The sequence below is a fragment of the Humulus lupulus genome, chromosome 7 (assembly GCF_963169125.1).
Source record: "Humulus lupulus chromosome 7, drHumLupu1.1, whole genome shotgun sequence".
NCBI lineage: Eukaryota > Viridiplantae > Streptophyta > Magnoliopsida > Rosales > Cannabaceae > Humulus > Humulus lupulus.
Window position 1 is genome coordinate 88594887 of NC_084799.1, and position 72089 is coordinate 88666975.

The window sequence follows — 72089 nt, forward strand, 5'->3', positions numbered from 1 at the left end:
GACCTTGATCAGTTCTTGAGCTAATCCTCCAGATTACTTCCTTCAATTCCCAAAGACACAGCTCAATCCCAGCAGTTCCCTCTCAAACTCAATAGTTTTTCCTTTGTTTTTCTGTGTGTTTCCTTCCTTTGGTTCCCTTTGAGCGTGTAAGTGAGCTGAGAGAAATATACTTAGTCGGTTTGTGTTTTCTTCTAAAGACTTCCTTAAGTCTAACTTATCCATTAAGTTAATCCCAAGGCTCGGGGTACCAGAACCGTCTCCGAGGCCAAAATGGTAAAATCCCCCAATATTCCCGCCTAGACATCCTAACCTCAAACATATCTCCAATTATTTATTTTCATCACTCGATAGTCTAAATCACTATCTGACACCCAAAATACCCCTGACTTGCCCAAAATCAATTATAATACCCCGTTGTGAATTTTCCCACTATCTAGCCCTAGGATCGCCTCGAGTCGCCGGCTGCAGATTTATCCACATCATAATGTGGTTCTCGCATATATCTCAAACATTTATATCACACCATCATATAATATAATCAATTATCATATAAGCATCATTAAACATATAATTACTCATTAAATCACAATTATTCCAGTAATGCCCTCCTGGCACACTAATCAAAGCCCTTAAGCCTTATTAGTGAATTTGGGTCGTTACATGATCGGTACTCCTCGTACTAATTGTGATGATAGAACTACTTCGTCCAAAGGAAGATCTGTAACAAACATAGTTCTAAATCTTTCACAAGGTTTGTCTATGTTCTCTATCATTCCTAATGAGATATACGACTGTGTTGCTCTCGAATAAAACAACACTGAACATAAATTATCGAGGATAGGAAAATGACATGTGACCACCTTGTTACTAGCTTCGGCTTCTCCCTAGGCTAAGGCGAAGACTCTGGCTGGAACCATCTTACTGTCCTTCTTTTCTTCTTATTTGAACTATGGACAATCCTTTTTCTGATGACCTTCCTGGAAACAATTAAAACAACCCTTGGTGTTTGCACGACACTCCCCAGGATGTCTTTTCTGGCACTTAGAGAACTGAGGGTATTCTACATAACCCGACCTATTATTTTCATTGTTAGTCTGTGCGCTTTTGTCACCATTGACTTGCTTATTATCAGGATGCTTTCTTTTCTGCCCATTATTGCTATGCTGATTGTTGTTGTGGTTTCGACCATTCTGAGTCTGATTCTACTGCTTGGGTTCAGACTTGCTGGCCTCCTCCTTATTTACATTTTCTTGGAGCCTTTCCACCTCTATAGTCGTTTCCAGAACATCGGCGTAAGAAGTGGTTCCAGGATTTGCCAGCTTGACACCTAACTCAATCTTGGGTCTGATTCCCCTGGTGAACTTGGTAACCCTCAAGAAATTGGTTGGGACCAACTCTGGTGCGAACTTGGCTAGACGATCAAATTATCGAGCGTACTCGACTAGTGTCAAATTTCCCAACTTCAGACTGGAAAAATCTTCCACCCTCATAGCGATAACCACCGAGTTGTAGTACTTTTTGTGAAACAGCTCCACAAATCTACCCCAAATCATGGTGGTGATATCATGAGTCTGTTGTACCAAATCCCACCAGATTCTAGCATCATTTTTCAGTAGAGAGGAAATGCAGGATATGCAATCCACGTTGGCGAGGTTCATGTGTGCTATAATAGGCTCTACATTTCTGAGCCATTCTTTAGCCTCAAAGGGGTCATTTTTCCCTTCAAACTTTGGAGCGTGCTGCTTACAAAAACGCTCGTAGATTGGCTCTATGTATTGAGCTAGATAAGGCGCATAGTTTTCCACAGGCAATCCCCCATACAGATATCCTTTGTTATGCCCATGCTGGGGTGCTTGAGCCACTGGCTGAGGCTGCGGCTGAGTCTGCGACTGTGGCTGAGGTTGTAGCTGAGGCTATTGTCGTTGTAGCTCTAGCAGTTCTTCCACTTGTTGTCATACCGGATAATATCAGCAGTGTTGTCAACTGGAGATGGTGCATTCCTATTAGCAGCAGTAGGAGTAGCATGCGTTCCCCTTCTTCGGACTGGAGGGGCTTCGTGAGTCTCGTTGGCGGTGTTGGGGACATTGCCATTTGTGAGTGCAGATCTTTAGAGTGGAATCTTCAGCAAAGTTCTAACATTTGAGAAAACACGTTAGAACTTACCCTAATAGGTTCTAAGGCAAAAATTAGTCTAAGAAAACATAACTCGAACCTATCCGTTATGATTTCTTATGAAAAATTATGTAAGCCTTCTTTATAAATTAGGGTGTGTTTCTATACTTAGAATATTATGCCATCTTTATTATTTGCTAAGTCTGTTTCTAACCACCCTACATGACTTAATTCTCAGGCTCGAAATTTGTCGTTGCTCCAAAGTTAACCATATTGAAGAAGGGCTGGGATCAGTAAAATTGTTCCCACTACTATGGCCCCCTAAACTCTCAATACTGAACCCGGTTCATTGATTTGTATCCACCCTCACTGAACTCAGTCATTATGTACTGAATTTATTCTAAATTTATTATGATTGTAAAAAAAATCAAACTCATACATTCCATTAAAAAAAATAACAACTTTATTCATTTGGAAAAATATTTTCACTTATTACAATCATAAATTCAAAATAAATAAAGAAACTATACTACTAATAACTATGGTAAATCTCTAAAAATCAAGATCTTCTACATTTGACCCTTCATCTAACACATCATCATTTATTTCTTCATAATCATCATTATCATGAGCCTCGAAACTACCTCGGGGAATATTCATTAAGATATTATGCATTTGTTCATTAGTGAATTGAAACTCAAACCTATAGGTAAACCTAAGTATGAGAAAATAATATCTCATGGCTACTGGTAAATCATCTTCATCATCCATAATCTCCCATAATTCTTCCAATTTTGAAACTATAGAAGGAAAATCCTTAAAAAGCCTAATTACTAGGACATATTGTTCCATAGCTCCCATCATGATTTGCCTAGCGATTTGAAGGTGAACTATCTCCTTGTGAAATTTTACCAATCTCTGAGTGATTCTTTTTAGCACTCATATTGTATCCCTTGGCTCTCTAATCCTTTTCAATGCCTTAATGGCTTGGATATCATGATAGGTCAAAGCTCCATTCATTTTGACTGAAAACATAATGACTAAAACATTAGCTATTAACATAAACACTTACATTGGCGGTTAGATTCAGTGCTTTTGCGTGTGTATCAAGGAGAACTTCATGCATATGAACTGTGGGCTCTGATAGCAACTGTAATGCTCTGACTAACTCTAAGGCCCCGGACCATTAAAACTACTAAGCTTAACTACTATTTTGGAATACATGCATAAAATAATAGAGCTTTATTATAAAAATCTAAAATATGGGATCCCATTGTTATTACATAAAATCATAAGGCAAACAAAACTTTTAATTACTTGTTCAAATACTAAATGCGGAAAATAAAAAATACATAATTAAAAAGACTTCAAAACATAAACGTCATCCTCGATCATTCCCATCAGTCCAATCATTCAGTTCTTGCCCAATACACATGCCAAAGCTGCCATGAATCCATCCTGCCTTCCAAGATTATTTTCCTGCACCATTTAAAATAAAAAGGAATGAGCCTAATGCCCAACTAGGAAAATCTACTAAAACATATCATAAATCATAAGACTAAAAACATAAATCGTAAAACATATGACGTAAAAAAGTAAATCATAAAACATAGGACTACAATATTAATGGCCATTAACTCATTACCGTAGTATGTGATAGAAACCATCTAGGTCCTCTTGCTACTATTCAACGTAGGTGTAAACACAATATAGTATATGATAAACTGTAGCATCCCAAATTTGCTAATAAGGCTTAGGGCCTTGATTAGCGTGTTGGGAGGGCAATCATTGATTTAATTATGATAATTTATGAATTTGGTGATTATGTGATTATGCATGCATGATTGTGTGTATTAATATGCATGTGGGCCCAATTCTGTGAATAGGGGCGTGTTTGTAACTTTGGCCCGTTGAGGGCATAAATGAAAATATGCATGTGTTGTGAGTGAGACCCCAGTGTTATGGGGATATATTTGAGATGTGTGATCTGAGATGATACTAGGGAGCAGATTAGCAAAATAGTCACAACGAGGTCAAATACCCAGCTCGGGAGGAGCCCAGGGGTATTTTGGGTATGTTATATGTGTTCGGGAATTATCGAGTAACGGGTAGTAGTTTAGTAATGGTTTGGACATGTCAGGATTAAATGGAGATTTATGGGAGCACTCGAAGAATTAGCGGGATTTTGCCATTGATAAAATTGCCCTTGGTGGCATTAAGGGGTTTAGAATGGATTTAAGGGTATTTTAGGTATTTTGGGTCTTAGGCAGCTGGAGATAGACTTGGTTTTGGCCTAAGACTCTAGAACATATCAAAAACACCCTGTCAACCTTCTTGCTTTTCTCTCTCTTGTTACTCTCTCCCTCTCTCTCTCAAGGCTAAGGAAGATTTTCTTGCTAAAAATCAAGGGAGGAGGCTTGAGGATTGAAAGAAGAAAAGTCTGGAAGTAGTTAACAACAGTTAAGGAATTGAATTCATCATTAAGGTAAGGATTAATTGTGTTTGTGCGATGAATTCCTGCTATGATTTGAGGTTTAACTAAGTCTTGGACTTAGGGTGAATTTGATATGAATTGGGAGATTTGGCTAGCATTCTAGGGTGTTTATACTGCAGATATTGTTTGGATATGAATTCTAGGATTAATTCTCATTTTTGGTATTGATTTGGGTGTGATTTAATGGTTTGAGATCGGGGGAAAATGCAAGGAAGTGGTGGAGTTTCTGGGTTTCAGGGTTGAGTCGCGGCCCTGTACTTCAGGCACCGCGACCCATGTGTTCGAAGAGGCTGGAAAGCCTCAGCCTACCAGACGCGCTGTGACGTAAGGTGTAGCGCACTGCGGCCCGTGTCCCTCAGCAGAGAGGCATTTTGCCTCTGACTTGGGCGCGCCGTTGCTCAAATATGAGATGCTGGCAATTTGAGGGTTTTAAGTTCAGGAACTCAAACGTTAAGGTTTGGGAAGGATTTTACTACCCAGTTTGGTAGAATCCAAGGTCCTGGAGGCTAGTATGTAATTCCAAAGGCTTTTAATTGATTTAAATCATGATGGATATGTTGGGGTTTTATGCCCTAATTAAAACCCAAATTCTTTGTAATCTTATTTTATTATCAATAAAATAATAGAAATCATTTTTTGATTTGGTCAATCACTTTGCTCGCATGTTTTATTTTCATGATTATTTGCTTAATATAAACTTCTATTAAATCCCTAGCATATAGCTAATTGTTTTTATAGTGACGTAATCACAGTGGAATATAAATATGATTATATGTTCAAAATAAGTTAGTCCTAAGATTAGTCAGTACACAGGATTTACACTGACTTGCTAATCTACGATATGATCTACTTACACATTACAGTGTTATGTTCTTTCCAGAACATTAGCAAAGTATATAAGATCAGCTGTATTTGGTACATCGGACAGGACCGATATTGACAGTTGATAAGATAAGTAAACATACCGTTATTATCTATTCTAGTCATATCATATAGTTGACCATAGGTCAATTCAATCTCAATTCTGAGTGGTTAGTATTCTAGCTGACTGTATTATTTGAGTTCTTTGACTTGTTTGTTACCAGCTTAACCTACGGACTAGCCCATACTTACATCTTGGGAACTCGGTAGTATAATTGAGTGGGAGTGTTAATCATAGATATGAACATCTATAGCTTTTGATGAAGAAGTGAAATGATGGTTTCCTTTTAGTTTGGTTCAAGATGTTAAATGATAGAGATCTCATTTCAATAATTAAATTAGTTTACTGAAATATCATTTACAAGGAGCTAAGTGTTTTAAGGATAAAATACAATGAGGGGTAAAACAGTATTTTAGTCCTATCTCATTGTAGACCGTCTATAGAGGATTGAGTGACAATTATGGTTGTAACAATGGATATTAATAGCATATCTATATTTGTTATAGAGTGTTTTATGAATCAAGAGTGCAATTCTGAGTCTATAGTGGAGTCACGAGGAATTATTAAGTTAGTAAATTTATTTGTTAGATTTATGATAACTTATTGTAGTTTGATTTCATAGGCCCATGGTCCCCATTGTACTTTGGATAAAATCATCTAGATAGTCTCAATTAATTGATTTAATTATCAATTAGAATTATCAAAGTTGACCAGGTCAATTTTGGATAGTTTCACAGAGTTATGTAATTTTGAGAAGAAGAGAGAAATTATGACAGATTTATTAATTAAGATAAATTGATATCTAAATTAATAAATAAGTTTAAATAAGGGTTCAAATTATAAATAATTCATTTGATAAAGGATTTAAATGATTATTTAATTAATTATATCAATAGAAAATAGTACAGGCCTTGATTTAAGTCCAATGGGCTTATAATCAAATGGGAAATTTCACGGGCCTAAAGCCCATGATAATTTCGACCTAGGGCTTCAAATTGGCTTTTATTTTATTGATTTTTTAATTAAATTAAATGGCCTAATTGAGTCTATAAAATGAGTGGTTAGAGAGAAGTCACAAGTTCAGATTTCTGAGACGACAGATAAGTTTAATCACTGGTTTTCTGATAGTTTTAGATTCTCTCTAAACACAAATCATTTTCTAAGCCTCTTATTATTCTTTTCTCTTCTTCTCTCTGTATCTATCTCATGTGTTGAGAATTTCCCACACTAGTCTGGGTGATTCTAAGGATACATTGGAAGACTGTGAAGAAATTAGAAGAATGGTTCAATTTCTTGATAATACTCTGCGACAGAAAGGATACAAGAGTTAGAGAAACTGAAGGAAGGACCATTTCATTCTGCTGCGTATACTGTAACTATTCTTCCCTTTGTTTCTCTTTAAATTCAATTTTTAGAAACATGTTCTAGGTTATCTCATATTAAATTGTTTAATATTTGATCTACATGAAAATAAATAAAGATCCTGTATAAAGTTTCCTAATAGGATATTTATTAATATGCTGTGACTAGGTCTTACCGCTCAGGCTCGGGATTAGGATCGTGCTCGAGATCGCTTTGGATTGTCAGCTTGGGACACCAGGTAAGAGAACTGTTTCTACCCGTAGAGCTATGTGGTGTGCTGTACTATATGTATTGTTTATGTTTGTTATGTCATATATGTGATTATGACTGATCGGCAAGAGCCGGGAGCGGCAAAAGCCGGGAGAGGCAAGTGCCGAGAGTGGCAAGGGGCCAGGATCGGCGTTAAGTATGTTGAATGCTGGCTGCCAGGGCAAGACCCTCAAGGGTGCTGTACACACCCGTTCAGTTGGGACCGCAGACTGGTGCTTAGTAATGCACCCTGATCAGTGAAGGCCACTGTTGTAGTATTGTGCTGCTATGTTAATATAGTGTTGTATTATAATGTTAACATGTTATCTTATTGTATTTGGTTATTGTACTGCCGTGTTATGGTACTGATGTGTTATTGTACTACTGTACTATTAGGTTGTTATGCCATTGTGCTTTTGAGCTGTTCTATTACTGTGTCGTTGTGCATTCTAATAGGATCTGGTATTTGTTTGTTGCTCTGATTAAGTATGTTTCGTGAAGATATATTGTTATTGTATGTTGTTGCTTGAAGTTCTCTTGCTGGGCCTCGGCTCACAAATGCTCTGTGGTGCAGGTAAGAGCAAGGAAATTGGGTCGAACAACCATGAGATGGAGGGCGTGGAGCGATGTATACATGTTTGGCCTACCTGGCCACCACGACTGGGGTTGTTTTAAGGAACAAGTGGTAAACGTTTGGTTTTGTCGCTTAGTTCAACTTTGCTGTACCTTTGGATTGTGAATGTATTTCAAAACAGTGTTTTGGGATCCCAATGTAATATTTTTACGAATTTCAATAATATACCAAAACTCTTAGTACTTAATGTTTATTAAATGAATCTTTTTTTTTTATCCAAGCACACATTTTAACCTAATACCTCGATTAGCGAGATAATGGCACATTTATAAATCACTTGATAACGGCTCTAAGGAAGTAGGGCGTTAAAACTTGGTATCAGAGCATGCCAAGGTTTATGGTTCCTGGAGATTGACTGAACATGTACACTCGCTGCCAGAGACAAGCTTGACTCAGGGTTGGTATTAAATGCAATATTTGTTTAAATCATGAATATGTATGTGCTCTGTGGAAATGAGGTTTGATGATTTATGCTTGAGCATTACGGTTTTGTATTGTAGTATATGTATTACATAGCTATTGTGTTGATTGGTCTTGCTATGATTTATCGTTGTATGAGAGTATCAGGGCTGGTAGGCTTGGTTTTTGGCTGCAGATAGATTTGGAAGTTTTGTATCCGAGGAAATCAATTGGATCAGGTAGTGTGGATGATGGCAGTTGAGTCCAGAATCATTCATAGACCCTGGGATTGGCAGCAGATGTTTGCTGACATACATACAGGATTGTAAAGGCAAGAGGAAGAGATTAGGTGATTCAGACAATGGGTTCCGTCAGGGAACGCTGCCTTGTGAGGGTTGGAAACAATGGCACCAGTTACGATTTAACCTAATGGTGGAAATAGATGGGAATTATTATATGAAAGACTTCAGAAGTGTTAACCTCTGGTGTGTAAGGGAGGTTTGGACCCGTTTAGAATTGAATAGTGGACGAGCATGGTCAGCCTCATCTTCGTCTATATAGGAGTGAAAGGCAATGATGGAGTGGCTTGTGCCACGTATGTGTTGCGGGAGGATGCCCGAATGTTATGGGAAGTTATATCCTAGACTCAGAATATTGTCATGATGAGTTGGAAGGAAACTCAGATAGTGGTTCAATGAGAGCACTACGGTGACTCAGTTTGAGTTGCTAGGATTGATGATTTTATGAACTCGGTTTAGAGTATGACACTGACAGAGTATGTTAGTGAGCTTTGTAGATCGGCCAAATCTACATTTGGCTAGGTACCAATGGATGTGACCCGAAAGGAGTGATCCACTTGAAGATTGAACCCTGGGATAACCAGTGTGTTAGGATCGCTCTAGTGTAGGAGATTGTTACCTACGCTTAGGCAGTAGGGAGGGCCCTTATTATAGAGGACGCAGGAGTCGAGACATGAAGTAAGAGTGTCGATGGGATCGACCAAAGGTATCCTCATTTGCGGGAGCAGGTAGGGGCAGAGGCCCAGTAACCAGGAAAGAAAGACCTCCTATGGTTCTATTACTCCTGGTCTTGAAAGGAGAGTTCAAAGTGTTTAGGGCGGTCATTAGGACGATGGTGAGGTCTGGAGGGGTTACATGGTATACGCTGGGCACAGAAGACATCATGTGGGTGAGTGTTGAGCAAAGGCATGTTATTAATGAGGAATCGTTGGGATCATCAAGGAGAGTTGCCCAAAGATAAAGACGGAAGAACTAAAGAGTACAGATATCCCTACCCTAGCTCGAGTGACCATTTCGATATGGTTAAGCCCGAGGTTAGTCCTCAGAGGCAATTGGTTGGATTTCTAGTTCTTGTTCCTGTTTATAAATTGAATTGATTGAGTTGGTTTTATGAGATATATGACGTGATCTTGAATGTGGATTTGCCGGTTAAATAAGGGACAACCATGGATTGAAAAATAAGATGGTGACTTCTGAGGTTAAAAGGAAAGGACTCGATTACAGTTGTTGGGTGCCTAGTTTTTGAGGAAGATACCACTGAGGTTATACCAGATAGACTAGACGAATACCAGATCGACAGATAAGGTTTTAGATGGGTTGATGAGGATTCGATGAGATAATTGTCGCATTTAGGGAAAAGAGTGTGCAACAGGATTAAGGCAGCGATAGAAGCGGTATCCGAGATATTATGAAGTATAGCACTAGCTTAGTCGGAATAGTTAAGGTTCATTTGTAGTGTTTGACTTGAGGGTTGATCAGAAGGAGCATCTTATCATGGGACACGTCAAAACAGTTTGACCAGAAAAGGGCCAAGTTTACGAGGATGTGTATCGCATGTGGGCAGTCAAGGGAGTGATTGTTAGGGATAGGTATCCATTGCCTAGAATAAAGGCTTCATTACCCGATTGCGATGGTAGGACAATGTTTTCAAGAACTACCCAGTTAAGGATCAAGGAAAGAGGCGTTTCAAGGATTTCCTCTTGCACTAAGTAGGATATGATGGATTATTGGTAAAGGCTTTTAAACCGACCAATGCTTTAGTGGCCCAGGTAAGTTTGATAACCAGAGAGTACAAGGATGATGTTGATGAGTCATATTCAGATTGATCAAGGATGTTTCAGACTACTCCCAACTAGAGGCAGAACATGAATAACACCTTTATTGATAGTACCAAGGTTAAGGAAACAAGGTTACATGTAAGGTTCCAAGAGGGACAAGTTCTGATTTCTCCAAAAGATGTTCAGGGTCATGTTATGGGAGGTAATGGGATCATGTATAAGGTAATTAAGATGGGAACCTTAAGGGAATTACTAAAGGAATGCCTTAGGGGCGAAAAGCATAGTGAGACTAGAGGGACACATCTACTACTATATGAGACATCTTCGAGGACATCCATACATTGACTAAGGTAACATGAGAACATAAAGTTGATCTGAATGGATGGTTGCATACCAGATTTTTAGAAGTTGGTATAAAGATTAATTCACATATCACGGTATTAAAGTTTGTATGTATGGACCGGTACAGGAGAACGATGCGAGAGACATCATCTTTGCTTAGAATGTGGAGTTCCGGTGCAGTAAGTTATGAGTTAAGATGCGTCGTGTGTAACTGAAAGAGTGATCGTTTGCACCTCACAGTGGATGGCAAGCTAATAGTCATGCTGGTTAACCATGGTTAGAATGAAGGACTGAGTTTGATTTGGAACTTGCGGTTGATAGTTGGCAAATATATTCCTATGAATGAACAGTGAAACGCAGGAAGAGGATCTTGTAGGAAAGGTTAAGAATCCTACTACTTTGGAAAGGTTAAGGATCTTGTAGGAAAGGTTAAGGATCATATATTCCTATGAATGAACAGTGAAGTGCAGGAAGAGGATCTTGTAGGAAAGGTTAAGAATCCTACTACTTTGGAATAGATGGGTTAAACTATGCAGATCAGATGAGTGATCTGAAGGATACTGGCATTGAGGGGAAGATACAGGATGAACCCTAAGTCACCCCTTACGGTTATTACATCCAGGAAGTTGAATGGATGTTGGAACTACACTTTGTGTTATATTATTTCATATAATATAATATTAGATTAAATAATGTGACAAAATGTGATTTGTCACACCTTGTAACATATTATTGAGAGTCACAAAATTGGACTAATGTGTGTGCCCAAATGTGACATAATTTGGAGTTACAAAATCAGTTACAAATTTGTAACTCCCAAATATTACCCAATAATGTGTATATTATATGTTACACATTTGAGATTGGATTTCATAAAGTCATGATGATATATGACTGTTGGAGACATGTTTTTAACTCCCAATAGGTGTTTGGAGGTTACAAAATCATGTGGGAAAGGATTTGAGACGTTTTGGAACGTTTTGGAAAAATGACTTTTTTGTGCTGAAAATGGCCTGTGGTCGCGGCCACTGAAAAGTCGTGGCCGCGACCTGTGAGGCGGACAGCCTATGTGAATTTTTAGTTTTTTCCAAATTGAACGGTTCCAACATCCCAAATAACTCCCAAATCTCCATTTTAATTCCATAAACATCCAATTAAACATTGGTAACAACCATGGGGGTTGGTGGAATTTGAAATTCAAAGGGGTATCTCAAACTCTATAAATAGGAGCCTAATGCTCACTTGTATGACACACCATTTTTCATCCACAAAGCACTTGGCTGAAAAATACACCAAAAGGCTTGATAATTCCAGACAGCTATTTCCTTGAGAGATCCCTTAGTGCTTAGAGAATAGGGGGAAATAAGCTTTTGGACAAAGGTCTTGAACCTTGTTCAAGTTGGTGATCCCCACTACTCTACACTTTGGTTGAGTGTGAGAGTTTGTTTGTGTTTTCATTCTTTTGTTCTTCTTATTTACTTGTATTATTATAGTATTGAGTTTGTAATCTTCTTCTTCTACATCTTTCTATTTACTTGTATTTTGAGCAATTGAGTTGTAATATTTATTTAATCAATATTATCTTGTCCATTGTATTTTTGCATTGAGTTGTATTTGGTTTTTCCATATTTCCATTGAAGTATTAATATATATTCTCTAACAATCAAAAGCTTAATTCTCTTTGTTTCAATGGAAGCGGAGACCATCAAGATCATGAACCAAGACCTAGTGAGGTTGGATAGGTTTGATGGATCCAATTTCACTAGGTGGCAAGACAAGGTGAAATTCCTTTTGACAACACTCAAGATAGCCTACATCCTTGAGTCATCCTTGGCTCCTCTAGCCGAGCCATCCGACAAAGACACTCCCGAGGAGGTGGAGAAAAGAAGGAAGAGAGAAGAGGACAACCTTCTTTGTAGGGGTCATATCCTTAATGCCCTATCCGATAGGCTATATGATCTCTATACCAATACCAAATCCGCGAAGGAGATTTGGGATGCCTTGGAGAGTAAGTACAAGGCTGAGGAAGAAGGTACAAGAAAATTCTTAATTTCTCAATATTTTGAATTTTCTTTCATTGATGGGAAAACTCTTTTACCTCAAATTCATGAGTTACAAGTGATTGTGAACAAGTTAAAAGTTCTCAAGATTGAGCTTCCCGAGGCCTTCCAAGTTGGTGCAATAGTGGCAAAATTACCACCAACTTGGAGGAGCTATAGGAAAAGAATCCTCCATAAGAATGAGGATTACACTTTGGAAAAGATCCAAAAACACATTAGAAGTGAAGAGGAATCGAGAATAAGAGACAAGGGTGTGAATGAGTCTAAAGATGAGACTTCCAAGGCCAATGCGGTTTCACACAAGCATCCAAAGGGCAACAACAACAACAAAAGGGGTAGTGGGAACCCTTTAGGTCCAAAGAAAGATCATGGACAATTCAAAGATGTGAGAGGTCATTGTTTTGTTTGTGGAAAACCCAGGCACTATGCTAGAGTGTGTAGGTACCGAAAGGACCCACATGAGAATGAGGTAAATGCTATAGAAAAGGAAGAAGAGATCTTAGCATGATTACCATGTTTATGTGCCTTATTGGGAAAATTGTTATTTTGTAATAAAGCTTGTACTCTTGAAAGCTATCAATAAAATTAAAGCATTATTCTATGATGATTCTTTATTTTGCTATGAGACATTAACAAAGTTTCAAAATGAACTTGTTAAAATAATAGGTAAGTGTGTAGACCTATTATTTCATAATGTGATTATTTGTTTGAGAAATTCTCACATTACACTTGTGTTCACATTTTATTTTGTGAAATATATAAAAGAAAGCAACCAAGTGAAAGTTACTTTCAAATAAGTGTGCCTTACTTTGGCTAGTAAATGAATCAAGATAAATATTGAGGCTTTTTATCTTGATCTATTGAGTGTTTATCATGAAGCTTAAGGACTCATGATGAACTTTGAGAATCATAGGTCTAGATTTATCTTGGAGAATAAATGACTTATTAGAAATGAAGAGATTTCTATTTTAAAGTGATACTTTATTGTCACTATGTGAGAAATGTGGGGGTGATGCTCTAAAGTTAATCAATTTATTGTTAATTAATTGATTAATTTGGTCATTCTATCAAATAGGTGATTTGGAATTCCACATTCTAAATCACATTGGCTATATGTGTATAGAATGGATAAATCTAGACATGCTTGGTGTCTAAAGTTAATGTTTGTAATATTTTGATTCAAGAAGGAATCAATTTAAAACATAAAGGAGAATTTTAGAAACAAAGAGGTTTCTAGAATTAATATTCAAATGTTTATCTTGGATATTAAACTATAAAATAGTGGAGGTGTTGACTATGGTCAAAATCACTATTTTAAAGAGGTAACTATTTTAATCAAACTATGTCTAGCAACAAAGTTTGAATAAAATAATGAGAGTGTCTAAGTATGCATATATTGTTAGTGTATGTTGTTGCCTGAAGTTCTCTTGTTGGGCCTCGACTCACGGGTGCTATGTGGTGTAGGTCAGAGCAAGGAAATTGGGTCGAACAACCATGAGTTAGAGGGCATGGAGCGGTGTGTACATGTTTGGCCTACCTGGCCACCACGGCTGGGGTTATTTTAAGGAACACGTGGTAAACGTTCGGTTTTGTCTCTTAGGTCGACTTTGCTGTACATTTAGATTGTAAATGTATTTCAAAACAGTGTTTTGGGATCCCAATGTAATCTTTTTATGAATTTCAATAAAAGACCAAAACTCTTTGTACTTAATGTTTATTAAATGAGTCTTTATTTTTATCCAAACACACTTTTTTACCTAAAACCTCGATTAACGAGCTAATGGCACATTTATAAAGCACTTGATAACGACCCTAAGGAAGTAGGGCGTTTCATAAACCATCTAGTTCCTCTTGCTACTATTCGAGGTAGGTTAAATCATAACTATTGTCTATGATAATGATAAAAATCTTGGGATTTGCTTATTTGTTATCTAAGCAAATACATTTCCCAAGTGACTACAACATAAAACATATACATACATATACATACATTCACATAGCATATAATCATAATCATAACACATAAAATATAACCTATTTTCCTTACAAAAAACTGGAGTATTGGAGACAAGAGCGGGATTGTAAACTCCTAAAACCAAATAGTAAGATCCATAAGTAATCTAAAGAAATTAAGATGAAAATAGGATCTAAACCATCAAGATATGAACTTATCGAAACCTTAAGTTTCAAGAAACTCAAACACCTATCCAAAAGCCATTATAACAAGTTAGGATTTCTAAGAAAATGATAATAATAAGAGGAACTATAATGAACCAAACCTGCGGATAAAGAATACCTTGGAAAGATTAGAACTTTGATCTACATCTCAATACCGAATATCACTCTATCTTACTTCCCAAGTGTTTATAAAATCTTAGATTTGAAAGCTTTTAACCCCAAAACTCTAGTGTTTCTCTCTAGAATGAACTTAGCAGCTTGGAGGCTCTAAAGAATGCTTGAATGATGAAGCAAATGGCTGAGTGAAAGATCATATTTATATAGTTCAAGGAGTGAAACTAACTCCTTTTAAAATAAACAAATAATTGAATAAAGTTTGAATTTTATGTTCAACAGATGCCCAGAACACGGACGAAAACGTTCAAGAGCAAGTCCAAGTTGTTGAGGGCTGTTTCTAGCTCGGATTCCATGGACTTTCAAAATATGTGTGTGGAGCCGATATATCACCCCCTATAGGCGATATATCGCCTCCCCCATATTCCCGAGCCTCTGTGGTTTCGTTCGTGCGAAGTCAACATGTTTTCCGTATCAAACATAAGCGATATATCAACCCTTATAGCTGCAATATATCGACATACGCTGATATATCAAACACGTTTTTGCACACTTTCAACACACTTGAATTTGTTTCAAACCACTTTGACTAAGTAAAATGTGACAGTTATATTAATCAAACCTTATGTTAAAAATAATATTTCTAAACTATAGGCTAAACTTATAAAATTTATAACTATCTCTATGAGTTTCCAACTAAATCCCAGCTTGAACCAATAACCACGAAAACTAGAATACTAAGCTACTACTACTACTACTACTATCTAGCTATGTAAAATTCTGAGATGCTACACCACCTATCTAGATAGATTCAGAATGGAACTTACAATATAGAAATCTAGAAAATTCATAAAGAAAACAAGCGCATATTGTTGATCGAAATCCAATCTATGACAAAAAGAATAACATCACTTATAGATTCAATGGTGGGGGAGAAACACCATAAGGCTCATACACAAGGAGTATCATTGTCCAAACTCTCTATTTCCTAGCCTACCATTGATGCTTGAGGCTTTTTCTAAGAGGAAAGGGAATTGGGATTAAACAAGCCTTCGAAATTTTCAAGACAAACACTTTCTTGATGAATTTCTTGGAGAAAACTTATGATCTTTGAGAGCTAGAGATAGAGTTGAAAAATGTGATCTTTGAAGACCCCTTTTAATTTTTATATTGTAGGCGCCATCATTAAGTCTAACCAATATGATTAGAGCTTTTAAACACATCATTTTTTAGCCCAAAAATGTAATTTGAATTATGAGACAAGTCTTAGATTAGGTTTTACGCCTTGTGGCAACATGTCGCCACCTGGGTTGCACCATGTCACCTCCCCATGACTAGTTTGCCCAAAATCACCCTTAATAACCTCCAAATGATTACAAACTCTTAGGATAAGCTTAGATTCCTCATTGTATCAGTTTGGACTCATAAACTTTAATTATTAATGTGTAACATCCCAAATTTTGCTAATAAGGAGTAGTGTAATGATTAGTGAGTCAGGAGGGCGTAATTGGATTTATATGTGAATTATGCGAATTTAATTGAATATATGTGTGATTATGTGAACTATATGAGTTACATTGTGATATGACTAGATATGCATGTTTATGTGTATTAAATATGCTTGTGGGCCCGTTTTCGTTAAAAATGGCATTTTTGTAATTTGACTCGTTGAGGGTATAATTGTAACAATATGTGTTATGTGATTGAGACCACATTATTATGTGGATATATTTGCAATATTCAGCTTGAGTCGTCCCTTTGGATCAATTTAGCAGAAATGTCACAATGGAGATTTAATACCCCGCTCGGGGTGGACCAAGAGGTATTTTGGTAATTTTGTGTATGTTGGAAATTATTGGGACATTATTGAGGAAAATATTAGTGTTTAGAATGTTCGTGATTTAATTGGGAATTTAGGGTGTTAATTGAGGTTTAGTGGAACTTGTGGCAAAATGAATATGGTACCCTTGAAGGTTGCCTTGGGGTTCATTGTTGGTAGGGGCAATCTTGTCATTTGACCTATGCACTAGAGTAATGGGCAGCAGGCCTTGGGAAACACGTTCACGTTTTTCCTTTCCCTTGGTTTTATCTTGAGTTGCTTTTGGTGCTAAGGAAAGGTCTTGAGCTTAAGAGGGAATTGGGTGGAGATTGAAGGATGTATTGAGCAGTAGTGAGAAGACTTGGAAGCTGCCAAAGCTATGATCCAGCTGGAATTTTCGAATTTGTATAGTTGAGGTAAGAATTTCTCAAGTTTCTCTAGGTGTTCATCATTTTCTTGATGCTTTTGAGTTTTGATTAATTTCTGTGTTTGAAGTGGGTTGAGTTGTGTTTATGAATGAGTTTAGGTTGATTATAGGCTTATAAATGGTTATGTAACACCTCCTGTCCTGGATTGTTATAAACTGGATGTTGAATTCTTGGATTTGATATCTTGGTGTTTTTGGTGTATCGATGACATTTTGATATTGTCTTGAGGTTGAACTAATTGGTGGTTGTTTTGGTGTTAAAAACATGTTAGAAAACTCGTTTAGGTCAAGTTTCAGGTCGGGTTCCGTAAGGGGATTCGCAGGGGAGCAATTGGAGAAGAACACTATGATTTCTAGACAATTGTGGGTTTCTAGCGACGTAGCATAACCGCGATAGGGTCCCAGAACCTTAGGAATTTTGTTTTGATTTGGGGTTTCGAGGTTTGAGGTGCGACCGTGCCATTTCCCCATAAACTTCAAAATTTATATGGGCGGGACCTCGCCAAGGGCAGGCGCGACCGTGCCAGGTGCCCCGAAAAAAGGTTTGCTGATTTTTAGGATTAGGGCTTGGGGATCTCGGGAATCCATTTGGGGACCTACTTGGGGGACATTCCTAACGTCTCGACATCTGGGAATATTAGCTCTATGAAATGGGGTTTGGAGTGAGCCTCAGGATTTTGATTCAATCCCTAATAATAGTATGTTTATGTTGTGCCTAGATTTCCACGAGACTCAAGATCGGGATTGAACTTGAGGCCATATCATCATTCACATGGAACTCGAGGTAAGAAAACTGCATCCTTGTTTAAATTAGGGTTGAGCCCCAGTTATTGAACATGGCTATAATTCTGTTTTGAAATGTTTGTTTTAATATGAATAACTGTGCTTTTCATAGTATCGGTATGTATGTAATGTATGTCTGTTTATATCTGGAAGTGCGGTACGCACTGGTACGACCCTATGGCTGCTTGAAAAGAGATTTGAGCGTGAGTTATGCTTGACCGGCTCTATATCTGTCTGAACGAAGCAAGTGTGGTGCGCAATTAGGTGGCCCTATGGTCGCATAAATAAATTGAATACTGTTGAGCGTTGTTTATAATTATTAAGCAGGCTATTTATAATTGTAATTTGTTGATTGTCTGTTAGCTTAATTGTGTTTTCTTGCTTGACCTTGGCTCACGGGTGCTACGTGGTGCAGGTAAGGGCAAGGGGAAGCTGTACCAGCAATGAGTTGGAGAGCTTCGGGGGCAGTGTGTACATAGGCAGCCTGCTCAACTGCCATGGTCAAGACTTCTTTTGGAGATCTAGGGTTTAGTGGTTTTGTTGCGTAGGATGTCTATTATGTACCTTCCTCATTTTCACTTGTAATAGTTATAAACTCTTTTTTTTATCCCATTTACATACCAAATCTTTTAATGAAAAGTATCATTCATTTGACAAAAAACTTTTATTCTAAATTTTTAATTACCCATAATTACACGTTTTATTCCATCGACTCACTTAACGAGTTTAGCACAATTTTGTAACGCCCTACTACCCTAGATTCGTTACCATATGGTTTTAAAATGTGTATTTGACTCGCTAATTGAGGTGTTAGACCCAAAAGTGTAATTAAATTAAAGCAAAGATTCACTTAATAAAACTTTCCATATAAAGATTTGGAATTTCATTAAGATCGTAAAAGAGTTACATTGGGATCCCAAAATGTTGTTTAAGACATATTTATAATTCAAAAATCACTATGTAGTCGACCTAGGCGACAAAATCAGACATTTACACTACGCTCTTCATAGGTACCCCAACCGTGGTGGCCAGGTAGGCCAAACATGTACTCGCTAATCCAAGCCCTCAAACTCATGGTTGGTTGGCATTTTCCTTGCCCTTACCTGCACCATTGAGCACTCATGAGCCAAGGCTCAGCAAGAAAACTTCACTAGCATAACATATAATAATTCATATCAATAAGTGCATAGCTAATCAAACACGGCAGACAATCCACATGTTTCCATTAAAATTCACAAAAGCGCCCTAAGTCGGTCAAGGTGCGTTACCAGGCACCAAGTTCAGAGTCCTAACTGAGCGGGTGAGTACGACACCCCTAGATGGCCCTGCCATGGTGGCCTGCATTCAACATACCTATTGCTGATCCCGGCCCTTGTTGCTCAGTCACAAACACATATATGACATAATAGTTACAAACATTTACACATAACACTAAGCACAATACAAGCATAGATAATTGCGTCGTTCCCTGCTCTACGTGCACACAAAAATTTCTTGCCTGAACTCCGCAAGCTCTGAGTAAACGGCCTAGATATGATCCCCGTCAAACCCCAGATTATCCCTAAGTCGCAATAATATGGAATCTCCATCAATCTCATGTTAATAAACACTTCTGAACCTAGTTCTAGCCTCAGGGACCTCGAATTCTACTAAATCGGGTAGTAGAATCCTTCCTGAGCCCTTAGGTTTTAGTTCCTGAGCTTAAAGCCCCATTTGGCCAATATTTTTTATTTGAGTCGCGGTGCTCCTCAGAGGCACCATAACCCTCTATAAGTTAGAGAGCATTCCTAGGCATTTCCCTGGACACGCGCTGCAGCGCGCCTTACCCAGCAACGCAACACTAAGGTGGTTCAGCGAACCCCCCCCCCCCCCCCCCCCTTAGGCCTCTGAGTTCATGTGGGCCGCGGCGCTCAAGAGCAGCTCCATAGCACGACCTCGTGAACCCAGATTTTACAGCATTTCTCCTGCATTTTCCTCCAAACCAAAGTCACCAACTCTAACCCCAAACATAAACTAAAACTAGAATTGAGTCTAAGACTCTTAACAACACAGTATGGGCACCATCTATACCCCAAAAACTAACCAAAATCATACCCCAACTCAAAATTTGCAGCAAACTCCAAGACTCTAAGAAAACTAAACTCAAAACTTAAAACTTAAATTTACCTCTGATTAGCTTGTTCCTAGCTGCCTCTTCAAGTTGTGTGCTTCCAACTCCTCACTAAGCTTCAGTCCCCAACAATCCCTGCTCCCAAATCTCCAAGGCACAAGAGCTTTAAATCAAAAATATGGGAGAGAGTGAGAGCGAGAGAGAGGGAGAGAGTAACTGAACTAAAAGTGTTTTTATTTTTTGGTGTTTCTGGTTACTTCCTGCCAGCTTCTTAAGTTATCCCTTGGCACCAAAATGACCAAAGTGTCTCTAGGTCAAATCTTGCTCTATAATGCCCCCAAAGGCGTTATCGTCTTTTGCCACCTTTCCCGCTAATCCTCAAGTAGTCCTATAAATTCCCAATTAATCCCGGCATGCCCAAATAATCTCCAAATAACTACCTGTTACCCGGTAAATCCCGAATACATGCTAAGTTCCCAAAATGCCCCTAGGCTCACCCTGAGTCGGGAATTTAACCTCGTTGTGACTATTCCGCTAATCCGCTCACTAAGTTCACCTTGAGCAAAATATCATGAATATATCCACATAATAATGTGCTCTCAATCATATAACACATAATTACATTTATAAGGGCCAAAATTACAAATACGCCCTTATTAACAAGAACAAGCCCACATGCATATTTAATACAAATAAACATGCACATATATTCATATTACTATATAACTCATGTATGCCACATAATCACACATATATTCAATTAATTTCACATATAAATCCAATTATGCCATCCTGGCACGCTAATCAAGGCACTAAGCCTTATTAGCAAATTCAGGACATTAGAATTTTAAACAAACAGTATAACAGTCCTAGTTTAGTAGGGCATTACATAATGCCTACAACAAAAACTCATATTTTCACTTCAACTTAAGTTAAAACTTTTAAGTGTTTTACACCACCTTGTGTAACACTACTTAACATTTATATTTAACAAATCTCAACATACTTTTCGAATGAACTCAACTTATTTTGTGAAGAGCATGGAATAATTCATGAATGTACAGCTCCTTATACACCCCCAAAAAATGGTACAATGGAAAGAAATAATATAATTTTTGTCAAGATAATATGTTAAATTGAGTTTTGCATTGTGGGGTGAAGTCTTGCTATCCGCATGTCATATTTTAAATTAGGGCTTAGCAAAAAAATCCAAGAAATCTATAAAACTGATTACAATGATCGATCATCATAAAAAAAAACCGACACCGAACACCGAAAAAATCACCGTAGGTGCAAACCGAGCTTAAATGGTCATGTTATCCCTGTTTCCTCCCCACATTCACGGCTCCGTACATTGAGTCCATGGGCCACCATGAAGGGACTAAGGCACAAATCGGGCCCAATAAATGGGGAAGGAGTGAGTCCTTGTAACACCCTAAACTCCAGGGACCGTTACAGTGTGCATTTTAAATAGTGCTAAACTCACTAATCGAGTCATTTGGCCATAATCGTGTGACTAAGTATGATTAGCAGTTTAGGCTTAAAAATTTTGGTTAAGAGACAACATTTCACTAAAATGTTTACTGTATACATTGGGATCCCAAAAATATAATTTAAAGGTTAAATACAACAAAAGATTTACAACCAGCCGACCTAAGCAGCAAAATAGGGTTTAACCCTACTTCCTCTTTAAACCCTCGGCCGTGGCGGTCGAGCAGCGGTATATGTACACGTCGTCACCTAAGCTCTCCAACTCTAGGATGGTCCATCTTTCTTTTGCCTTTACCTGCACCACATAGCACCCGTGAGCCGAAGCTCAGCAAGAAAACTCAATATGCTCATGAAGAGGTAATAACTTCGTACTAAGTCACAACATGCATGCCTAGCAGTAAGAACCCTACTCATGCATGCAAGCAGGTACAAATAAATATTTATGAAGTCCTGCACTCTGAGTGGATGAATAATAAGTCTCCCACTCTGAGGAAGATGACTAATAAGTCTCTCTGAGGTAGACGACTAATAAGTCTCTCTGAATAGTTGACTAATAAGTCATTCTTTAAATAGATATCAGATAAGTCTATCTATATATAGATGACTAAATAAGTCTATCTTTGTTAGATGACTGATAAGTCTATCTCGGTCAGATGACTGATTAGTCTATCTCGGTCAGATGACTGATTAGTCTATCTCGGTCAGATGACTGATAAGTCTATCTCGGTCAGATGACTGATAAGTCTATCTCGGTCAGATGACTGATAAGTCTATCTCGGTCAGATGACTGATAAGTCCATCTCGGTCAGATTACTAATAAGTCCATCTGGGTCAGATGACTAATAAGTCCATCTCGGTTAGATTACTATAAGTCCATCTCTGTGTAGATGACTGATAAGTCTATCTCTGAGGTCCCATACCCTCCTCTCCATGTGACGTGTAGGTCACCTTAGCCTTTTGGCTCTGGCTCTAAATAACTAGCCTTTAGACTAGACAAGCGCTTTTAGTTTTCATCGAACTTAAGGTCGGTCAAGCATTTCATGCCTTCGATGATAATGCTTATGTCAATTAGATCTAAACTTTTCGGCTTGCGTTAAACACACTAATACTGTTCTTGACTTATAAGACAATACCATACGACCAGTGCTCAGTAGTATTGCCAAACTTGACTAATGAGCCACAACTTCACAGTTAATACTAACACCATTGCCGATTTTGACTAATAAGTCAGTACCATTCATAGATAACACATTGCCAAGCATTTGATATGCATTCCAGATATACAAATAGAGCACTCAACATGCTACATCAAAAACCATGCATGTCACGACCCTTGAGAACGATCAATCCTTTAATCCCTTAGTGGTCACCTCATCATAACTAAATATCGAATCCAATTAATGAAAATGAGAAATAAAAGGTTCTTGACCTAAACCTCACTCTCGGAACCACGAATCATACTCAAACGGTTAGTAGATTTGATCCCAAACCTTAGGAATGGAAACCTCGAGCCAAAAACCCTCAACAGTGCCCAAAATATGAATCAGGAAAAGTAGGGTAGTACTACAGTGCTGCCCCCTTAGCGCCCCAGCGCTACAACCAGAATTGTTTTGCCTTGGCTAGCGCTGTAGCGCCCTCCCTTGGGCGCTATAGCGCTAGAACTAGGCTGAACCAGCCAAGGTTCTTCCTCCTTCGAGTTTTCCATTTCCAACCTTCAAAACATGCTTCCAAACCTCATTCAAACTTCCAAATGAACCCAAATACCCAACACACAAGTCCTAGGCATCATAACCCAAGCAACCTTTGCCAAAACTCCCATCAATTCTCCATTTTCACCTTCAAAACTCCAACTAAAACTCAATAAGAAAACATAGTAAAACCAAAGTTCTAATAGCTAGAAACTTACCTCAAGCTCAGGATCACACCCTCTTCAATGGTTGAACATAACCCTAGATCATCAAGGCTTGGTTCCCTAGCTTGGTTCCTCAAAATGGGCTTCAAAATTCAAAGAGAAATGAAGAAGAAACGATGAACGGGAGAAGAAGACTAAGTGCTCTGTTTTGGTTTCTATTTTCTACAGCCTTCTCAAGTGATATATATCCTTTAGGTCAAAAGATCAAAATTCCCCCAAGCTTAAATAAAACCCAAAACAACCACCAAGGGTAAAATCCTCCTTTCCCGTCTATCTCGTTAATCATAATTAACACCCTCCAATTCCCGTTATTCCCAATATTCTCAAATGCTAATAAATCATATCCCATTACCCTTTAATTCCTGGTAATGCACTAATCCTCAAATTACCCCGAGACTCACCCCGAGCCCCGAAATTAATCCCGTTATGACCAGACCGATAACTTGCATTCAAAGATCGTCTCATGCCGAATGGCTCAAACAAATCCACATTATAATGTGGTATTATTCATAATTCACCAACATGCATGAAAATATACAAATATGCCCTCAACGGGCCAAATTACAAAAATGCCCTTATAATGAAAAGTGGACCCATATGCATGCATTTATCATCATATAATAATATAATTCACAGAATCAGGCATATAATCATTTATTGGTATAATAAATCAATTATGGCCCTCCTAGCCTCCTAATCATGGTCCTAAACCTTATTAGGAAATTTGGGACATTATAACTATCCCCTCCTTACAGAAATTTCGTCCTCGAAATTTATCTACACAGCCCATAATATAAATTCTGCACAACTGATTCCAGTTTCCTAGGTCACTCCCTTGACCTCACTGTTTCTGTATCATACCTTAACTAAAGGTATAGCTTTGCTTCTCAGAACCTTGTTCTTTCTATTAAAGTCTGAACTGGCTACTCCTCACATGATATCTTAGCCTAAATCTCCATATTCTCATAACTCAACTCATGAGTTTCTTTTAACCCATGTCCTGAACATGGACATCATAATACACTGTATACTACTGACAGTGACAAAGACGTGGCCAATCCAAAGGCAACCTGACCGGTCCTATCCAAGATTCAAACAATCTTACTAATCTAGGGCTCAACTTGCCTTTATCTCCTCACCCCTTTCTATAGTGATACTTTAAGGAAGATACAATCCTCTACTTGGAACTCCACGTTCCTACATCTCAAATCAATATAATTTTTTTCCATTTACTCTAGGAAGTGAGCATCCAGGCACTAACCTTTTCAAAAACCTCAATTGTAACGACCTAAAATCGCTAATAAGGTTTAAGGACCTTGATTAGTGTGCCAGGAGGGCATAATTGGTATCTATGTGAATGAATGATTAAATGCACGATTATATGTCATGCATGATTAAATGAGTATATGGATACAAGTAGATGCATGTTTATGAGTATTGAATATGCATGTGGGCCCTATTTTATTTTTAAGGGCATGTTTGTAATTTTGTCCCATTGAAGGCATAAATGTAATTAAGTATAATTTTGGCCCGTTGAGGGCATCAGGGTTCACAAGAATCAAGTGTCGGAACACAAAACTCCAGAACGAGAGACTTGTAAGTCTCCAGGCAGTGCAGACAAGAAAGAGTATGATGGTAGGAGGAAGAAAAAGGGGAGTTTGATTCCCGGTTTAACATGAATTATGAGATTGTACCAAGAATTATGTCAGGGGCCTACAAGTTTGTCTTACCCTGGTATGGGTAATGGCTTATGGGTTTTATTGGTGTCAATAATAGGACAGAAAATGATCACTGATGGATTGAGTAGACTCTGGGGTTCAACAGAGTTTTTGAAGTGAGAAAAGGTTAATGAGATTACAGTTATAAGATAAGATCATATGGAACAAGACTGTCACTCTAGTAAGAGTGTTATTACGGGATCAAAAGTAAATAATTAGACTCTGTAGGTATGGTCAGAGGTATGGGAGTTGTCACCTGATGGGTGTTCGAATAAATTTCGAGGACGAAATTGTTATAAGAAGGGGATAGTTGTAACGACCCAAAATTGCTAATAAGGTTTAAGGGCCTTGATTAGTGTGTCAGGAAGGCATAATTGGTATCTATGTGAATGAATGATTAAATATATGATTATATGACATGCATGATTAAATGAGTATATGTATATGATTAGATGCATGTTTATGAGTATTGAATATGCATGTGGGCCTTATTTTGTTTTAAGGGCATGTTTGTAATTTTGGCCCGTTGAGGGCATAAATGTAATTATTTGCAATAAATTGTTGAGACCACATTATTATGTGGATATATTTGTAGCGTGTGACTCAAGGCAATCCTAGTGAGCGGTTTGGCAAAAAAGTCACAGTGGGAATTTATACCCGGCTCGGGAGTGCTCGGGGGTATTTCTGGGAAATATATTGGAGATTATTTGATATTAAGGAAAATAATTGATGGCTAGTTAGGTGACAGGATGTAAACGATAGTTATTAGGGACACTTGAAGAATTAGTGGGAATTGGGAGCAATGACTAAAACACCCTTAGAATGTTTAAAAGCTTGGTTTTAATTAGGAGGGCAATATGGTCTTTTGGTGTTTAAAATCAGAGATAAGTGTTATACTGCTTTATGGCTTTAGTGGAAGCTGTAGAAAGTCTTATTAGTTAAAGGAAAGAAAAGAGAAGGAAAGAAATAAGGAAAAACAGGGTATATGAAATATATATCTTTCTCTCTCTCGGATGGGTCATTTCTTCACCATTTCTAGAGGAATTTGTAGCTGTAAATTCAGAGGGAGTCACAGCTAAGCTTTGGAACCTTGATCCTTGAAGAAGTTGTAGAGGGTTAGCTGGGATTAACCATCAAATTATGGTAAGGCTTAAAGAGTTTAGTCTGAGTTTTTCTGGTTTTGATGAGTTGTGCTTGAATTGAGTTTTGGATAGGAATTCTAGGGAATTAAGCTTGAAGAATTGAGGAGCTAAAGGATGGAAGGATACTAAGGGTAACCCAAGGTTGAATTCCACACTTGAGGTAAGAAATTCTGAGCTTGAACACTTGAATTTCTGGGCAATTCTAGTTTTCTGGTTAAGTTCTTGAGAATTGGAGTCAAATCTTGTTTTCTTTGTTTAAAGGTGCATGTGGCTAAGTTTTGGGTTATTGGGTCATGTGGGGTTAGATATAGATGATGGTGGGCTCATTTTGTAGTATAGTTGAGGTTTGGAAGGGTTCCAAGGGGTTTTGGTTCGAGGAAAATCGAAGGAAGAAAAACAGGGTGTTGCAGGTCTGTGACTAGCACTGTAGCGCTAGGCTTTGGCTTCCTGGGCGCTTTTGGCTCTGCTTGTAGCGCTATAGCGCCCACTTTGTGGCACTGTAGCAATACCCTGTTTCTAGAAGTGGGGTTTTGAGTTATTTTTTAGGGTTTTTGATTCCACCACCCCGTTTGATTGAATTAGGGCTTCTCGAGGGCTCGGGATTGGTCCCGAGTTTAGGTTTTGATATTGAAGATTAGTGATGGATTCTAATTCATGGCTGTGACTAGGTGTACGCTAGGGCTCGGATGAGATTGTGCTTGAAGGTCAATTTCGCTAGTCAAAGCTATCGGAATCTAAGGTAAGAAAACTGCACCCGGTTAGGTGGTTAAGTTGGGACTAAGTGTTCCCTATATTTGTAGACATTACCGTATGATTATGATATGTGATTGTACATGGACTAAGAGTTCCTTATATTTGTATATAATGTCATGAGGTGGTATTACGCCACAGGGACATATGATTAACGGCCTAAGAGTGGCGGAATCAATATTTGTGCACAGGGCGCGGCTCAGCCACTGGTAGTTGAGGACAACTTATTAATCATTGAGCTCGGTTAAGCTGGCCGGAGTCAGTGGGTATAACACTAGGGGTGGCCTAAGTGAGCGGAAGATAGTGGGTTAAACAGAGGGTGCAGCCTAAGGGCGCCGGCCCTTAGTATCATTTGATGGTTGTGATAAATTGTCGATTATGAATGTGATTATTGTTGTTAACCTGATGAATATGATTTGTTGATTATCTGGGTAACAAATTGTTAATTTATCGTTTGTTAATACTTAATAGGTGAAAGTTATGAATTGTTGAATACTTGGTTATGCTTGTGGAATATTTGATTATTGATATTGATCATGTTGTGATATTATGTTTTCTTTCTGGGCCTCGACTCATGGGTGCTACATGGTGCAGGTAAAGGCAAGGTTTTGGTGGTTCATCCATGAGTTGGAGAACTCTAGGGGAGAGGTGTACATTGTCAACTGTTCGGCCGCCACGGTTGAGGATTTGTACAGGGACGAAAAACCTAAAATGTAATTTTTCCATTAGAGTGGCCATGGTTATTTATAACTTTTGGAATTTTTGTAAACATGTCTTTTAAACCCTGTTTGGGATCCCATGTACTAAACATTCATTTTATATGAAAAATTATTCGTTTATAACTAAAACCTTTTAATCTTTACCTAATTACGACTTTAGGACCACATTTTCAACTTTATCACTTGATTAGCAAGTCTTGCACCTTCATTAACACACAGTGTAACAGTCTTGGCTATCCAGGGCGTTACAACCTAGTATCAGAGCGTCTTAGGTTTAAGGGTTCCTGAAGACTGGTTGGACATGTACACTCACCGCTAAAGACAAGCTCGACTCAGGGTTCCATAATTGAATACATGAGATTATATGCTTAAGTGCTTGAATGGAATATGAATGCATTAATTGTTGTGAGCATTAGGAAGCATGAGATTTTGATAGGGCCTGACCCTTGACTGCTGTGTGATGATATCGAGGCATGCTGATTAGCATTGCTATTGCATGCGGATGGATATTTGAATAACAATTTGTATATTGATTACATGTGGTTAATTGGTTAAATTGAATTTACATGTTTTATCTATTTATTGGTATATGGAAAGCATGATGAACATGATTATATTTAGTAGCAATGAAATTGTGAACTGAGGCATAGTAATGTGGATTGATGTTTGTTATGCTTATTGTGTATGGCTATTGTGATTGTTTGGACCTGCCCGTGGAGTGGTTCTGGATATGAACAACAAGGTTGAGGGGTTTATTCAATAATGGTGAATGAATTCAGACTATTTGTGCATGGAATGGTTAAATGGACTTGGTAATGATACGGTAGGGGTTGCAAGATTGGAGTTGGAACCCTCCATCTGCCCCTGAAGGTCGTAGCAAACGTTCACTAGTATGTAAGTAAGCTGTGAGGTCTAATAAAGGAGACTATATGGGTGAAGCAACGTGTTCTTCTAGGAAAAGAGTTGCTTTGTAAAGTGTAACAATAGAGGCGGCAGTGTTTGTTGACTTAAAGGTACAGATAGATAAGAGTAATATATGGAAGGCCTCAGAGGCATAATTCCCTAGTTTTGAGGAAGGGTTGGAGTTACCTAAGAATTGACTAGTGGGTGAGCATAGCTAATTCCATCCTTAATTACATGAAGATGATAGGTCGTGACAGAGCGGTTGTGTCAAGTAGCTGTGGAAAAAGGATGCATAGAAATGGTACCCCAAACCCGAAGTGATAACATAATGGGTTGGAGTGGGGGGGGGGGGGGGGGGGGAACTCGGATAGAGATGTGATAGAAGAGGTTACTATGAAGTGGTTGGGGCTATGGGAACTAATAAGTTTATGAATATGATTTGGAATGGTAAGACAACAACAGAGTATGTTAACAAGTTTGGTGAGTTAGTCAATCCGCTTTGAAAGTTGACACAAGCGAATGTAACCAGAAATGATGACTCATTTAAGGATTAAACTCTGGGATGACCCAGAGCATCAGGGTTGCTCCGATGCAAGACATTTTCCATCTGTGTTTGGGTAGCAGGGAGGACCATGGTATTTGAGATAAAAAGGAATGAGGTATGGAACATGAATGTCGAAGGGCAAGAAATGTGGATGACGGTGTTCCCATTGGTGGAGCTTGGTCAGGGCAGATACCCAGTAATCGGAATAAAAGAACCTCTGACAGTTCTTTGTCTTTTGGTTTTGATAGGAAGGGATATAGTTTACAGGATAACCATCAGGACAGTGATAAGGTTTAGTGAAGATTAATCAGTATGCACCAGATGCAGGAGATGCCAAATGGAAAGATGCCAGATAAGAGCATATAATCTATATGAAATGGTTCAGTATGTTAGGATCGATTAGGGGATTGCCCAGGATTGAAGAATGAAAGACTGGAATGTCTTGTTACATTTGAAGCCTGAGGATTGTTCCTCGGAGGTGACAGGTTGACTTGATAACCCTCGTTCTTGGTTACATAATAGGCTGAATGGGTTTGGTGTGGTGTATCTCCCAGGAAATATTTATATATGAAGTACATGCCTCAAGGGAGTTATATGAGGGGTTTGAGATATTAGTGCTTGTTGGGGATGAATCAGAAACTCTTTAAAGAAGAGTTACAACACAAGTGGTAAAAGGGTTCATAGTGAAAGCGATTGAGCCTACCATAAGAGAGCCTTGTTATAAACCTGGGTGAGAGCTAATTTATTAAGAGACAACCATGGACTGAGAGGGATACCACTGGAAGTATATAAGTTGGATTGAATAGAAACTGAAGTGATCAGTAAGGATTCAGATGGGTATGTAAGGAGTTGTTGAGTACGCTTCAGGAGTTGGCTAAGAACAGATTCAGTCTCAGGGATAGTGTGAAGAATGGTATTAGGTTGGTAGAAAGAATTACTAGTTTAGCGGAGGGAGTATTTGGTTTAGGGATGGATTGGACAAAGCGTCGTACCGTGGAATTTGTTGTTATCATCTGTTAAGGATGAAGAGTTTAAATTCATGGTTACAAGGCAGGACAATGTCTTCAGGAATTGATCTTCGATCTGGTTATTATCAGCTGAGGATCAAGGAAAGAGACATTTCAGGAATTATCACTTGTATCCAGTGGGGTGTGATGGATTACCAATAGAGATTCTTAACTGACATAAGCTTCAACAACACAGGTAAGTTTAACAAGCATAGAGTACAGGAAGGATATGAATAAGTCACATCTAGGTTTGTCAAGGATGCATTGAACTACTTTTTAGCTAGAAGCAAAATGTGAACGACTACTACACTGACGATACTAAGACTGAAGAAGAAAGGTAATAAGTAAGGCTCTAGAAGATGTCGGTTAAAATTTTGCCAAGGGTATTCAAGGTCATGCTACAGGAAGAAAAGGGATTAGGTATGAAGAGGTTCAGTCAGAGGCCACAGAGAGATTATTGAGGAACGTCTGAAGAATAAGAAGCACAACGAGACTGGTGAACATGACTTCTGCCACACAAAGATCTTTGGAGGATGACCGTATCAGAGATTAAAACGACAAAAGAACCTAAGGGTAGACTGAATGGACAACTTTGTATCAGATTTTCAGAAGACGGAATAAGAATTGGTTAACACCTCGTAATATAGAAGTCTGTGTGTAGTAGATGGTTAGAGAAGGGTAGTATGAGGGACCTTGACCTTGTTTTAAAAACATAAAACTATAGGCGGCACATCAAGTTTAAGACACACCTAGATATAGATTGAAGAGATGATGGTATGAGCCTTGCGGTAGGTGAAAGAAATAGAAACATAGTCAGTGTACATGGAATATTCAAGTGACAGTGAAGGTAGAGCGTAAGAGATTTGAGCGCTTGGTTATTTGTAAAGGAATAATCTTGAGACCAGGATCAGGTGAGACTTACTGGGTAATTTACGTCGGAAATCTTTGATTGCGCAAGAGGGAAATTAATTTGGAAGTTGATCTCTTATCGGGGATTGGTATGGTGCTGGTGATGGATTGTGGATAGGTATATGTCTCGATGGGCAATGAAATTCAAGAAGAGGATTTAATGAGAATGGTTAAGAAACCTATCATTGTGATATGAGTTAAGAAATAAAGATCGGGTGAGTGATCTGATGGAACCCGATGTTGAGGTGAAGATCCTAAAGGTAACATGGTATAGTAGTGGATCGTTAGTGTGGACCACGTTGAACTATAAGTAGGTTAATTGGACGTGAAAGGTTATAACTCGGCAGATTGACTTAACACAGTTTGGTTCGTATGAATGAGTGACATGGCGTGACAATTGATGATAATGGGTTGAGACTCTTTAATTCTCTAGGTTCTGGAAAGAAAATTACAGAACAAAGGGGATAGGATTGGATTTTAGGATTGATGACTATTTTATGAATATGTAGTGTTTGGAATATTAAGAAAAGTATAGCCCTTTGGTGAGCAGCCACAGTGATGAATGTAAGCTTGCAGTTGAGGTGACACGGTATAAGATATGGTAAGAAAGGAGGCATGTGGTGCTGATTCTAAGTAAGAAAGTGAAAGACAACGAGTATTATGGATCAGTATTAGTTTGGGGGGAAAACCAACGAAGTTGTGAGAATCATTAGAGCAGGAGCATCTTGTTGGTTTTTATTGATCAAATAAGAGATTATGCGCAGCGGAACAACAATCAAATTGTTAGATTAATCCCATAAGATTTCTAGATCTACTTCTTCACATGCATATATATATTGAATCAAGGACATGAACAGAAAAATTACCTCAGGTCCTTCCTAGCTGCTATCTTTTCGTATGGCTAAATCCTTGAGATCTCACACCAAGATCTTCCAAAATGTTCTCAGGCACACAAAAAACGAGTGTGGGCTCGCTATACAAATAATAGGCAATAAACTATTTATCAGATGTTCTCAGCACATGAGATCTGATAAAGTTTTGGACCTAGGTTTTTTGAAGAACAATGACTTTTGTTTATGTCACTGTTCTCTTTCTCTGAGAGAGATTCCTAGATATTTTTCTATCCCTCAAAAGTTACGTTCTGTGAAAAACTGATATCCTATATTTAATATATCCTATATATTAAAATATTTGTTATTTTAAACAAATTCAAAATAACTCATCAGTTCTCAGATTTTTGTTTAAATGGTATGAGAGCCAATTGTCTGGGTCAGTATGCATTTACAATATTTGGAAATGTTAACAATATTTGTCATGTTAACAAATGGTACCAGAGCCATCTTCACATATATATGTATTGAATCTGTGTGGGTTTAATTTTATGCATTTGTTTATTTTGATGAATGAATGGATGGCTTAATGTGATTGTATGCGTGGGAATGTTGAATCGTTAATTGTATGGTGTTTTTGGGTTAGGATTTGTTTATGATTAGATCATTGTGTAAGCCATTAAAGAGAATAGGATTTATGTAATTTTATTTGGTTTTTGACACCATAAAATTGTAATTCCCATCACACATAAGTAAGAACGGAGCCCGGGATTTAGAATTCAGCCACCGATCCTCCGAGGCCGACCTCCGAGCCGATGCCGGGACGTCGTATGGACACTGTTTGGACGACTGTACAGACCGTACGGACGACCGTACGAACCGTACGGATCCGTACAGTCCAGCCCCGCGCGGCCCCGTTTTGACGCCACGTGTCCCCGCCTAACTGGTCCATAATTTTTTTTTCTGAAATGAATCTGTTATTTTTTTAATTTTAAAATGTTCAAATATCCTATTTTTGAAATTTGATATTTAAATAATGAGATATTTTTGTTATCTTAACAATTTTTTTAATATCTTATTTAAAATTTATTTTTTCAAAATAACAGATTTTAATTTAAATTCATTTTAGTTTTAATTAAAAGTTTTTTTAATTAAAAAGAAAAATAAAAATAATGATTATTTAAAGGTTTGTTTTAATTAATCAAAATAATTTGAAAATTGTTTTCTTATTATTATTCTGGACCAACAATGTCACATATCCTACCGACACTAAAGTAAAGAAGCCCGATGGAGATCAAGGCAGTTTTATTTTATTTATTTTAATTTTATAAAGAGGTTGTAAAATTAGAAATACCCAAAAGCACCCGGTTCAACATTTATTGTTTATTTATTTAAATAATTATTTTCATGTGATTAATGTGATTGATAACATGTTCATGCATTGTATGCCATACATGAAAACCCACACAGTCATAATCATGCATCTCATTAGTAGAAACATGATTATTAGGATTGTCCTATATGTTTATATGAATTGTTTTGTGAAATCAATTGCATGTAAATTACTTAGTTTTATTTTGAAAACTTGGTAAAATATCACACCAAATTTTAAGTCTTTATGACTTAATTTCTTTAAACCAACTTTATTTTAAAAAGTTGTTTTTTTAGTAAAGTTTAGATGAACATGATTGGTAATTTAAAAATTGGATATGCACCTAGAAAATCGCTTTCTTTCCAATTTTATTTATGTTCATAGAGTTTAAAGAAACTGTAATTAATTTGGAATTAATTAGGTTAAAAACACTTATTTCAAAATAGTGAGTGGGAGAGGGTTGATATCTCAAACATAACCCATTGTCTCCATTATTAATATAACACCGTGAGATATGAATAGCGCCTCGCGACGTCTTAGTTTTCGTCCCCCTAAGGAAGGTGTCTGGTCATATCAATAGCAAGGTTGTATTTCTTACATAGAAAGGAACTAATGATGTATTTTAGGCTTGACCGACCCTAAGGCGGCATGTCCTAAGTTAAGTCATGAACTCTGAAATAATGAGTTACACTCACAAAGTTATGATTAAGCTCATGCAGTGGATAATCATAACTTGACCAAACTAAGCGGTACTTTAATGTTTAAAAGAGAAAATAAAGAGTTATTTTAAGTATTAAACAATAAAGATAAGAATGTCTTATAAATTCTCTAAAATTAATTTGACCGACCCTAAGGCAGCACTTTAATTGTTAGAAAATTTTATCGTAGAAATTAATCTTTATTTTATGTGTTTTAACTGTGCTCATGCATCACGTTTAATTTTCGAAAACTTTGATATTTATTTTTATAAATATAATAATATATTTGTATTTTTTATTTTATTCAGAATATGTCTTTCTCTGGAAATCCCATCACTGCTTTGATTGGACAAGAAAAATTAACTCGTGATAACTTCATAAAATGGAAATCAAATATGAATATGTTGTTGGTTAGTGAAAACCACAAGTTTGTCCTAAATGAGGAATGTCCTGAAGAACATGGCGCCAATGCCCCGAAACATGTTCGAGACAAATTTGATGCATGGATTCAATCTAATAACAAAGCCAAGTGCTATATGCTTGTAAGCATGAGTGATGTCTTACGAACAAAGCATGAATCCAAGGAAACTACTTTTAAGATATTAGAATCTCTTAAGGAAATGTTTGGGCGCCCATCTGATCAAAGCCATCATGAGGCTAGTAGAACCTACATGAATGCTAAGATGAAGAAAGGTAAATCTATGCGTGAGCATGTTTTGAACATGATCAGTGTACTTCATGAAGCTGAGACGCATGGAGCAGTCATGGATGAAAAGACACAAGTAAGCATCACACTTGAGTCTTTAACTCCTGCTTTTTCTGCATTCACAAAAAATTATGTCATGAACAAATTGGATTTTAACATGACACAATTGCTGAATGAATTACAAACTTTTGAGTCTTTGAATAAGACCATCTCAAGTCAGGCTGAAGCAAATGTTGCTGAAGCAAAACCATCTTCTTCAAAGAAGAAAAGAAAAGGCAATAACAATAACATCAAACCTAAAAAGGAAAATCCGAAAAAGGCAAAGAAGTCATCCAAGGCGCCCGAGAACAAAAAGAACAATGACCCCAAACAAAAGGCACCCAAAGGAAAGTGTTTCCATTGTACTGTCGATGGTCATTGGAAGAGAAACTGTCCAAAGTATCTCGCTGAGCTAAAAGAGAAAGAGAAAGGTAAATCAGATTTACTTGTACTCGAAGCTTGTATGGTGGAACAAGATAAATTATCATGGATAGTTGATTCTGGTTCCACTAACCATGTTTGTTCTTGTTTGCAGATGCTTGAGTCCACAAAGCAGTTGGAGCAAGGAGAGATGACTATGAGAGTGGGAAGTAGAGCGCTTGTTTCAGCTAAAGCATGTGGAACAGTCAGTTTGAATTTTAAGAACAATTTTCTAGTTTTGAATAATGTGCTATTTATTCCTGAAATTACTAGAAACATTATTTCTTTATCTTTGTTACATGAACAAAATTTTAACATTTCTTTTAATAATAATATGATTTTTATTTCAAGGAATGGGAACAATATTTTTCATGCAAAACAAAAGGACGGACTGTACATGCTTAATCCAATAGAAAAATCGCTCAATAATTCTGAATTGTTTAAAGTAGTTGTTCCGCAAAGTAACAAAAGACAAAAGGTTTCTAAAGAAAATGACACGTATCTATGGCACTTAAGATTAGGTCATATCAGTCTAGATAGGATAAACCGGTTAACTAAAAATGGACCTCTAAGGGAACTAACAGTTGGAACCCTACCGGTTTGTGAATCCTGTTTAGAAGGAAAATTGACTAAATGACCTTTAACTTCGAAGGGAAATAGAGCCAAAGAACCACTAGAGCTAATACATAGTGATGTATGTGGTCCAATTAACATTCAAGGTTGAGGTGGTTATGAATATTTTGTCACATTTACTGACGACTATTCTAGATACGGTCATGTGTACCTAATGCTTAAGAAGTCAGAAACTTTTGATAGGTTTAAAGACTTCAAAGCTTTAGTTGAGAAGCAATTAGGAAAATCTTTAAAAACACTCCGATCTGATCGTGGTGGTGAATATTTGGATTCTGAATTCAAAGATTTCTTGCTGGAGCATGGAATTCTATCCCAAAGCACCTGGAACGCCACAACAAAATGGAGTTTCAGAGAGAAGAAACCGGACTCTGTTGGACATGGTCAGGTCTATGTTAAGCTACTCTTCACTTCCCTTATCGTTTTGGGGATATGCACTTCAAATGACTAACTACATTTTGAATGTAGTTCCGTCCAAAGTTGTGAAAAAGACACCTCTGGAACTATGGAATGGAAATAAACCTAGTTTATGACATTTTCGTATTTGGGGTTGTCCTGCTCATGTGCTAAGACCTAAATCTGGAAAACTGGATTCTAGGTCTGAAGTGTGTATATTCGTGGGCTATGCTCCAGAAACAAAAGGTGGATATTTCTATAGCCCAAGTGATCAAAAGGTATTTGTTTCGACAAATGCAACCTTTTTAGAACACGACTATATGAATGATTTTAAACCTCGGAGCAAAGTAGTTTTAGAGGAACTAATGACAGATAATATTTCATCTCCATTCTCTTCATCAGTTAATGATAAAACAACCAAAGAAACCACATTTCCTGAAAAGGAAAAACTAGTGCAACGTCGTAGTGGGAGGATTGTGAGACAACCTATTCGTTACGAACATGAGGCACACGTTCTTATATCAGATACTGAAAAGGACGATCCATTGACTTTTAAAGAAGCAATGGAAGACCCTGATGTTGATAAGTGGCAAGATGCCATGAATCAAGAAATGGAATCAATGTATTCCAATTCAGTCTGGGAACTTGTAGATCTGCCTGACAATGTTAATGCCATTGGATGCAAATAGATCTACAAGAAGAAAATGGGTGCAGATGGAAAGGTAGAGACCTATAAAGCAAGGCTTGTGGCTAAAGGCTACCCACAGAGAGAGGGTGTGGACTATGAAGAAACATTTTCTCCTGTGGCCATGTTCAAGTCCATTCGCATACTCTTATCCATAGCTGCCATCTATAATTATGAGATATGGCAAATGGACGTCAAGACAACTTTTCTGAATGGCCACCTTGATGAAACTATTTATATGGAACAACCAGAAGGGTTTATAAAGAAGGATCAAGATCAAAAGGTATGCAAATTATTGAAATCCATATATGGATTGAAACAAGCATCAAGATCTTGGAACTTAACATTTAATGAAACTATTAAAACATATGGTTTCGAACAAAATGTTGACAAAGCATGTGTTTATAAATACATCAAAGGAAAAATTGTGGTTTTCTTAGTTCTTTATGTTGATGATATCCTACTCATTGGGAATGATGTAGAGACATTATCGAATGTAAAGAAGTGGTTGGCTGAAAAATTCCAAATGAAAGATTTGGGAGAAGCGTGCTATGTTCTAGGCATTAAAATTCTAAGAGATAGAAAGAACAAGCTCCTAGCACTTTCACAAGCAAATTATATTGATAAAGTGCTTGAAAGATTCTCTATGGAGAATTCCAAAAAGGGTCAAATGCCGACCAGACATGGAATTACTCTTTGCAAAGATCAGTGTCCAAAGACACCACAAGAGCAAGAGGATATGAGAAAGTATCCCTATGCATCAGTTGTTGCGAGCCTAATGTATGCAATGTTATGTACTAGACCTGACATATGTTATGCAGTAGGGATTGTTAGTTGTCATCAATAAAATCCAGGTTTGGAACACTGGACTGCGGTGAAACATATTCTCAAGTATCTCAGGAGAACGAGGGACTATATGCTAGTATATTCAGGTAGTGACCTCGAACCTACTGGATACACTGACTCAGATTTTCAATCTGACAAGGATAGTGGAAAGTCTACTTCTGGGTCAGTATTCACTCTTGGTGGTGGAGCAGTTGTCTTGAGAAGCATTAAGCAATCAAGTATAGATGATTCAACCATGGAAGCTGAATACATAGCAGCTTGTGAAGCAGGTAAGGAAGCAGTTTGGCTGAAAAAGTTCTACACAGATTTGGAAATAGTTCCAGAAATGGAGAAACCACTTGTTCTTTACTATGACAACAGTGGAGCAGTGGCCAATTCTAAAGAACCAAGAAGCCACAAGAGGGGAAAGCATATAGAGCGCAAATACCACTTAGTCAGAGAAATCGTACATAGAGGAGATGTGACCATTCTGAAAATCGCATCAGAACACAACCTGGCGGACCCGTTCACGAAGACGCTTCCAGCAAAGCAATTCGAGGGTCATGTACGTAATATGGGAATGAGAGAAATGCCTCACTTGCTTTAAGTACAAGTGGGAGATTGTTAGGAGTGTGTCCTAAAAGCATGTAAAGACATTTGTTTTTTTTGTGAATAAATAAATACGATGGTTTATTATTATTGTCATATTTAGATTGTTAAATTATTGTTTGAATAATTTTGTAAATATCAGAAAAATTATATATTCATTATTGAGGATGTGATCTTGTATTAGTACGAGAGAATTAAGATCACATGAATGAATAAAAATAGTCAACAACAACAAATTAAAGTTAAGGAATTCTTTAATTGGAGTTGTAAGTACGGTTTACTGAGTATCATAATGATACAAATAATCTAGATTCGGATTATTGATGTGGAAAGACATCTCGGTAAAGGTGCTTTATATAATATGATTATATATGACATGGACCGATATGAATTAAAGTCTTTATCCGAAATCCAGTTAACAATAAAGACTTGTAATTCATATCATAACTGATGATCATTTATAGATCAACCTAAATCCTGAGTGTTCATGAACTCCTGTTCATGTTTATTAAATCTTTTGATTCATTCGTTAAGGTCTCTTCAAAGAATGAGGCTAATGACTTTTGTTTTGGAGATTTAATATCATGGATGGCTGGGAACATGTATCAACAATACGAAATCTAATCTTTCTTAACGAATCGTATATTAGTTCCCTTAAGGGTTAATTCTGGAACTGAATGATTTTGAGCTCAAATCTATAATTAGATTATAGATTAATTATTCACTAGTGAATTAATGGTACTTAAGGAATAAGAAGTAAATTAGAAAGGTAAAATGGTAATTCTCCCATTCTAATTTATGAACTAATTAATTAGAGGGTTGAACTATTGAAAGATGGTTATATCAATGGACAACTTAAGAAAAGATTTCTATAAAAGTATATCTATAACATAAAGAGTGCAATTGTGAATTTATAGTGGAGTAATATCAGAATTAATAAATTAACTATTATAATTAAAGAGTTTAATTATTTAGTTTTCAATTTATTGGAGCTTAATGTTATAGGTCCATGGTCCCCGAAATGGCTCAAACAATCACTGACAAAGGTAAATACAAAAATGGCCAAAAAGGACTTATGTGATAAGTAAAATATTTTTCTATGTATCAAACATAATTATTGTTTAATTATGTGTAATTAATTAATTATTTGATTTAACAAAAATATAATTAATTTTGAATTAATTTATTTTTGGGATTTTTCGTATTTAAATAATAATAAAAATTGGGAAAAATCACATGCCATCACTGGCATGTGGTACACGTGTAGCACAGTGCACAGTCACTGTGCTACACGCATAAGAGAGTGTGTTCAGTCTCTTGATTCCACAATTTTAGTTATTTAAATATTATTTAAACAAAAAAATCTGATAACAGATCAATTATTTTGAATTTGTTTAAAATAATAAATATTTTAATATATTGGATATATTAAATATAGGATATCAGTTTATAGAACGTAACTTTTCAGGGATAGAAAAATATCTAGAAATCTCTCTTAGAGAAAGAGAACAGTGACATAAACAAAAGTCATTGTTCTTCACAAAACCTAGGTCCAAACTTTATCAGATCTCATGTGTGCTGAGAACATCTTGGAAGATCTTGGTGTGAGATCTCAAGGATTTAGCCATACAAAAAGATAGCAGCAAGGAAGGACCTGAGGTAATTTTTCTATTATTGTCCTTGATTCAATATATATATATGCATGTGAAGAAGTAGATCTAGAAATCTTTTGGGATTAAACTGACAATTTGATTGTTGTTCCGCTGTGTATAATCTCTGATTTGATCCATAAAAACCAACAAATGGTATCAGAGCATTTGTTGGTTTTTATGGATCAAATCAGAGATTATACGCAGCGGAACAACAATCAAATTGTCAGTTTAATCCCAAAATATTTCTAGATCTACTTCTTTGGAAATATTGTTAGAATCATAATGCTTCTCCAGACAACTGCTCCACCACCAAGAGTGAATACTGACCCAGAAGTAGACTTTCTACTATCCTTGTCAGATTGAAAATCTGAGTCAGTGTGTCCAGTAGGTTCGAGGTCACTACCCGAATATACTAGCATATAGTCTCTCGTTCTCCTGAGATACTTGAGAATATGTTTCACCGCAATCCAGTGTTCCAAACCTGGATTTGATTGATAACGACTGACAATCCCTACTGCATAACATATGTTAGGTCTAGTACATAACCTTGCATACATTAGGCTCCCTACAGCTGATGCATAGGGATACTTTCTCATATTCTCTTGCTCTTGTGGTGTCTTTGGACACTGATCTTTGCAAAGAGTAATTCCATGTCTGGTCAGAAAGTGACCCTTTTTGGAATTCTCCATAGAGAATCTTTCAAGCACTTTATCAATATAATTTGCTTGTGAAAGTGCTAGGAGCTTGTTCTTTCTATCTCTTAGAATTTTAATGCCTAGAACATAGCTCGCTTCTCCCAAATCTTTCATTTGGAATTTGTCAGCCAACCATTTCTTTACATTTGATAATGTCTCTACATCATTCCCAATGAGTAGGATATCATCAACGTAAAGAACTAAGAAAACCACAATTTTTCCTTTGATGTATTTATAAACACATGCTTCGTCAACATTTTGTTCGAAACCATATGTTTTAATAGTTTCATCAAATGTTAAGTTCCAAGATCTTGATGCTTGTTTCAATCCATATATGGATTTCAACAATTTGCATACCTTTTGATCTTGATCCTTCTTTATAAACCCTTCTGGGTGTTCCATATAAATGGTTTCATCAAGGTGGCCATTCAGAAAAGTTGTCTTGACGTCCATTTGCCATATCTCATAATTATAGATGGCAGCTATGGATAAGAGTATGCGAATGGACTTGAACATGGCCACAGGAGAAAATGTTTCTTCATAGTCCACACCCTCTCTCTGTGGGTAGCCTTTAGCCACAAGCCTTGCTTTATAGGTCTCTACCTTTCCATCTGCACCCATTTTCTTCTTGTAGATCCATTTGCATCCAATGGCATTAACATTGTCAGGCAGATCTACAAGTTCCCAGACTGAATTGGAATACATTGATTCCATTTCTTGATTCATGGCATCTTGCCACTTATCAACATCAGGGTCTTCCATTGCTTCTTTAAAAGTCAATGGATCGTCCTTTTCAGTATCTGATACAAGAACGTGTGCCTCATGTTCGTAACGAATAGGTTGTCTCACAATCCTCCCACTACGACGTTGCACTGGTTTTTCCTTTTCAGGAAATGTGGTTTCTTTGGTTGTTTTATCATTAACTGATGAAGAGAATGGAGATGAAATATTATCTGTCATTAGTTCCTCTAAAACTACTTTGCTCCGAGGTTTAAAATCATTCATATAGTCGTGTTCTAAAAAGGTTGCATTTGTCGAAACAAATACCTTTTGATCACTTGGGCTATAGAAATATCCACCTTTTGTTTCTGGAGCATAGCCCACGAATATACACACTTCAGACCTAGAATCCAGTTTTCCAGATTTAGGTCTTAGCACATGAGCAGGACAACCCCAAATACGGAAATGTCATAAACTAGGTTTACTTCCATTCCATAGTTCCAGAGGTGTCTTTTTCACAGCTTTGGACGGAACTACATTCAAAATGTAGTTAGTCGTTTGAAGTGCATATCCCCAAAACGATAAGGGAAGTGAAGAGTAGCTTAACATAGACCTGACCATGTCCAACAGAGTCCGGTTTCTTCTCTCTGAAACTCCGTTTTGTTGTGGCGTTCCAGGTGTTGTGAGTTGGGATAGAATTCCATGCTCCAGCGAGAAATCTTTGAATTCAGGATCCAAATATTCACCACCACGATCAGATCGAAGTGTTTTTAAAGATTTACCTAATTGCTTCTCAGCTAAAGCTTTGAAGTCTTTAAACCTATCAAAAGTTTCTGACTTCTTAAGCATTAGGTAAACATGACCATATCTAGAATAGTCGTCAGTAAATGTGACAAAATATTCACAACCACCTCGACCTTGAATGTTTATTGGACCACATACACCACTATGTATTAGCTCTAGTGGTTCTTTGGCTCTAGTTCCCTTCGAAGTGAAAGGTCGTTTAGTCAATTTTCCTTCTAAACAGGATTCACAAATCGGTAGGGTTCCAACTGTTAGTTCCCTTAGAGGTCCATCTTTAGTTAACCGGTTTATCCTATCTAGACTAATATGACCTAATCTTAAGTGCCATAGATACGTGTCATTTTCTTTAGAAACCTTTTGTCTTTTGTTAATTTGTGGAACAGCTACTTTAAACAATTCAAAAATATTGAGCGATTTTTCTATTGGATTAAGCATGTACAGTCCGTCCTTTTGTTTTGCATGACAAATATTGTTCCCATTCCTTGAAATAAAAATCATATTATTATTAAAAGAAATGCCAAATTTTTGTTCATGTAAAAAAGATAAAGAAATAATGTTTCTAGTAATTTCAGGAATAAATAGCACATTATTCAAAACTAGAAAATTATTCTTAAAATTCAAACGGACTGTTCCACATGCTTTAGCTGAAACAAGCGCTCCACTTCCCACTCTCATAGTCATCTCTCCTTGCTCCAACTGCTTTGCGGACTCAAGCATCTGCAATCAAGAACAAACATGGTTAGTGGAACAAGAATCTACTATCGATGATAATTTATCTTGTTCCACCATACAAGCTTCGAGTACAAGTAAATCGTATGTACCTTTCTTTTTCTCTTTTAGCTCGGCGAGATACTTTGGAAAGTTTCTCTTCCAATGACCATTGACATTACAATGGAAACACTTTCCTTTTGGTGCCTTTTGTTTGGGGTCATTGTTCTTTTTGTTCTCGGGCGCCTTGGATGACTTCTTTGCCTTTTTCGGATTGTCATTTTTAGGTTTGTTGTCATTGTTATTGCCTTTTCTTTTCTTCTTTGAAGAAGATGGTTTTGCTTCAACGTGACTTGAGATGGTCTTATTCAAAGAGTCAAAAGTTTGTAATTCATTAAGCAATTGTGTCATGTTAAAATCTAATTTGTTCATGACATAATTTGTTGTGAATGCAGAAAAGGCAGGAGTTAAAGACTCAAGTACAATGCTTACTTGTGTCTTTTCATCCATGACTGCTCCATGCGTCTCAGCTTCATGAAGTACACTAATCATGTTCAAAACATGCTCACGCACAGATTGACCTTTCTTCATCTTAGCATTCATGTAGGTTCTAGTAGCCTCATGACAGCTTTGATCAGATGGGTGCCCAAACATTTCCTTAAGAGATTCTAGTATCTCAAAAGCAGTTGATTCATGCTTTGTTCGTAAGACATCACTCATGCTTACAAGCAGATAACACTTGGCTTTGTTATTAGATTGAATCCATGCATCAAATTTGTCCCGAACATGTTTCGGGGCATTGGTGCCAGGTTCTTCAGGACATTCCTCATTTAGGACAAACTTGTGGTTTTCACTAACCAACAACAGATTCATATTTGATTTCCATTTTATGAAGTTATCACCAGTTAATTTTTCTTGTGCAATCAAAGCAGTGATGGGATTTCCAGAGATAGACATATTCTGAATAAAATAAAAAATACAAATATATTATTATATTTAGAAAAATAAATTTCAAAGTTTCGGAAATTAAACGTGATGCATGAGCACAATTAAAACACATAAAATAAAGATTAATTTCCACGATAAAATTTTCTAACAATTAAAGTGCCACCTTAGGGTCGGTCAAATTAATTTTAGAGAATTTATAAGACATTCTTATCTTTATTGTTTAATACTTAAAATAACTCTTTATTTTCTCTTTTAAACATTAAAGTACCGCTTAGTTTGGTCAAGTTATGATTATCCACTGCAAGAGCTTAATCATAACTTTGTGAGTGTAACTCATTATTTCAGAGTTCATGACTTAACTTAGGACATGCCGCCTTAGGGTCGGTCAAGCCTAAAATACATCATTAGTTCCTTTCTATGTAAGAAATACAACCTTGCTATTGATATGTCCAAACACCTTCCTTAGGGGGACGAAAACTAAGACGTCGTGAGGCGCTATTCATATCTCACGGTGTTATATTAATAATGGAGACCATGGGTTATGTTTGAGATATCAACCCTCTCCCACTCACTATTTTGAAATAAGTGTTTTTAACCTAATTAATTCCAAATTAATTACAGTTTCTTTAAACTCTATGAACATAATTAAAATTGGAAAGAAAGCGAGTTTCTAGGCGCATATCCAATTTTTAAATTACCAATCATGTTCATCTAAACTTTACTAAAAAAAACACTTTTTAAAATAAAGTTGGTTTAAAGAAATTAAGTCATAAAGACTTAAAATTTGGTGTGATATTTTACCAAGTTTTCAAAATAAAACTAAGTAATTTACATGCAATTGATTTCACAAAACAATTCATATAAACATATAGGACAATCCTAATAATCATGTTTCTACTAATGAGATGCATGATTATGACTGTGTCGGTTTTCATGTATGGCATACAATGCATGGACATATTATCAATCACATTAATCACATGAAAATAATTATTTAAATAAATAAACAATAAATGTTGAACCGGGTGCTTTTGGGTATTTCTAATTTTACAACCTCTTTATAAAATTAAAATAAATAAAATAAAATTGCCTTGATCTCCATCGGGCTTCTTTACTTTAGTGTCGGTAGGATATGTGACATTGTTGGTCCAGAATAATAATAAGAAAACAATTTTCAAATTATTTTGATTAATTAAAACAAACTTTTAAATAATCACTATTTTTATTTTTCTTTTTAATTAAAACAACTTTTTATAAAAAAACTGAAGTGAATTTAAATTAAAATTTGTTATTTTGAAAAAATAAATTTTAAATAAGATATTAAAAAATTTGTTAAGATAACAAAAATATCTTATTATTTAAATATCAAATTTCAAAAATAGGATATTTGAACATTTTAAAATTTAAAAAAAAATAATAGATTAATTTCAGAAAAAATAAAAAAATTATGGACCAGTCAGGCGGGGACACGTGGAGTCAAAACGGGGTCGCGCGGGCTGGACTGTACGGAACCGTACGGATCCATACGAAACCGTCCGTACGGTGTCCGTACGACGTCCCGGCTTCGGCTCGGAGGTCGGCCTCGGAGGATCAGTGGCTGAAATCTGAATCCCGGGCTCTGTTCTGACTTTTGTGTGATCGGAATTACAATTTTATGGTGTCAAAAACCAAATAAAATTACATAAATCCTATGCCCTTTAATGGCTTACACAATGATCTAACCATAAACAAATCCTAACCCAAAAACACCATACAATTAACGATTCAACATTCCCACGCATTCAATCACATTAAGCCATCCATTCATTCATCAAAATAAATAAATGCATAAAATTTAACCCACACAGATTCAATACATATATATGTGAAGATGGCTTTGGTACCATTTGTTGGTTTTTATTGATCAAATCAGAGATTATGCACAGCGGAATAACAATCAAATTGTTTGATTAATCCCATAAGATTTCTAGATCTACTTCTTCACATGCATATATATATATTAAATCAAGGACATGAACAGAAAAATTACCTCAGGTCCTTCCTAGCTGCTATCTTTTTGTATGGCTAAATCCTTGAGATCTCACACCAAGATCTTCCAAAATATTCTCAGGCACACAAAGAACGAGTGTGGGCTCGCTATACAAATAATAGGCAATAAACTATTTATCAGATGTTCTCAACACATGAGATCTGATAAAGTTTTGGACCTAGGTTTTGTGAAGAACAATGACTTTTGTTTATGTCACTGTTCTCTTTCTCTGAGAGAGATTCCTAGATATTTTTCTATCCCTGAAAAGTTACGTTCTGTGAAAAACTAATATCCTATATTTAATATATCTTATATATTAAAATATTTTTTTATTTTAAACAAATTCAAAATAACTGATCAGTTATCAGATTTTTGTTTAAATAATAATATTTTAATCATATTAAAATATCTCATTATTTATTAATATTTAAATAACTAAAATTGTGGAATCAAGAGACTGAGTACACTCTCTTATGCGTGTAGCACAATGCATGTGCACTGTGCCACACGTGTACCACATGACTGTGATGACATGTGATTTTTCCCAATTTTTATTATTATTTAAATACCAAAAATCCCAAAAATAAATTAATTCAAAATTAATTATACTTTTGTTAAATCAAATAATTAATTAATTACACATAATTAAGCAATAATTATGTTTGATACATAGAAAAATATTTTACTTATCACATAAGTCATTTTTGCCCATTTTTGTATTTACCTTTGTGAGTGTTTGTTTGAGCCATTTCGGGGACCATGTACCTATAACATTAAGCTCCAATAAATTGAAAACTAAATAATTAAACTCTTTAATTATAATAGTTAATTTATTAATTCTGATATTACTCCACTATAAATTCACAATTGCACTCTTTATGTTATAGATATACTTTTACAGAAATCTTTTTCTTAAGTCGTCCATTGATATAACCATCTTACAATAGTTCAAACCTCTAATTAATTAGTTCATAAATTAGAATGGAAGAATTACCGTTTTACCTTTCTAATTTACTTCTTATTCCTTAAGTACCATTAATTCACTAGTGAATAATTAATCTATAATCTAATTATAGATTTGAGCTCAAAATCATTCAGTTCCAGAATTAACCCTTAAGGGAACTAATATACGATCCATTAGGAAAGATTAGATTCCGTATTGTTGATACATGTTCCCAGCCATCCATGATATTAAATCTCCAAAACAAAAGTCATTAGCCTCATTCTTTGAAGAGACCTTAACGAATGAATCAAAAGATTTAATAAACATGAACAGGAGTTCATGAACACTCAGGATTTAGGTTGATCTATAAATGATCATCAGTTATGATATGAATTACAAGTCTTTATTATTAAATGGATTTTGGATAAAGACTTTAATTCATATCGGTCCATGTCAAATATAATCATATTATATAAAGCACCTTTACCGAGATGTCTTTCCACATCAATAATCCGAATCTAGATTATTTGTATCATTATGATACTCAGTAAACCGTACTTACAACTCCAATTAAAGAATTCCATAACTTTAATTTGTTGTTGTTGACTATTTTTATTCATTCATGTGATCTTAATTCTCTCGTACTAATACAAGATCACATCCTCAATAATGAATATGGAATTTTTCTGATATTTACAAAATTATTCAAACAATAATTTAACAATCTAAATATGACAGTAATAATAAACCATCGTATTTATTTATTCACAGAAAAAACAAATGTCTTTACATGCTTTTAGGACACACTCCTAACACATCTGCCTATCTGAGAGGACATAAGGGTTCGCAAGAATCAAATGTCGGAACACGAAACTCCAGAACGAGAGACTTACAAGTCTCCAAGTAGTGCAGACAAGAAAGAGTATAATGGTAGGAGGAAGAAAAAGGGGTGTTTGATTCCCGATTTAACAAGAATTATGAGATCGTACTAAGAATTAGGCCAGGGGCCCACAAGTTTGTCTTACCCTGGTATGGGTAATGACTTATGGGTTTTATTGGTGTAAAAAATAGGACGAAAAATGATCGCTGATGGATTGAGTAGACTCTGGGGTTCAGCAGAGTTTTTGAAGTGAGAAAAGGTTAATGAGATTACAGTTATAAGATAAGATCATATGGAACAAGACTGTCACTCTAGTGAGAGTGTTATTACGGGATCAAAGGTAAAGAATTAGACTCTTGAGGTATGGTCAGAGGTATGGGAGTTGTCACCTGATGGGTGTTCGAATAAATTTCGAGGATGAAATTGTTATAAGGAGGGGATAGTTGTAACGACCCAAAATCGCTAATAAGGTTTAAGGGCCTTGATTAGTGTGTTAGGGGGGCATAATTGGTATCTATGTGAATGAATGATTAAATGCATGATTATATGGCATGCATGATTAAATGAGTATATGGATATGATTAGATGCATGTTTATGAGTATTGAATATGCATGTGGGCCCTATTTTGTTTTTAAGGGCATGTTTGTAATTTTGGCCCGTTGAGGGCATAAATGTAATTATTTGCGATAAATTGTTAAGACCACATTATTATGTGGATATATTTGTAGCGTGTGACCAAAGGCGATCCTAGTGAGAGGTTTGGCGGAAAAGTCACGATGGGAATTTATACCCAGCTCGGGAGAGCTCGGGGGTATTTCTGGGAAGTATATTGGATATTATTTGATATTAAGGAAAATAATTGATGGCTAGTTAGGTGACGGGATGTAAACGATAGTTATTAGGGACACTTGAAGAATTAGTGGGAATTGGGAGCAATGACTAAAATACCCTTAGAATGTTTAAAAGCTTGGTTTTAATTGGGAGGGAAATATGGTTTTTTGGTGTTTAAAATCAGAGATAAGTGTTATACTGCTTTATGGCTTTAGTGGAAGCTGTAGAAAGTATTAGAAGTTAAAGGAAACAGACGAGAAGGAAAGAAAGAAGGAAAAACAGGGTATATGGTATATCTCTTTCTCTCTCTCTCGGTTGGGTCATTTCTTCACGAGGAATTTGAAGCTGTAAATTCAGAGGGAGTCACAGCTAATTTGGAACCATGATCCTTGAAGAAGTTGTAGAGGGTTAGCTGGGATTAACCATCAAATTAAGGTAAGGCTTAAATAGTTTAGTCTGAGTTTTTCTGGTTTTGATGAGTTGTGCTTGAATTGAGTTTTGGATGGGAATTCTAGGGAATTAAGCTTGAAGAATTGAGGAGCTAAAGGATGGAAGGATACTAAGGGTAACCCAAGGTCGAATTCCCCACTTGAGGTAAGAAATTCTGAGCTTGAACACTTGAATTTCTGGGTTGTTCTAGTTTTCTGGTTGAGTTCTTGAGTCTTGGAGTCAAATCATGTTTTCTTTGTTTAAAGGTGCATGTGGCTAAGTTTTGGGTTATTGGGTGAGATATAGATGATGGTAGGATCATTTTGGAGTATAGTTGAGGTTTGGAAGGGTTCCAAGGGGTTTTGGTTCGAGGAAAATCGAAGGAAGAAAAATAGGGTGTTGCAGGTCTGTGACTAGCGCTGTAGCGCTAGCCTTTGGGCGCTACAGCGCTAGGCTTGGGCTTCCTGGGTGCTTTTGGCTCTGCTTGTAGCACTATAGCGCCCACTTTGTAGCGCTGTAGTGCTACCCTCTTTCCAGAAGTGGGTTTTTGAGTTATTTTTTAGGGTTTTTTCCTAGGGGCTCGTGGTTTGATTCCACCACCCCGTTTGGTGGAATTAGGTCTTCCCGAGGGCTCGGGATTGGTCCCGAGGTTAGGTTTTGGTATTGAAGTTTACTGATGGATTCTAATTCATGGTTGTGACTAGGTGTACCCTAGGGCTCGGACGGGATCATGCTTGAAGGTCAATTTCGCTAGTCAAAGCTATCGGAATCTAAGGTAAGAAAACTGCACCCGATTAGGCGGTTATGTTGGGACTAAGTGCACAGGGCACAGCTCTGCCACTGGTAGCTGAGGACAGCTTATTAATCATTGAGCTCGGTTAAGCTGGCTGGAGTCAGTGGGTATAACACTGGGGGCGGCCTAAGTGAGCTGAAGACAGTTGGTTAAACAGAGGGTGCGACCTAAGGGCGCCGACCCTGAGTATCATTTTATGGTTGTGATAAATTGTCAATTATGAATGCGATTATTGTTGTTAACGTGATGAATATGATATGTTGATTGTCTGGATGACAAATTGTTACGTATTCTGTTACGTCCCTCTCCATCCCAGGCCACCAATATAAAACTCTCAAACTCTGGTACATCTTTCATGATGCTTGGATGAAGATAATAAGAGAGTAGTATGAGATTCATCCAGAATCTCCCATCTAATCCCAGTGTCCATCGGATTCCAAATTCGATCCTTATACCACAATAAACCCATACCTGACACTGTATAATCCTTAGCTACTCCATCTAAGACATTGCCCTTACCTCTTCTCATTTATGGGTTCACTTAACTGTTTTCCCTTTGATCCTCTCTGCAAAAGTAAACTCAACATAATGTTGACCAACTGGCCCACCAGTAACTCTACCCTCGTCCTGGTCATATCCTTTAACTAACACAATGCATAAGCAATCACCTTTCCCTATCACTGAGGTGTCATAACAACCTACTACTTGTTCTGATCTGCAAGAAGACTCAGAACTCTTCCACAAAGCACATGTATTATTCTGCCCATCCAAGGGAGCTCCTGCCTTCTAAGGCGTTCCTTAACCTTGGCTATTCTCCATCCGAGAATATACCACAATACCATCGATCAAAACGATCACAAATCTAATTCAAATAATCCTTGAATTCTCTGTTCACCTAATCCATACAAACATAACTTGGCGTTAACCAGTTCCTCAAAACATAACTAAGCACTCCCAGTGCCCTTATCTAATATAACATCTCTCTTCTGCATATCATTATCCCTGATCTCTAGCTGGTGATAACCAAATCAAAGATCTACTTTGGATAATACCATCTTACTCAATAACTGAGCCTTTAGGTCTTACCACTTTGCTGAAGCCGTTGAATACGGTGCCCTAGACCTAATTCCATCCCTGGCACTAATCCAATCACCATTTTATCCTTTATATGTAAACACAATCCTGACAAATCCCCCTGGAAATCCATCCAGAAACTCACAGACTAATCCAGTCTGTCCTGATCCCACTGGCACAATCTAAGTGGTATCCACCACACTAGCTAGGAGTTCTATGCATCCTCCTACAATAGATCTCTAGCTCTAAATACAAATGTCATAAGCATACAAAATCCATGCACAGTGGCAGCTACCACAAGGGCTTCCCACTCTCAAACCCAAGGATTACTATCCTTTCCTTGCAATCTAGCATTGCCCCACACTTGGTTAGTCAATCCAAATCAAGGATCATACTGAAGTCAGTCATAACCAAATTTATCAAACAACTGATGAGTCTTTTTCACCATAATCTAACTCATCACAACATAACCATGCAATCTGCTTATCAAATTTATGCCTCTCTATAAGCAACAAACAAAGAACAACATGGCACCAAACTAATCAGCGCAATACAAAAATCTAAACTAGAAATCTAACCTGCCACCCCAAAGGAACAAGCCTCAGTCTCAGTCTCTGACTCTGACTGCTTCGGAACGAACACTCGAGCTGGAGTCGAGCTGTCCATCCCCTTTTGCTCATCTTTTCCTCGCCTTGGGAAATCCCTCATGAAATGCCCAACCATTCCATATACGAAACATGCCTTTGCTCAGCATTCTCCCAGGTGACGTCTCTTACATTGAGCGCATTTTGGATAAGTCCTCCAGTTCTTATTCTTGCTCAAACCAATAAATGGAGATATCACTGCTTGAGCTCCATGCTCTCCGACACTCTTCTTCTCAATCTGATCTCATGTGCTCTCAACAGTAAGAGCCTTCCTTACCACCTGAGCGTAGGTAGAAATTTCATGCACTGAGGCGAATCTAACGCCCTGAGCTATTCTAGGATTCAATCCTTAGATAATCCTTTCCTTTCGAGCTATAGTCGTGGGTACCATATCAAAATCAAACTTGTCCAACTCATCAAATCTGTTAACATACTCAGTTACTGTTGCATTGCCCTAAACCAGGTTCATAAACTCATTCATCTTAGCAGTATTGGCCGCATCACAGTAATACCTTTCATTGAACAGTTGCCTAAAGTCTTTCCAGTCCATCACAGTTGTATCTCGTGTCTGGAATACTTCTACCCACCATGTCCGAGCATCATCCCACAATACATATGTAGCACAGATCACCCTATCATGACCTACCAGCCCTAGAGCTGTAAATGTGGGCCGGCCCGGCCCGGCCCACATTTTCGTGCCTCCGATAAATTCGGGTCGGGCCGGGTCGGCCCATTTTTGAAAGAGTAGGCCCAGCACGGCCCATGGGCTCGGCCCATGTCGTGCCGTTCTCGTGCCGTGTCGGGCCCAAGTCGGGCCGACCCACTTTCCTTATTCGGGCCGGCCCACTTTATTATTGCCAAAAAATGTGAGGATAGAGAATTGAACCCTCCACCTCCTCTTTAACCATCAATGGACTTACCACCAAACCAAATACATTTCTTTGTTTAAATTATAATTTTAGATATTTTTATATACTTTTTAACAATATTTTACACAAAATTATATCAAAGATAATTATTAGAATTTTTATACCTACTAATAAATGCTAAAAAATTTAACTCACAAATCTTAAAATAAATTAATATAATTATAAAAATATAAACATTGAGAAAAATAAGACTTCTATTATCATTTTAATTTATTAATAATTGAAAAATAAAAATTTATTATGATTATTAATGTCAAAATATCGGGCTTTTTATCGTGTCGTGCTTTCGGGCTAGTTTGTTCGTGCTTTCGGGCTTGTCGTGTCGTGCCGTGCTCAAGCCCATTTCGTGTCGTGTCGTGCCGTGCCAATTTTCAATTCGTGTCGTGCCTGGCCCAGGCCCATTTTTTTTCGTGCCGTGTCGTGCTCGTGCCTCTCGGGCTCGTGCCGGTTTTGTGTCGTGCTAGAAAGCCCAGCCCGTATTTATAGCTCTAACCAGCCCCATACTGTCGAGAATGGAACTGATCATGCCCATCCATTGCTCCCCTCTGAATGGATCTAGACCTCCCTTAAAGACTGGAGGGTAATACTCCTAGAATCTTCCATAGAGAAATTTCCATCTGTTCTCAACCCTAGGCTGAGCCAAAACTGGTGCCACTCCTGGCATACCAAAGGAAGAGGTGTTCCCTGACAAATTCTGTTGTTGCTTCAAACACCTGATCTCTTCCTCTTGCCTCTGCAATCTTAATTGCATATTTGTAAGCACCTGCTGGATATTCTGAGGGGCAGGTGAAGAACTCAAACCTTGGTTGTAACTCCCAGCCCCAGTATAACCGCCACCAAGCCTCATTATCTTCCTTGGATACATACCTGTTGGTTGAATCTGCAGTTAATAACTTGATCCATTAAACATGGTGAGCATATCAAGAGCTTTCCGCAAGGGAACAATCTTACCATACTACAATCACAAACCACTGCAGTTCTAAAAACATGCCCATAACATTCATACATCACTCATAATCCCTGCTCTTCCAACAAGCATACCATGCTTCCAACTCCAGCATGCAATTAATACATTTATATAATCATAGAGCAGTTAATCATATAATCACATTCATATATATACTCACGGAGCATGTAATCATATAATCACATTAATTTATCGGGCTTCTACTTAAAATAAATTAATATAATTATAAAAATATAAACATTGAGAAAAATAAGACTTCTATTATCATTTTAATTTATTAATAATTGAAAAATAAAAATTTATTATGATTATTAATGTCAAAATATCGGGCTTTTTATCGTGTCGTGCTTTCGGGCTAGTTTGTTCGTGCTTTCGGGCTTGTCGTGTCGTGCCGTGCTCAAGCCCATTTCGTGTCGTGTCGTGCCGTGCCAATTTTCAATTCGTGTCGTGCCTGGCCCAGGCCCATTTTTTTTCGTGCCGTGTCGTGCTCGTGCCTCTCGGGCTCGTGCCGGTTTTGTGTCGTGCTAGAAAGCCCAGCCCGTATTTATAGCTCTAACCAGCCCCATACTGTCGAGAATGGAACTGATCATGCCCATCCATTGCTCCCCTCTGAATGGATCTAGACCTCCCTTAAAGACTGGAGGGTAATACTCCTAGAATCTTCCATAGAGAAATTTCCATCTGTTCTCAACCCTAGGCTGAGCCAAAACTGGTGCCACTCCTGGCATACCAAAGGAAGAGGTGCTCCCTGACAAATTCTGTTGTTGCTTCAAACACCTGATCTCTTCCTCTTGCCTCTGCAATCTTAATTGCATATTTGTAAGCACCTGCTGGATATTCTGAGGGGCAGGTGAAGAACTCAAACCTTGGTTGTAACTCCCAGCCCCAGTATAACCGCCACCAAGCCTCATTATCTTCCTTGGATACATACCTGTTGGTTGAATCTGCAGTTAATAACTTGATCCATTAAACATGGTGAGCATATCAAGAGCTTTCCGCAAGGGAACAATCTTACCATACTACAATCACAAACCACTGCAGTTCTAAAAACATGCCCATAACATTCATACATCACTCATAATCCCTGCTCTTCCAACAAGCATACCATGCTTCCAACTCCAGCATGCAATTAATACATTTATATAATCATAGAGCAGTTAATCATATAATCACATTCATATATATACTCACGGAGCATGTAATCATATAATCACATTAATTTATCGGGCTTCTACTTAAAATAAATTAATATAATTATAAAAATATAAACATTGAGAAAAATAAGACTTCTATTATCATTTTAATTTATTAATAATTGAAAAATAAAAATTTATTATGATTATTAATGTCAAAATATCGGGCTTTTTATCGTGTCGTGCTTTCGAGCTAGTTTGTTCGTGCTTTCGGGCTTGTCGTGTCGTGCCGTGCTCAAGCCCATTTCGTGTCGTGTCGTGCCGTGCCAATTTTCAATTCGTGTCGTGCCTGGCCCAGGCCCATTTTTTTTCGTGCCGTGTCGTGCTCGTGCCTCCCGGGCTCGTGCCGGTTTTGTGTCATGCTAGAAAGCCCAACCCGTATTTATAGCTCTAACCAGCCCCATACTGTCGAGAATGGAACTGATCATGCCCATCCATTGCTCCCCTCTGAATGGATCTAGACCTCCCTTAAAGACTGGAGGGTAATACTCCTAGAATCTTCCATAGAGAAATTTCCATCTGTTCTCAACCCTAGGCTGAGCCAAAACTGGTGCCACTCCTGGCATACCAAAGGAAGAGGTGTTCCCTGACAAATTCTGTTGTTGCTTCAAACACCTGATCTCTTCCTCTTGCCTCTGCAATCTTAATTGCATATTTGTAAGCACCTGCTGGATATTCTGAGGGGCAGGTGAAGAACTCAAACCTTGGTTGTAACTCCCAGCCCCAGTATAACCACCACCAAGACTCATTATCTTCCTTGGATACATACCTGTTGGTTGAATCTGCAGTTAATAACTTGATCCATTAAACATGGTGAGCATATCAAGAGCTTTCTGCAAGGGAACAATCTTACCACACTACAATCACAAACCACTGCAGTTCTAAAAACATGCCCATAACATTCATACATCACTCATAATCCCTGCTCTTCCAACAAGCATACCATGCTTCCAACTCCAGCATGCAATTAATACATTTATATAATCATAGAGCAGTTAATCATATAATCACATTCATATATATACTCACGGAGCATGTAATCATATAATCACATTAATAGTTAAGAGTCAGGCTCTATCAGAATCTCATGCTCCCTAATACAATGTGCAGGTAAAGCATTTACATTCTATTTAAGCAGTTAAGCACATAACTACAAAAATAGTTACCATTCCCTGAGTGAAGCTATCTGTAGTGATGAGTGTACATGCCCAGCTTGTCTTCAGGAACCCTTAACCTTGGCTCGCTCTGATACCAAGTTGTAATGCCCTAAACTTCTAGGGACCGTTGCGGTGTGCATTTTAAATAGTGATAAACTCGCTAATTGAGTCATTTGGCCATAATTGTGTGACTAAGTATGATTAGCAGTTTAGGGTTAAAAAATGTGTTAAGAGACAACGTTTCACTAAAACGTTTACTGTATACATTGGGATCCCAAAAATATAACTTAAAGGTTATATACAACAAAAGATTTACAACCAGCTGACCTAAGCGGCAAGATAGGGTTTAACCCTAGTTCCTCGTTAAACCCTCGGTCATGGCGGTCGAGCAGCCACATATGTACACGTCATTACCTAAGCTCTCCTACTCAAGTATGGTCCAGCTTTCTTTTTCCTTTACCTGCACCACATAGCACCCGTGAGCCGAAGCTCAGCAAGAAAACTCAATATGTTCATGAACAGGTAATAACATTTTATTAAGTCACAACAGGCATGCCTAGCAGTAATAACCCTACCCATGCATGCAAGCAGGTACAAATGAATATTTACGAAGTCCTACGCTCTGAGTAGATGACTAATAAGTCTCCCGCTCTGAGGTAGATGACTAATAAGTCTCTCTGAGGTAGACAACTAATAAGTCTCTCTGAATAGTTCACTAATAAGTCATTCTTTAAATAGATAACCAATAAGTCTATCTCTGTATAGATGACTAAATAAGTCTATCTCTGTTAGATGACTGATAAGTCAATCTAGGTCAGATGACTGATAAGTCTCTCTCGGTCAAATGACTGATTAGTCTATCTTTGTCAGATGACTGGTAAGTCTATCTCGGTCAGATGAATGATAATTCTATCTCGGTCAGATGACCGATAAGTCTATCTCGGTCAGATGACCGATAAGTCTATCTCGGTCAGATGACTGATAAGTCTATCTCTGTCAGATTACTGATAAATCCATCCTTGTGTAGATGACTTATAAATCTATCTCTGACGTCCCATACCCTCCTATCCATGTGACGTGTAGGTCACCTTAGCCTTTTGGCTCTGGCTCTAAACAACTAGCCTTTAGACTAGACAAGCACTTTTAGTTTTCATCGAACTTAAGGTCGGTCAAGCATTTCATGCTTCTAATGATAATGCTTATGTCGATTAGCTTAAATCTTTTCATCTTGCGTTAAACACGCTAATACCGTTCTTGACTCATAAGCCAATACTATGCGACCAGTGCTCAGTAGTATTGCCGAACTTGACTAATGAGTCACAGCTTCATAGTTAATACTGACACCATTGCCGATTCTGACTAATAAGTCAGTACCATTCACAGATAGCACATTGCCAAGCCTTTGATATGCATTCCAGATATACAAATAGAGCACTCAACATGCTAAATAAAAAACCATGCATCTCACATATGGGGCGCTGTTTTCTTACCTCTGGTTCGAGCGAGAAATACATTAAGAATGACCCTTGAGAACGATCAATCCTTTAATCCCTTAGCGGTCACCTGGTCATAACCAAATATGGAATCCAATTAATGAAAATGAGCAATAAAAGGTTCTTGACCTAAACCTCACTCTCGGAACCACGAATCATACTCAAACGGTTAGTAGATTTGATCCCGAACCTTAGGAATTGAAACCCCGAAAAAAAAACCCTCAAAAGTGCCCAAAATATGAATCAGGAAAAGTAGGGTAGTGCTACAGTGCTGCCCCCTTAGCACCCCAGTGCTACAACCAGAATTGGTTTGCCCTGGCTAGAGCTATAACGCCCTTCCTTGGGTGTTATAGCGCTAGAACTAGGCTAAACCAGCCCTGGTTCTTCCTCCTTCGAGTTTTCCATTTCTAGCCTTCAAAACATGCTTCCAAACCTCATTCAAACTTCCAAATGAACCTCAATACCCAACACACAAGTCCTAGGCATCATAACCCAAGCAACCTTTGCCAAAAACTCCCATCAATTCTCCATTTTCACCTTCAAAACTCCAACTACAACTCAATAAGAAAATAGAGTAAAACCAGAGTTCTAATGGCTAGAAACTTACCTCAAGCTCATGATCACACCCTCTTCAATGGTATAACATAACCCTAGATCATCAAGGCTTGGTTCCCTAGCTTGGTTCCTCAAAATGGGCTTCAAAATTCAAAGAGAAATGAAGAAGAAACGATGAACGGGAGAAGAAGATTAGGTGCTCTGTTTTGGTTTCTATTTTCTACAGCCTTCTCAAGTGATATATATCCTTTAGGTCAAAAGATCAAAATGCCCCCAAGCTTAAATAAAACCCAAAACAGCCACCAAGGGTAAAATCCTCATTTCCCGTCTATCTCGTTAATCATAATTAACACCCTCCAATTCCCGTTATTCCCAATATTCTCAAATGCTAATAAATCATATCTCATTACCCTTTAATTCCTGGTAATGCACTAATCCTCATATTACCCCGAGACTCACCCCGAGCCCCGAAATTAACCCCGTTATGACCAGACCGATAACTTGCATTCAAAGATGGTCTCATGCCGAATGGCTCGAACAAATCCACATTATAATGTGGTATTATTCATAATTCACCAACATGCATGAAAATATACAAATATGCCATCAACGGGCCAAATTACCAAAATGCCCTTATAATGAAAAGTGGACCCATATGCATGCATTTATCATCATATAATAAAATAATTCACATAATCATGCATATAATCATTTAATGGCATAATAAATCAATTATGACCATCCCGACCTCCTAATCAAGGTCCTAAACCTTATTAGGAAATTTGGGTCATTACAGCCTTGGCAGCTCAAATATCAATAAGCCCAACATTGTCTTGAAATGTAAGTCGGGACCATGAAGTTGGCACAATGTAAGTCGGGACCATGAAGTTTTCATTGAGAGCCGAAGAAAGTTTTTTTTTTTAAAAAAAGGAAGATATCGAAAATCTGCAACGATGGTGAACCCGAGACATACTATGTTCGATCCTGCTCACAAAGAACAAGACAATGGAGAGCCACTGCCCAATCAACCTCTCCCTCAAAACAAACCTGAGGACAGTCCCTATCAAATGCCCCATCTTGATGAGTCCAAGAACTATGAAGGTGGAGCAGATTACGAGGAAGGTTACTATGAGGAAGATGAGGAAAATGAAGGGGGATACCATGATCACGAAGCTGAGGATCCTACGATCCCTGAAGAAAAAGTAGACCCTGACCAGGAGGACCCAGAGGTGATTAAATTGAGACAATAAGTCCTGGATCAAGAGGCCAAGATAGCTTAATAGAAAGAAGCCACTCGCCAGATGCAAGAATCCCTCCTGGCTCTGCAAGCTTTCACTACTGCCCAAGGGTTGGCAGCCAACCCTCCAGCTGTTCCTCCTCCAGTAACACGGCCGTCGGCCCCACCAGTTAAGGCCAATGTGCCCGAGAAAACGAGGCCAATCTCTCCTCCAGGATAAGATCCCGGAGTTGGCCCATCATACCTGTCTCAAGAAAAAGGGAAACCAAAGCGGCTGACCCTATAGGAAAAGCAAACCCCCAGGGTAAAACTCCTCTCGTTCCAAAAATCGGGGCCAACCCAGGGTCGCTCCCTAGGAAAGAGAAGGTGCGTCCTGTCCCAGGACGGGATCACCCGATCAATCTGCAAGGGATGCGCCCGCAGGGTACCAGGCCTCTGGCTATCCCTAGATAGACCAGAAGAGAACAACATTTCCACTCCAGTTCCTCCTTGAATAAAAATCACCGAGGACGCCAGCGTGCTGACAAGACAAAAATCGTTAGTTCAGGGGACGACACATCCCGGATAGACCTGCGCGATGGTCTAAATGCCTGAAAGGAGCGGGCCCGTAAGGAGAAGGTCTGCCCTTGAGGGGGATACCTGAGGAACAACCTCAAAAATAGGAGAAACGAGAGGGTCCCCCTGGATGATGATAGCCGTGTAAAAGAAAGTCACGGACCATCTAATCCGTAAACAAGAGGGGAGAGGTTCCGATTCTGTAGAAGAGGAAAATGAACCATGCGCCAAACACATCCTGGATGTGGTGCTCCCTAAGGGGTTCAAAATGTCGAATATGCCCGCTTATTCCGAGAACACAGACCCCAGGGACCATTTGTCCCACTACAATCGGTTAATGACCGTAGCCCATGACTGTGACAACGACAAATGCCTTTGTTTTTCGATCACTCTAGATGGACCCGCAGAAGAGTGGTGGAAAAGGCTCAAGCCAAGATCTATCCAATCCTAATCTGGACTATAGTTGGCGTTCCGCAAGCAGTTTGTGGCCACCATGAGGGTGGACAGCAGATCAACGCCCTCGCTAACATTAAACAGCTCCCCACGGAGACTCTGAGGGCCTATATCCAGCGCTTCACGAAAGAGGCCTCAAAAACCAAGGTGGACGATGGGAAACACCTAGTGTCCCTACAAATCGGGATCTGAGCCGGGTCCCCTCTCTGGGACGACATACAGCACAGTAAGGCGGCCACCCTCGAAGAATTCATATGGAGGGCACAAGGCTTTATCAACTGGGAGGAGGCCTGAATCCAGGCATTCAGATGGCGACCGGCTCCCCAGCCGAGTGACTAAACTTTTCCCGGGTACGGAATGCAGTATTCGACCCCTCACTATCAAACACCCCCGGTGGCGCCTGGGTCGATGGGTACCTGGAATGACCTTCGCAGCCCCGACAATTTTTGGTCCTGCTTCCTTAGGATATGCGTCGGCCCAGTCCACCCCATTTTTTGGATATGGGATGGCAGCAGTCGGGTATAGTGCTGCTCCCGGCGGGGCCCAGCCGTCCATAATGGGGGGACGGAAGCAAGCATAAACCCCTCTCGGGGGAACAGATTAGGGAAAGGACTGAACTGGTCTGAGCCCTCTAAAAAGGGCAAAAGGGCCTACGAGCCCCAATATACAGAGTAGACCAACTTAGTGGATACCTGGGAAAACATATACCTGGCCACGGAGAGGACGGTTCATTATCGGAAATCCACCCCCATGTTCAAAGCGGGAAAGAACTCGAGGGACACCAGCAAGAGGTTTGCGTATCACAAAGACGTGGGTCACTCGACTGAGGAGTGTCGTCAGCTAAAGGATGAGATTGAGAATTTGATCAAGCTGGGACATCTTCACCAGTGGGTCAAGATGCCTGTGGGTCTTCCGAGACTACCAGCAACTCCCGGACAACCCGCGATCCCGGGTGCACCTGGAGCGTACCAACCTCCCCAGGAAGGATATGCCACAGGCCCAGAAGCACAGGCCCCTTAGGGGGCCCCAATTGTGCAGGCACCAAGACCCAGGATTCCTTTCACCTCTGAAACTGCGCCCCCACGAATAGATGGTCACGTAGCCACCATCTTGGGCGGGCCGCACTTGGGGGGACCATCCCGAAATGATCAAAAGAGGTATCTCAGTGAGCTTGACCATGACCAAGAGGTATGTGCCTTGGTCTAGACCTCGGCTCAATGCCTAAAGTTGATGGATTTACCCATCACCTTCACGGAAGAAGACGCTCGAAACGTCCACTTCCCGCATCATGACCCTATCGTCATCGATGCCCAAATCTCCAACAAAATGGTATCCTGAGTGTTGGTGGATGACGGATGCTCCGTCAATATTTTGTCCAAGCCAGCCTTCATCATGATTGGCTTGACTGAGGCAGATCGGGCCTCATGCCCAACTCAGATCTACGGGTTCAACAGAGATTCAATACTCCTAATGGGGAAGATCTAGTTGCCCATAACATTGGGAAACAAGATTCAGGTCTCGTTCAAATTCTGTACATTTGTAGTGGTGGATTGCCCCACCGCCTACAACGTCATATTTGGTCGGCCCACATTGGTCGACTTCAGTGCCATCACCTCCATCTGCCACCTCTGTATGAAGTTCCCCTACGACAACGAAGGGGTAGGAATGGTCCGGGGAGACCAAAAGAGCGCCCGGAAGTGTTACCACGTATCTGCCCAACAAATTAATATGGTCCGCGAAGAACCTCTTGAGGAGTAAAATGTTGTTCCAGTCCCGCCTCCTCCCCCGGCTCGAAGGATGGTTCGAGAAGAAGACAAACTGGATCCGCGAATAGGGGCAGACCGCGCACTGGATCCCATGGAAGAAATAGAAGAGGTGTGCATCAGCTACATTGACCCGACCAAGGTAATCCAAGTCGGGAAGAACCTAAATGCAGAGGTCTGGGTTGCCATCATCGCCCGAGTAAAAGAGAACCAGGACATCCTGGCCTGGTCTCATTCGGATATGACCGGGATAGACCACAACATCATCTACCACGCCCTGAACATCGACAAGGGTGTGACTCCGGTCCAACAAAAACGGAGACCTCTGAGGGCGAAGAGGGCAGAGGCCCTCAAGTTAGAAGTTGAGAAGTTATCCTCGATCAACTTCATTTAGGAAGCCTTGTATCTCATATGGCTAGCCAATCTGGTGCTGGTGCCCAAGCCAAACGGGACGTGGAGAACTTGCATCGACTTCACGGACCTCAACAAGGCCTGCCCCAAAGACTGTTTCCCTCTACCCCGAATCGACCAAATGGTAGATGCAACATCCAAATACGAGATCTTGAAATTCATGGACGCTTATTCAGGCTATAACCAGATCTCAATGCACGTAGCAGACCAGGAACACACCAGCTTCCAGATAGACAAAGGGGGTGTATTGCTACATCGTTATGCCTTTCGGGCTCAAGAACGTCAGAGCCACGTATCAAAGGCTCGTCAACAGAATGTTCCAAGCACAGCTGGGAAGGAATATGGAGGTCTATATAGATGACATGCTGGTCAAGTCCAAGACCTCCGGAGGACATGCTGATGATCTGGCAGAAGCGTTTGCCATCATTCGGAAGTATGGGATGAAGCTGAATTCCAAGAAGTGAACCTTTGGTGTGGCATCCAGGAATTTCCTGGGCTTCATAGTAATCTCCCCGGGGGATAGAGGCCAACCCGGACAAAATCAAAGCATTGATCGATATTCCTTCGCTGGGAAAGCACAAAGACGTTTAGATCTTGACGGGACAAATAGCCGCCCTGAGCCGTTTTGTCTTGAAAACCACAGATAAATGCATTTCGTTCTTCAACATTCTTTGGGGAAGCCAAAGGTTCGAATGGTTGGCCGAACGCGAAGAGGTTTTTTAGAGACTGAAAGAGCATTTGACCCAACCGCCAATCTTAGCAAAGCCGGTGGATGGGGAACCGTTGTACCTCTATTTGGTCGTGTCTGAACACGCCATCAATGCCACTCTCGTACGGGAAGAAGAAAAGGCCCAGCTCCCGATCTATTATGTAAGCAAGAGGTTATTAGGTACGGAGTCCAGATACCCGCTAATTAAAATATTAACATTTTTCTTACTAATTGCATCCTCGAAGCTTAGGTCTAACTTTCAGGCCCACGCCATAAGAGTATTGACCAACCATCAGTTACGGCAAGTGTTACAAAAACCTGAATCATCGGGGAGACTCCTAAAGTGGGACATGGAACTGAGTCAATTTGAAATTGCGTATGTACCCATGATATCAATCAAGGGGCATGCTCTGGCTGACTTTATCGTGGAGTGCACCGGGATCATTGAAGATGACGATCCCATCGACACCCTTATGGAAGGTCTTCGTAGACGGGGCCTCGAACGAAAATGGAGCCGGCCGGGATCATCTTAGTGTCACCACAAGGACACCAGTTGCAAAGTGCCCTACGTTTCCAGTTCAATGCATTGAACAACGAGGCCGAGCACGAGGCCATGTTGGCCGGATTACGTCTGGCCTGGGAGGTAAGGGAAGCAAGTCTGGAGGTCTATAGCGACTCCTAATTGGTTGTCAGACAAATCTCAAGGGAATACCAAATGAAGGGGGAAAAGATGGCTGCTTATGTGACACGAGCTCGAGAGCTGCTTCAACTTTTAAGAAGTATTCTATTCGCTAGATCCCCAAGGAACAAAATGTGTTGCAGACACATTGGCAAAACTGGCCACAGATGCTGAGGCGAAGCTCTTTGGGCTCATCCCGATAAACCATCTTCCCGCACCACGTATTCAATCCCCCACGATCAATGCCATAGACTATTCCACGTTCTGGATGGGGCCTATCATCCACTACCTAACAGCCGGGGGGTTGCCCGTGGACAAGGCAGCAGCCAGAAAGCTTCAGTACCAAGCCCCCAGATACGTCATGATGGAAGGTAAACTCTATCACAGAGGGTTGTCCATGCCATACCTCTGATGCGTATCCGAGACCGAAATGAGTGCATTCATGAATGAGGTGCACGAAGGTTTCTGCGAAGATCACACAGTCGGACTCAGCTTGTCCGAGAAAATCCTAAGGCAAGGATACTTCTGGCCAACAATGAAGAAGGATTGTGTTGATTACATCTGCAAGTGCGAACAATTCCAAAATTACGCGAAGATCGCGCGAGCCCCTCCAATGAAAATAACTTCGTTGACCAGTCCCTGGCCTTTCGCAGTGTGGGGTATCGACCTAGTAAGGTCTCTCGCGATGGGGAAGGGTGGTGTGAAGTACGCCATCATGGCCGTAGATTATTACACTAAGTGGGTCGAGGCAGAACCCATGAACACAATCACCTCAAAAAAGGCCCTGGACTTTTTCATCAACAACATTGTGTGCTGATATGGCCTCCCTCATAAGATCGTGTCCGACAATGTGAAGAAATTTGACATCATCCAATTCACTGACTTCTGTTAAAGACATGGCATCATAAAAAGCTTCACCGCAATTGCAAGGCCTCAAGCAAACGGACAAACAGAGGCTGTGAACAATATTTTGAAAGGAACATTGAAGAAAAAGCTTCAAGCCTACCGACGGGACACATATGATCCCGTCCAGAACCACGCCTTACTCCAAGAATCTTTGGAACTCATTGAAGAGATCTGGGAAGAGTCCCATGTTAAGTTGAAGATGTATCAAGGAAAGATTTCCCGGCACTTTAACTCTAAAGTTAAGAACCGAAGGTTTGAAACAAGTGATCTGGTTCTGAGAAGAGTCTTCCTTGCAACCCAAGATCTGAGAGTGGGGGTTTGGGGCCCAAAATGGGAAGGACCGTACGAAATCTAACACAAAATATTTTTGGGAATGTATCGCTTAAGGCGACTTGACAGAACAGAGGTCCCAAGGGCATGGAACGCAGAACACCTTCATAAGTACTATCAGTAGTCAGGGAGGACGTATTCCTATTTTTAATTTTTCTTTTCAACAATGTACGCCATAGGGTGGTTTCTTATTTAATGAAAATGATGTGTACAAAACATCATAAATAAATATTGTAAAGAAATGAAAGTTCGTGTCCGTCTTCACAAACAAGTGACCCAAGACTACTCTTCACTCACTTGGGGGGGGGGGGGGGGGGGGGTATGACCATCTGTACGAACAAGTCCAGGAACAAAAACAAAACAAGATACAAAAAGTTTAGTCCTAATCTGGACCGTGCAGACTGGGGGTAGCAAAAACCTAGCTCCCAACGACCCGACTCAAGGCTCAAGCCTAGTCCCAACACGGATATACATGGCTGGAGGGGTTCAAACCCGATAGGACGAAAGGCTCAGGCCTAGTCCCCAACCCGGACATACATGGTTCGGGGGTGCATAACCGATAGGATGCAAGGCTCAGACCTAGTCTTAATAGGACACAAGGCTCAGGCCTAGTCCCTAACCCAGACATACATGGCTCGGGGGGTACAAACCAAATAGGATGTAAGGCTTAGGCCTAGTCCCAACTTAGACATACATGGTCCAAGAGCATAAAAAACCTGAAAATTGGTTGACCGAACGTGGTCCCAAATAACCAAATACCTGTCCACGCCTTCCCTATAATGGCCTAGAACCATTGGAACGTGAGTCCTAGGTATAAGTTATCTAAAATTAGTCTTATAAATGACCCAGACCGTGGGAACCTTACCCATATGTAATGACCCAACTACTCTAGACTTTGGACCATTAATGAAAACTACACATAGACCCTAATCCTTAATAGAACTTACAAGTGAAAAGATCATAACTTTATTAAAAACTCATAAAAACAAATGTTAAACTTACATAAACTCAAAGTAGGATATGGGATCCCATTGTTTTAAAAAAAACATAACTTAATTGTAATAAAAAAAATTACATAAATAGGTGCGAAAAAATACACATAAACCATAAATAAAGACTTCGTCCTCGAAATCGAAACTCTCGACTCCTTGAATCCATTCCGCCTCAATACACATTCCCCAAGCATCCAAGAACCCTTCCCGCCACTATAGCTATTTCCTGCACATATAAACATAAAAGGAATGAGCCTAATGCCCAGCAAGGAAAATCTAACATATAGCCATATACATAAAAATTCATAATGCAACATAAAAACATACCATAACACTTATGTCACATACATACTATAATGGCCATTATTACTTGGGGTCCCATAAACTAAACAAGTCATATGCCCATAATCTATTTGGGGCTTGTTAGTTGTATAGGTCATATGCCCAAGTCTACAAACATAATTAACATAGCATTTTTCATAACACATATTCATAAGATAACATATAAAAATCATATAATTCACATAAATCCTATCCTATTTTCCTTACCAAAATAACCGGGATATGAGAACTGATTTGGGACCTTGGAACACTCCTAAAATCCATTTATAAAATGGTGAGTATATTGAAGAAAAGGGATGAAAGTGAAGAAGGAACTATGCTATCAAAATATACTTACCAAAAACCTTGTGCTTAAGAACTTGGATTTCCTAACCAAGAATAAGAATAAGGTTAGAATGAGTTGAAGACTATGAGAATTTTCAAGAACATAATACAGAAATGGACTAGAGTTTGGAAATACCTTGAAGACTTATATGACCAATCTAAACCTTGAACCGAAATGTAAATAAACCTTACTTCCCCAAGTGTTTGATAAGCTTATAATTCCCAACCCAAGTGTTTACACTCTCACACTCACCTAGCAACTTGCAGCCTCTGAACTTAGAGTAATAGATGAATAAATGGCTGGGTACTAGGTCCTATTTATAGAGTTTAGGAATGAAGAGATCTTCATTAAACTTGAATAAAAATAATGGCTTTTTAAGTGAAAAACATTTGAATTATCGTTCAGCAGAGGCTGAAGACTCATTCAGAAAGGTGCTGGACTTATCAAGAGGTTGAAGGTTTGAATGGAGAACGTTTTTGAAAACTTTCAAAAATATGCTGAAGGAGGCGATATATCGCCCCCTATAGGCGATATATCACCTGGGCCATTATGCCCGAGGCAATCGTGCAACGTTTCGTGTTTTCTGTATCTTTGTACTGTGATATATCGCCCCTATAGCTGCGATATATCAGCATACGCTGAATATTTAAACACGAAATTACACATTTTTAACTTAATTTGAATTGAGTAAACAACCTTGACTAAGCCCTCTAACGTTTTCAAAGCTGCTGACTGACCTTAGAGTATTCAAATTTTAACCTTAATAAATTTAATCCTCAAAATACTTAATCATTAATAAACCTATACATAACATGTGCTATTATCTTATTGGTTCTTATCTAAACCTTATAGTATAATAAATATTATCCTCAATATCAGTCATATTAATCAAACCTTAGGTTCAAATTAATATTCCTAAACTATAGGTTAAACTTAGAAAATCTACAAGTACTACTATGAGTGTCCAAATAAATCCCGGTCTGAACCAAAAATCCACAGTCATAAAGATAATACTATTATTACTATTATACTACTATCTAACTTGCTAAGTAAAGTTCTTGGACTCTACACCATAGCTCCAAAATAAGCTAATCAACTAATCTCTGATGGCCCAGGTCGTTGGAACCTGAACACCAGAATCAGGACAAATAAATTTGGTGAAAATTATTAACTCCCTAGTGGCCCAGGTTTTTGGAACCTGAACACTAGGAATAAAGCGAGTTAATAAGTTAAAATCTAAAAATAGATCTCTGGTGGTCTAGGCCGTTGGAGCTCGTATTATAAAGTCGAGATAATTCACTCCAGGTGTAACGCCCTGGGTAACCAAGACCGTTACACTGTGTGTTTAAAATAGTGCAAGACTTGCTAATCAAGTCATTTAAACAAAATGTGAATCTAACGTCATCAACAGATTAAGAATAAAAGATTTTGGTCATACACAGGTTATTTTATAAAAAATGACAGTTTAGTACATGGAATCTCAAAACAGGGTTTAGATGACATATTTACAAAAGTTCCAAAAGTTATAAATAACTCAGGTCACTCTAATGGCAAAATAAACATTTTAGGTTTCCGTCCCTGTACAATCCCTCGACCATGGTGGTCGAGCAGCTGACAATGTACACCTCGCCCCCAGAGCTCTCCAACTCATGGTTGAATCTACACACCCTTGCCTTTGCCTACACCACGTAGCATCCGTGAGTCGAGGCCCAGCAAGAAAACATAATACATAGCATGATCAACATCAATAACCAAATATTCCACGTAGCATATCCAAGTATTCAACAAGTTCATAACATTCATCTATTTAGTGATGACAATCGACAAATAAACAACTCGTCATCCAGATAACCCACTTATCATATTCTTCATATTAACAACGATAATCACATTCACAACCAACAGTTTATAGCAACCATTTGATTATAAGCCCATTTGACTTAAAATCAAGGCCTGTATTATTTTCTATTGATTTAATTAATTAAATAATCATTTAAATACTTTATAAAATTAATTATTTATAATTTGAACCTTGATTTAAACTTATTTATTAATTTAGATACCAATTTATCTTAATTAATAAATCTGCCCTAATTTCTCTTTTCTTCTCAAAATTACACAACTCTGTGAAACTATCCATAATTGACCTGGTCAACTTTGATAATTCTAATTGATAATTAAATCAATTGAGACTATCTAGATGATTTTATCCAAGGTACAATGGGGACATTGGGCCTATGAAATCAAGCTCCAATAAGTTATCATAAATCTAACAAATAAATTTACTAACTTATTAATTCCTCGTGACTCCACTATAGACTCAGAATTGCACTCTTGATTCATAAAACACTCTATAACAAATATAGATATGCTATTAATATCCATTGTTACAACCATAATTGTCACTCAATCCTCTATAGACGGTCTACAATGAGATAGGACTAAAATACTGTTTTACCCCTCATTGTATTTTATCCTTAAAACACTTAGCTCCTTGTAAATGATGTTTCAGTAAACTAATTTAATTATTGAAATGAGATCTCTATCATTTAACATCTTGAACCAAACTAAAAGGAAACCATCATTTCACTTCTTCATCAAAAGCTATAGATGTTCATATCTATGATTAACACTCCCACTCAATTATACTACCGAGTTCCCAAGATGTAAGTATGGGCTAGTCCGTAGGGTAAGCTGGTAACAAACAAGTCAAAGAACTCAAATAATACAATCAGTTAGAATACTAATCACTCAGAATTAAGATTGAATTGACATATGGTCAACTATATGATATGACTATAATAGATAATAACAGTATGTTTACTTATCTTATCAACTGTCAATATCGGTCCTGTCCTATGTAACAAATACATTCGATCTTATCTACTTTGCTAATGTTATGGAAAGAACATAACATTGTAATGTGTAAGTAGATCATATCATAGATTGGCAAGTCAGTGTAAATCATGTGCACTGAATAATCTTAGGACTAACTTATTTTGAACATATAATTATATTTATATTCCACTGTGATTACGTCACTATAAATAAGATTAGCTATATGATCGGGATTTAATAGAAGTTTATATTGAACAAATAATCATGAAAATAAAACATGTGAGCAAAGTGATTGACCAAGTCAAAAAATGATTTATATTCTTTTATTGATAATAAAATGAGATTACAAAGAATTTGGGTTTTAATTAGGGCATAAAACCCCCTAGAATGAGGTAGGGGATTCTTCCTAGTGCATGGCAGTAGAGGAGCGGTCTCCAAAGAATCTGAAATATGAAAGTAAAACTCTCACTTTTACGGAGGATGATGCCAGGCACGTGAGGCACCCCCACAATGACCCTCTGGTCCTTATCATTCAAATCGCCAACACCCAAGTGAAGAGATTCTTGGTGGATATGGGAAGCTCAGTAGATATCATCTACAAATCATCCCTCGAGAAGATGAAGCTCACGGTCAAGGATCTGACACCTTGTTCCAGAGTGATATATGGGTTCATAGGAGAATTCCTAACACCAGCAGGAACTATCAAACTACCGATCACGGTGGGGGATTCCCCTAGGCACGAGACTATGATGACAGAGTTCCTGGTGGTAGATTTCTCATCATCTTACAACATAGTGCTCAGGTTACCCCTCCTGATGGCATTACACACAATAGGGTCTATCTGGCATTTGTCTTTGAAATTCCCCACAAGCGCAGGGCAAAGGATGCGTACAGGGTAACGAAAGGGAGGCACGGGAATGCTACAATGCATCAGTGGTCAAAGAAAAGAAGGGACCATGCGTAAACAACATGGTGGTGACCTGTTGCGAAGGGAATGAAGGAATCGATGAGGTTGTCAACATGGAAGTTGACGTTGAAGGAAACACTCTACTGGAGTCGAGGGCTCTTTTCGAAGAATTTTAATTGTAATAAGTTTCCCAAAGAGAGAGAAACGACATCAATCCTTGCTTTGGGGATGACGTCATGGGGGTAGGAACAGTCGAAGATCTTGACGAAGTCCTACTAGAAGGGGAGGACTCGACTAGAGTAATCAAAGTCGGGAAGAAACTAAAGGTGGAAATTAAGGCACGGTTGGTAGAATTTTTGAAGAAGAACCAGGACGTCTTTGCCTGGTTACATAAGGACATGGTTGGAATTTCTCCGTCCATGATAATCCATGTCCTTAATGTGGAAAAAAACTACCCACCGGTGTTGTAACGACCCAAAATCACTAATAAGGCTTAAGGGTCTTAATTAGTGTGACGGGAGGGCATAATTAGTTTATGTGTGATTTAAGTGATTTAATGCATGATTATGTGATAAGCATGCTTATATGATTTATATAGATATGTGAAATGCATGATTATGAGTATTAATATGCATGTGGGCCCTGTTTAGATTATAGGGGTATATTTGTAAATTTTGGCTCGTTGAGGGCATAAATGTGATTATTTGTGGTAAATTGTTGAGACCACATTATTATGTGGATATATTTGTAGCATATGGCTCGAGACGGTCCTAGTGAACGGTTTGGCGAAATAGTCACGACAGGGATTTATACCCGGCTCGGGGGAAACTTAGAAATTATATTAAGGGGTTATTAGACATTGGGGAAAATAATTGGTGGATAATTGGATGATGGGATTTAAATGGTAAATATTAGGAACACTTGAGGAGTTAGTGGGAATTGGGAATAAATGACCATTCTACCCCTAGATTAAGTTAAAGGTTAGTTTTGTTTGGAGGGAAAAATGGTCTTTTCCTAGAACTAAGAATATAATCAAATTTTGTTAGAATAAAGCTGAATATTGTGGAATCACTGAAGAAAGAAAAACACAGAAAAATCTCTCTCTCTCTCTCTCTCTCTCCCTCACGATTTATGCTATCTCCCTCTCTCAAGTTGGCTATGGAAGCTTAGGGTGAAGGGGTGCAAAAACTAGGCATGAGCTGGGGAAATCTTTGAAGAAAACAGAAGGAATTTAGCTAGGTTGGAGTTAGAAAATTCAGAGGAAAGGTCAGCTAAATTTGAGGTAAAATTATGGGCTTTCATCTCTAAATTTGACTAGGTTTATGTTGAGGAATTTTGGATATTTGAATATGTGGTTTGGATTGAGTTTTGTGTATTAAATTGGCTGAGTGTTGAGTGGTGAATTCTACTGAATTGGAGTATTGCTTCTGGTACAATTGTGTTAGGAGATTTATGTTTATAGTATATGGATTAAGATGTTGAGTTAGTAGCTGGTTTAGTGTTGAATAGATACAGAAAATTCTGGGTAGAACTTAGGTGTTCTTGGATGGGAGAAGGAGGAGAAAACCCAGGATTTCTCTGGGTTCGCAGGGCACGCCGCGGGGCGTGTGGCCCTTCTGGGCATGCGAGCTCTCTGGCTTGGGGGCGCGCCGCGACTTTCTTGGCCAATTCGCGACCCGCCTCCCCTTTGGCTTGGGAGGTTGCTCTCTGACTTGGGGCAAGTCGCGACTTGCTGAGCCAAGTCACGACCCGCGTGGGATTTTTGAGCTTAGAAGTGTTCTATGTATTATTAGGGCCCAGGGGTTCGAAC